Source organism: Pinus tabuliformis, chromosome 2_2, assembly GCF_031772625.1.
Source record: "Pinus tabuliformis cultivar Carrire ecotype Pingquan chromosome 2_2, CPIR1, whole genome shotgun sequence".
Lineage (NCBI taxonomy): Eukaryota > Viridiplantae > Streptophyta > Pinopsida > Pinales > Pinaceae > Pinus > Pinus tabuliformis.
This window is the reverse complement of record NC_142300.1, coordinates 591,373,142-591,445,230: the sequence shown is the minus strand read 5'-3', so window position 1 is coordinate 591,445,230 and position 72,089 is coordinate 591,373,142. Positions and strand designations below refer to the sequence as shown.

Sequence of the window (72,089 nt, the reverse complement as noted above, 5' to 3'; positions counted from 1 at the left end):
CAAGAACTGAAGATTAACTGAAGAGGGAGAGGACACAAGGCAGCTTCATGTCAGTCTTAAGCTGACTCATCCTCTCTTCTTCTCTCCTATATATAGAGCTCTTCTATGAGGTCTAAGGAGGCTGGAATTTTGTGTAAAGCAAGGAGGTGCTGTTGGTTTACAGTCAGAGCTATTGGGTGATTGTTTTACTAGAGGTGAAGAGGAGAGTTCTTGCTGCTGGGGAGGTGCTACTGGATTGGAGCCATCAATGGTTGTAACCTTCTCAGAACCCTGTTACTTCTATCAATAAAGTTTTGCATGTTCTCCTATATACTTGTATTGCATTGATGTATTGTATTTACATGTATATTTGATTCACTTTAATCCATGCATCAGTTATGAGTACTTGTATCTTGTAGTTTCCTCTCTTGTTTGTGCAGGATCTGTGTGTAGCTGGACCGGCAAAGAGAGCAAGGAGTTGGGAACAAGAGACAAAGAGAGAGGATAAGGATCGACTAAGCGAAAGACACCAGGTTGGTTAATCTCTTCTTCCTTCTCTCTGTACTTTCATAAAGGAAAACATCAAAGCTTTACTTTCAGTTGTTGCTAAAGACTGTCACCTTTAGAGTAGGGATAGGGTCATCCGAGTCGGATACTTTTCCCCACAACACACCTGCAAGCTACCTTTTGAACCCAAGCACTGCTTTACAGCAGAGATTAAACACAGACCTTCTGTCCCAAACAATGTTAAAGACTGGCAAGTGTTTGAAGATGATACACAAATAAATAATTTCTTGACCTTGCAACAAGAATTTGCAGGACTAAACATTGACACTGAGGGAGAAAGTCAATCACAAATACTTAGTGAACAGAACCACAGGGCAATATCACCCAAAATAGCTAACCAAATGCTACATCCAACAATTTTTAACAAAGACAACATACAAGAAATTCAACAACTCAGTTGTGAAGAAATAGCTGATACAGAGGCTGAAATCATAGAGCTGAAAGACAATTTTCTTCCAACAGGCCTAACTCCATTAGAGGAAATTTTTGATTCAAATGATATCCCTAGAAAACCAAAGATGCAGCCCCTTAATGCTGCCATTGAGGAATGCAACATTGGAACCATTGACAAACCCAAGATAATAAAATTTTCTGCATCCTTACCTCCTGATCAAAAACCTAAATACATTGACCTCTTCAAAGAGTTTCAAGATGTCTTTGCATGGGGTTATGAGGATTTAAAATCCTATGACACCTCTGTTATCCAACATACTATCCCTCTCAAGCCTAATCAAAAGCCATTTAAGAAGAAATTGAGAAGGATCAATCCCATGCTTCTCCCTTCAATCGCAAAAGAGTTGCAAAAAATGTTTAAAGTGGGTATCATAGCACCTATCAGGTTTTCAGACTGGATTTCAAATTTGGTGCCCACAAGAAAGAAAACTGGTGAGATAAGACTTTGTGTTGATCTAAGGAACTTGAATCAAGTGTCCTTGAAAGATAATTACCCCTTACCCAAGATGGATCACATCTTGCAAAGAGTAGTGGGGGCCTCAAGAATTTCTTTACTTGATGGATTCTCAGGTTTCAACCAGATCCTAGTTCACCCTGATGATCAGGACAAAACAACATTTACAACCCCATGGGGAACCTTCAAATATGTCAAAATGCCTTTTGGGTTAAAAAATGCAGGGGCTACATTTCAAAGAGCAATGGATATTGCTTTTGCCAAAGAGATTCATGACTTCCTTGTCATTTATTTAGATGACCTCACACCATTCTCAAAATCTGACCAAGAACACTTGAGGCATTTGAGACAAATATTCATAACCTGTAGGAAATATGGCATTTCCTTAAATCCCAAAAAGTCTCTATTTGGCTTGGAAGAAGGTAAGCTATTAGGGCATATCATTTCAAAGGATGGCATTAGAATTGACCCAGACAGGATACAAGCTATCTTACAAATGCCCCACCCTAGAAACATCAAAGAATTGCAAGCCTTCTTAGGTAAGATTAACTTTTTAAGGAGGTTTATCCCAAACTTAGCAGAATTGATCAGATTACTAAATAACATGCTAAAGAAGGATTCAAAAGTGAAATGGACAGTAGAAGCAAATCAAGCTTTTGAAGGCATAAATTTGGCCCTTACCCAAACACCAGTCTTAACAAATCCTCAATTTGACAGAGAATTTATCATTTTCTCCTTTGCCTCCCAGCATACCATTGTTGTTGTCTTATTACAGAAAGATGACCAAGGAAATGAAAAACCCATTGCTTTCTTTAGTAGAGCTCTTAGAGATGCACCTCTGAAATATCAAATCATGGAGAAACAAGCTTATGCTTTGGTCAAGGCCATTAAAGACTTTAGGATTTACATCCTGTACTCCCATGTTATAGCTTATGTGCCAAGTCCCATTGTGAAAGACATACTCACCCAAGAAAACCTAGAGGGAAGAAGAGGCAAATGGATTGCCAACATCTTGGAATTTGATATTGAAATAAAACCTACAAAACTGATAAAAGGGCAAGGTTTGGCCAAATTAATGACAGAGGCAAACTTTCAAGCTTTAGACATCAACCAACTGGACAGTGAACCGGAGCTGGCGACTCCAAAGATCAATGTAGCCTTTGAACAATCTCCCTGGTATTCCGACATCTGTTATATATTGCAAAACCTGTGTGCTCCCCCAGGATTGTCCAGAACTAAATGTAGGTTCTTAAAAATGAAAGCTTCAAGATTTTGTGTCATGGATGGCAATTTACTTTGGAAAAACCATGAGGGAATATTGTTAAACTGCTTGATTGAGAATGAGACTAACAATGTTATGAAGGAATTTCATGCAGGTGACTGTGGTGGACACTTGTATTGGAAGTCCACTGTGGATAAGATACCGAGAGCTGGTTACTATTGGCCCACTGTTTTCTCTGATCTCAAGAAATTTACTACCTCATGTCATAAATGCCAAGTGTTTGAGGGAAAGAGAAAGTTACTGCCACTTCCCCTGAGGCCTATTGCTACAGAGAGAGCTTTTCAACAATGGGGCTTGGATTTCATTGGGGAAATTCATCCCTCATCTTCAGGCCAACATAGATGGATCCTCACAGCCACAGACTACTTCACCAAATGGATTGAGGCCATCCCATGTAGACAAGAAAATGATTCCACTATCATTCAGTTCCTTGAGACCAATATCCTTTCTAGATTTGGTTGTCCTGATAAGATAATAACAGACAATGCTGCTGCTTTCAGATCTAAGAAGATGGTGAATTTCTGCCACAAATTTCACATTACCTTGGGCCATTCTACTACATACTATCCCCAAGGAAATGGCCTAGCTGAATCATCAAATAAAAGCCTTGTGAACATCATAAAGAAGGTGTTGGAAGAAAATAAGAAGAATTGGCATAAGAAGCTTGTCAATGCCCTATGGGCAGATAGACTAACAACCAAGAGATCAATTGGGGTTAGCCCATATGAGTTAGTTTATGGATTAGAAGCCAAATTTCCTTCATCACTAGGGATCCTTGTCATGAAACTTCTTCAAGAAAGCCAGGCTGAACCAAATGATGTGCAAAGAAGGGTAACTCAAATTATATGTTTGCAGCAAACTAGAGATCAAGTTTATCACAGAGTTCAAGTTTTACAAGAAAAGTTAAAGAAAGCTTTTGATAGAAGGACTAAGGCTGAAGATTTCAACATTGGTGATAAAGTCCTCAAGTGGGATTCAAGAAGGGAAGATAAAGGAAAACATGGAAAATTTGATTCCCTTTGGAGAGGACCATTTGTTGTTCAAGCAGTGCAAGGAAATAATACTTACTTCCTTAGGAATCTTGATGAAACTGATTTGGATGAAGGTCCTGTGAATGGCAAGATGTTGAAGCACTATTTTGACTACTATCCATGAGTGTAGCCTAATTCTCCCTTGTACATACTCAGGTGTATATATTACTTTCTTTCAGGTGTATATATTACTTTCTATTAACATGTAAAAGAATGCAGTTTTTCGAGTTTTGTGAATTATCAGCAAAAGGCAAATAAGTTCAGAGATGCACCAAGAGGGGAAGAGCACAATTTTGAGATTTCAAAGAGAAGTACTCCAAGTTTGGTAAGAGAACTCATGGACCAAGGCATTCTGACCTGCTGTTCTTGGTCTTTCAAATGGAAAAACCATCCCCATGTGGAGCCACTGTTAGCTACCTATACCAATAGGTTTCATATTTCATGATTGGCAAATAAAAGTTCCAAATATGCTCTGCTTTGGTGATTCAAAGATCCCATATTTCCATGAGAAGACAAGGTGTATACATAAGCTTGATGTTGACTCAATTTTGGATGGATGGTCCAACAGTCTAATCTGGATCATGCCATGTTTCAATTTTCTGTTGTAGAATAGAGAAAGAAGTCTGTCCAAACTGTTTAATCTTGGCAGACCAATAGCTAGGTAGAGAAGTAAGGTTCCCAACTGCTTAATCTGGGACCTTGGAAGCAATAAGGGTAGTTCTAGATAGAAAATCAAAAGAAAAAGCCAAAAGAAAGAAAGGGCACATAAGGGTCTGCAAGTCTAAGTGCACCCTCCATGAAGAAACAAAAAATGCTAGGCAAGTAGATGGGTAGGCAGTTGGGGTTGCAGAAATATCATTCCTTTCAAACTGAGTTTTGCTGGTCTAACATGAAAGAAACATCAAGGCATAGAGAAGCTTCTCTTCTCCATCATGTTGCAGCAAAGCAAAGGAGCATGTCTAACTTCCTGTTTCCCCCCTTCACATTCATTACTAACATCCCTTCACCAGTTGTGTTCATGAAAGAATTCAAGGTATTATGTTGGTTCTTATTCCTTTAAAAGCCACATTTCTTGTCTAAAATTCTTTTCATTTTGATCTACTCCCTAAGCTAAGTTGTTTTCATATAAACTTAGTGATATCACTTCTCATTCACCTTTTCCACTCATATTAACCCCTAACTTCTTATTATCTAAATCCCCTATGTTCCCCTTTTCCCTTACTATTATAAACACTATGGTGTATAAACCCCAAGCATTCTATAAATATCCCTTCCCCTTTGGCATTATAGCCATATGTTCAAAGTCAGGTATTAAATTGACCTCTGGTCAGTTTAATAACCTAATCCCTGCCCCTCTGTCCCTTCAGAAATCATCTAAACCATTAACCCCTTCATTTGCAAAAAACCCTTGTAAAAACCTCATTACTACCCATAACCCGCTTTATTTGTAAAATACACCAAAATAACCCACTTCTCCATTTTACCCAAAGTATTGGTGCAATACATATTTTCATAAAAATACATTGAAAAACCATACAAATTCGCCAAAATCCAAAAGTCCCCGCTGGGCGCGTATTCCATAGAAAATATTATTTTATTCCCCGCCCCCTTCCGTATTGTCCTGGCACCTTGGCGATCCATCGACCGTCAGATATGGCTCTTTTCATCGGATGGCCCACATGCATATCGGGTCGGGCCCGACGTCCGTAGGTTAGCTTCCGAAATTTGTCAGAGGGTACCGTCAGGCCTCTGCCATGCGTCACCCCCAAATTGTATCGGGCCGCCCTCTGACAATCCCGCTTCCGTATAAAGAGCGGTGCGATATCATACCGCTTACCACTTCCGGTTTTCCGCTGACCGGTTATGCCAGCGTCACGCCACCTCACCGCCGCGTCAGCACCCCCGTCCGCTATCGCTCTGACATGTCCTCCACCTATGCAGTCCCCGTGGACCACTCACAGGCCGCCACGTCAACCAATGACGTCATGCTGACGTCACCCGACCTTGACCCCACCTGATGACGTCATGCTGACGTCATCCAAAAAAAGGCGCCAAATAACCCAAAAGTCCATATTTTTGCCGAAAACGTCGTTTTTGTTACTTTTGCAAAAAACGACTGTTGTTCTGCTCTGCATGCAATCACGACCATCCGGTGCCAACCTGCTGAAATCGACCAAGAGACCGTTGGCACCTTCAACCCACCTGCATTTCGAATCTTTGCCAAGCAAATTCACCAGGTATTTATCAAATTTACCTCCCCTGCACTCGATTGTGTCCATAATTGTCTGAAACAAAGTTAAAAGAGTGAGCAAGCTAATATTCACCAGCAAATCCCCGGTGGCCAGCCTTCATTTCCAAGGGTTGAATCGAAATTCACCTGCAGAGCCTTGTTTATCCAAGTTTTTACCAAACCTGCAATCTGTCCGCGCATTCGTGGACTTAAAACCCAAGCTGCTATAATTCACCGTGAAGAGAGTTTTTAAGGCCAAGCATTTACTTTAGCAGTGCTTTGTGCACTGTTTCAATTGCTGCCACTGCCATTCTACCCTCTGTTCCTCAGTAAGTCACTTCTCTGGTCCAAGAAATACTCCTCTGTGTCGCTCTGTTCAGTAACACCAGTTCACATACAAACAGAGTCCTAAAGTAATCATGGATGCACCGGTAGCACCTGTGGCCTTGAATATTGCTCCATTAAATTCCCCTCAGAGAGAGTTGGAGTGGAAAGCATTAGCAGACCTAGATTATCAAATATCAGAGGAAATGCTAATGCATAGCAAGTACCACATCCACTTGCTAAATGAATTGAAGATTAAGCATGAGAGTGGAATGGATGTATTGGGCATTTGGGACTCTTTCCTCCCTATCTTCAAGCTCCCTCAGGTCAACCAGTTTCCTGACCTAATCGACCGATGTGCTGACTGCAATGACCCCACTCAGAGGGTTGTGCTTGACCCTTCAGGTTCAGTTGTCTTTTATATCACCCCTGAAGCAATCAGAGAAATGCTGCACTTCAATACTGATAAGAAACTGTTATGAAACCAGCTCAAGAAAAGATAGAAAAGATAGATCAACGCCTTAGAATTTAGCCTCTTCGAGGGGGCAACCTCCTTTACATTACATGAATGAACAATTCTTGGATGATACAAATGAAAATACCTCCTTTCTATATATAGGAGTCTAAGTGGTCCCAATACAATCAAAGCCTACATAACAATAATATTGTAGGGCACAACAGTAACAATGGTGGGCTTCTATGTGGCATAATAGTAACAATATGGGCACTACATGGGTACATCAATATAATAAGTGGGTTATACTAATAACAATAAGGGGTTACACTAGTAGTATAGGGGCCTAACATTCCCCTCTCCTTCAAAAAGCGTTGTCCTCAATGCTTGAGTAGTTCTTGATGCTTCTATATAAAATTCTTGTCCTCCCATGTGGAATATTCAGCGGGTAAGTTCTTCCACTTGATGAGATACTCTGAAATTGATCGATTTCGTAGCTGTCGGGTTCTTGTTTCTGTGACTGCTCCAGGTTCCAATATGATTTTTCCTTCCTCTTCAATTTCTGGCAATATTGCTTGAATTGGGATCTTTTGCAACTTTTGAATAAGTGGCCATACTTCTTCGTTCTTCTTCCATTCATCCGTTGCTTCGTTTATCCAATTTGGTTGGATAATATAAATAGCACAAAACAATGCTTTCACATCCTCATCCTTGAAGCGTCTTCCCATTCGGTAAGGTCGCCATTTTTTAAGTGCATGTAGTATTGCCAACATTTCCATCTCATAAATAGCTTGCTTGAGATGTAGCAGTAAAAATACCCAATCACTTACATCAAAACATTTTTCACTACGATGTTGATCTACCTGTTGTTTCATTTGATTTTGCACCGAAGTGGCGTTATCCTTTAAAAGTTGGAGAACTTGTTGTTGATGCTCGATATGATCTTTCTCTGCTTGAACCTTTTTCTTCTTGATATGTCCTTCTATCTTTTGAGGAGTGGTAATTTCTTCCAGTCCTTTACAAGATATGGTCGGATTCATTTCTTGATGCTCGATGTGATCTTTCACTTCTTGAACATTTTTGTTCTTGATGTGTCCTTCTATCTTGATAATTTGAGGAGTGGTAATTTCATCCATTGAACTACAAGATATGGTTGGATTCATTTCTTCTTTCTCGATGTGATCTTTCACTTCTTGCACCTTTTTCTTCTTGATATATCCTTCTATCTTGAGAGTTTGAGGAGTGGTAATTCTTGCCAATGCTTTACAAGATATGGTTTGATTCATTTCTTCTTTCTCTAGGGTGGTGTCCTGACGTATATCCTCTTCTTTTGATGTTTCTTGATCCTTTTCTTCCTCCTCTTCATATTCTATGTAAAATAATTTCTTCTCAGCACACCTATGACCTTTAGTGCATTTGCTATCACAATTGTAACAAAGCCCTTTTTCTCTTTTTTCTTCCAATTGTTGTGGTGTAACCCTTGTAGGTTCTGGAATGCTGGGAGAAACAACACTTCCATCTTTATAGTTGTGAGGGGTATGCTTCCTGGTTTCCATAATTTTGCTTTCCATTATGTCACAAAGTCCTTTTACTCTTTCCAATTGTTGTGGTGTTTCTCTAGAGAAGGTGTTGCTCTTTGTATCCTCATAATGTGCTATCATTTCCTTCGTGAAAATTGACCACGTAACAAGTTTTTTACGAGAACAAAGCCCTTTGTACCATAAAAATTGATCTGGTTCTAAATATGAAGATGCAATACATACCTTTTGTAACAGTTGTACACCATGTATATCAAAATATTGCTCCATCTGAAGTATCCAATTTACCGGATCCTTGCCATCAAACTTCCTCATCTTGTTTTTTCTTGATTTTAGGAGCTCTACCTTGAAACGACTGTAACTCTGTACTTTCGGATCTTTAAGTTCTGAAATTTTGACCTGTAGTAGCCCTCTGTGTCCTCTTTCCAATGCCACAATTTTGATCCAAATTGGATTCTCCAAGAAAGAGTTATGCACAATCTCCCGCAGTGACCTGACTATAGACTAGTTTAGTAGAGCGAACTTGTATGAAGTGCCACGTGTCACTGTTTCAACCTTTGACTCTGAAAAATATATAAAAAGAAACTACAGTCCGTCCTCTTTCTGTACCTTCTTACGAAATTGCAATCCGATGCTCAGAAAGAAAGTTATGACGATTTTCCCCAGGTCACCTGTTTTGAGTGTAATTCAGGAGTCTGCAAAAAGACCAACTTCCTGAGATCATATCGCTGAAAATATCACGCGAAAAGCTCTGAAATGCGGACCCGAGGTTCAGCGCCAATTCTTCTCAAATGGGTTTTTTTGTGACTTCTGAAACGTCACAGAAAAAAAGTTATAGCACAAATTCCACGATGACCTGTTTGGAGCAGCGAAACCCTAGAATCCAAAGCTCTGATACCAAATGTTATGAAACCAGCTCAAGAAAAGATAGAAAAGATAGATCAACGCCTTAGAATTTAGCCTCTTCGAGGGGGCAACCTCCTTTACATTACATGAATGAACAAATCTTGGATGATACAAATGAAAATACCTCCTTTCTATATATAGGAGTCTAAGTGGTCCCAATACAATCAAAGCCTACATAACAATAATATTGTAGGGCACAACAGTAACAATGGTGGGCTTCTATGTGGCATAATAGTAACAATATGGGCACTACATGGGTACATCACTATAATAAGTGGGTTATACTAATAACAATAAGGGGTTACACTAGTAGTATAGGGGCCTAATGCATAGGAAATGCTAATGCATAGCAAGTACCACATCCACTTGCTAAATGAATTGAAGATTAAGCATGAGAGTGGAATGGATGTATTGGGCATTTGGGACTCTTTCCTCCCTATCTTCAAGCTCCCTCAGGTCAACCAGTTTCCTGACCTAATCCACCGATGTGCTGACTGCTATGACCCCACTCAGAGGGTTGTGCTTGACCCTTCAGGTTCAGTTGTCTTTTATATCACCCCTGAAGCCATCAGAGAAATGTTGCACTTCAATACTGATAAGAAACTAGTTCCTTTATCACTGGTAGATCTGATAAAGCAAGGAGCTAAACTGACAGATGCTCAGGTCACCAAGTTGAATCAATTGTACATTGACTTTGACACTGTGAAGTATCCTCTCATTTCTCATGTATACCTCAACCAATTGGGCAGAGACCTTGTAGACATCATTAGTCCCATATTGGGCTATAATTCAATTGAGTTTGTTGATGAAACTGTGCTGGTGATGATGCTCATGTTTTCCCCTGGCAAGTCCCCAATCTGTTATGACTATGCCACTTACATATCCGATAAAATACATGAGCAATTGATGAACTTGTCAAGAGAAAGGGTGTTCAGATACACCTCCTATATCTACCACTTAATCTTGTATTATCAACATGAGAAATTTCCTTTTGTTGTGAAAAGAGTGGATGCACAAGGCAATCCAAGGTCAGTGGTTTATTGGTCCTCTGCCTTCCACTGCAGATCTTGTTCTCCATACACTTATTGTGAGTTTATAGACCTCTTCATCCACCCAGCCATGTCTCTGCTTCTAAGCTCACCTCCTCCAAGACTAACTGATGAGATGCAGAGGATTCTTCAGTTGTCTAAGGTATACAACATTGGGGATTGGTACTATTACCAAAACCACACAGTTATCAGAATATATGGGTGTGAGTTTCCCCCATACAGATTACCCAAATATGTGCCTATGAGATTGTTTGCCCTCGAATACTTCAGGCAATTTGGGAATGCTGATATACTCCATTTTTCAGGCAAAGGCAAGAAAGCACAGCTCAAAGTCAGAAACCAATTAGGCCACTTCATTTACAATAAAAGGGAGGAAGGTTGGCAAGAGGCCGATAGCATGCTAGAAGCCCTTGGCTTACAGACCAGCTTCCTTTGGAAACCATACGACCCCAATCATTTCATAAGTTTAAGAAGGGTCAGATATAGGCTAGCCAGTTATGACCACTTAAGGTTGCCTCACATAGAAAAATATGCAAATCAAATAAAGTGGAGGAAAGGCACCTTAGAGGAGGCTGCCACACAAGAAGAACTAAGTGAAAGAGCAGCAAAAAATCTCCAAAAGTTGGCTGATTTAGAACTTTGTTCACAGGTATTTTCTCTTCCAGGCACTCAAGTGGGAGCAGCTGCCTCATCTTCTACAGCACATCAGCAAGCAGCCAAAGCTACTGATCAAGCTTCCAGCAAAGGCAAAGAGAAAGAGATGGAGCCAGAACAGCAGCAAGAAACAGTACAGCAGCAGGAAGTTCAGCAAAAGGAACAACAACAAGAGGGGCAGCAAGAAAAAGAGCAGCCAGTACAGCAAGGAAAAGCAGCTGAAGCCCCAATTTCCACTGAGCAGCAGCCACAACAAATTGTGCCTCCTAGGCCGGAAACAACAGTGGAAGCCTCAGTCCTCCAAACTCCACAAAATGAGGACAGAAATTGGAAGAGGGATAGAGAGACTCCCCTCACAACATCCACAAATCAAGGAGAGAAGAGGCACAGAATGAATCCCCTCTCAGAAGAAGAAATGCCTATAGGGCAATCTTTGGGCATGGGCCCTACAAGCATGGAAGCCTCAGCAAGTTCCTTCCAGCAGGAACCAGAAAGGACAGTGGGAGGAGAAGTCAGCTCCTCAAGCCAGCAAAGGGGAGGTGAACTAGGCATCAAACAACAGTTCATTGATATAAAGAAGAGGAATGAGCCAATAGGAATACAACTGTACAATCATTTGTTAAAGATGGCTCCCACTAACCAGCAAAGATTAATGTCTGCATATGATGTCCAGGAGGGCAAAATGATCATGAGCCACTTTATGCCAACCGTGTTGCAGCCCCAGTCACCGGCAGACTACTTAAGGACCAATCTTGAGGTCCTTGCCAAGGACATCCACCCGATGGATCAGATTGAATTGCATAAGCAAACGGGTGAGATGGTGTATGCCTCCTTGGCAGACAAAACATTAGTGAACTACAGGCTGGAAAATAGCCTAAACAACACAACTGCCCAACTTGAGTTGGAGAGAGCATCCTCCCAGGCAAAAGACAACCGAATCAAAGCATTGGAGGATATCATCATAGAACTTGGGCATGATCCCAAGGACATCAAGGCCGTACAAGCACTGTTGAAATTGAGGGATGCAGATATGGCAGCATTGAAGAAAATGATTAAGATCCCAGCAACCATTCACCCACAAACTGAAGAAGTTGCCCAGCTGAGGCATGATAAAGATGTAGTAGCTATGCTGGTATCATTATATAAACAGCTGATCCAGACACAAGAAAAATTGGGAGAATCAGAGGCTGCACTGCAGGCAGCACTACAACAGAAGGAAGGAGGCCAAACTTCTCAGCCCCCTCCAGAAATAATCAATCTGGAGGAACCTCCTCAGACTACTGCTCCTCCTACTGAACAGACAGCACCATCTACATCAGCAACTGCACCAACAACAGAGCAGGCTCCAAGCCTGGATATGCAGAAGCTCAAAAATGAAATTCAGGCCTTAGAAGCCCAAATGGCAGAGCTAAATGAGGCCAGGGAGAGTCTAGCTAAGCTCAATGAAAGATATGACAAATCCAAGCACACTGCAGCGGAAAAAGGAAGGGAAATAAAGGCCCTTAAGGAGAAGATAAAGGAGCTGGAGCAGGAGCTCACACTTGACAAAGTGATAGCTGAGCTTAAGACAGTTTTATGGGCCAACATTGGCCAATCAATCACTGATCAATGGCAATACATTGAGACCATTCATGAGCAGATGGATCTCATAGGGAAAGCACATAGGGAAATCCAGAGAGCAAGGGCATCTCTAGGCAATATGCCTGAGGTTGCCAATAGAATGATTAATATGCTTAATAATAGAACAAGTGCTCAGCTGGCAGCAATGGGAATTCCAAACAGAACTGAAACCATCTAGCTTATAAAGAGGGTCCTTACACTAAGAAACCTGGTACAAACACTGGAAATAAGAAGCCAGGACATGCAGACAGAGGTAAATAAGTTTATGGACAAGTTTACAGTACTACAGGGCAAAGGTCTTCCTAGCTTACTGAACAGCGCAGGGAGACTACTTTCACATGAGAATTATGCCAAAAGGGTCAATACATTTGCTACTAATCAGATCACTAAAAGACCCAGTACTTCAGAAGAAACAGGGCCAGCATCTGGACAAAGTCTCTATAACAGGGTAGAGAACTTATTTTTCATTATGAATGAAATTAAACATTTGTTTGAAGTGCCTCCAAACGTCTACAAATACACAGAAGCAGATGAGACCTTAGAGGCAATTCTGAGACATCAATTGCCCACACAAGAATTTTGGACTAAAATGATACAGTTAATACTGTAAACAAGAGCCTGTAATCAAGTTTTTTCATTAGAATACATAAGTTATCCTGCACAGGAAAATTTGATGAATTCAGCATCTATGGAGAAGAATGGGCTGAGCCAACTCAGCAAACCTACTCGGCCAACAAAGCAGCACTGATAGCTATAGATGATAGGGCCGAGAAAGCTGCAGCACGACAGAGCCATAAAGACACATCATCCAGCATTAAAACAGAACGTTCAACCGACTCAGTGGCCTCCAAAGGTCAAAAAGTCTTCTGACAGAATTAAAGAGCATTTATTTTGTATTCAAAGCTGTAATAACTTCCTTATCTACTATTCTGTAAGAGTTGGTGAACGTATTTACTTCTCAGATGACTCAACGGTTCAGATATTTTGTATGACCGATTGTATATATTCCCCCTCGCATAAGCTTGCAGGGGGTTGTTGATTTCTCTTCTAGAGTTTCTTATGCTGTAAATTTCCAGAGTATTAATACAAAAGATGATGGAATTTCGAAAGCTCTGAGTTATCTGAGGCATTGTGGTGTTTTGCTGAATATTACAGGATTCCTGTGTACTTCATGGCACAATAAGTTATTCTAAAAAACTCTTCGTAATGTGTTTTTGTTATCTTTTCATAGCTCATTCATGTTTCTGTGTTTCATAGTTAATGGCAAAGAAAAAGAATAGTTCCAGGATTTATTCACAGAATACCCTGAACTCAATCTATGCTGTTATAAATGTTTTTCTTCAGTTATAGTCATAAGGTGTAATTCTTAACTGCTGCACCTCCAAACTATATCTTTCACAGTGATTGTTGTTTCAGGAAATTCCAGTTTGCTCTTGTGCAATATATCTCTTTCTTACACCCCAGCTTAGTGGAAAATTCTTAATTTCTTTTCATGGGTTAAACACACTTCATATTCACAACCTCAATTTTGTTTCATGATGTATTTAAATGGCCCTGCAGTTTCAGTAACTCAACTCAATATTCCAGACAACCTGTAGCCACAGACTCCATTGCCCAATGAGCTAATACTGCCAGAAGGCTTCCACCATAGGTACAAAGAGACAACCCTCAACCAAAACATAAAACCAAAACCCTGAACTCATAACTAGCCTAAAATCTTCACAAAACAGAGACAAACCTTAAAGAGAGAGCCCTCTCTGATTACAGTTTGGCTAGAAGCTGTAATCCAAAGCTTGGTTAGTGGTTACCCCGGCCGTATTCCCTTGGGAGTCAAAGGGAACAAGCTGGGTGTTAACATGTACTAGCTTAGATATGTCAGGTCTTGGATTTGTAGAGTACCCAATCAATGCTTTTGAGGCCAACTCCCTTGCCACAACTAAAATTTAGTCCTATTTGAAGAGAAAACTTTAACAATCCTCCTAAAAAGAGGCACTTTCACTTCCTTTTGATTAATTTACAACAAACCTCAACACCTCTCCTTTATTATTTTCCTCTTCCGTTCTCCAACAAAAGATAATTAATCTTATATATAAACACTTTATATAAGTAAGCATTGTAATCTTTTTCCTCAACTCACGGGGTACCCTTACACCTCAACCCAGGTAAGTGGACATAAGTTGATGCCACAACCCATCACACCCTAAGATGGTTCCAGTTGTCGCCTCCAAACTAGGGCATAACACACGTTACAATGCCAAATGGTTAAGTAATCTCTAACTTGTGGCCTTTTTTCCTTCACTAAACACATTCTAGCTAGTGCTCATTAAACACAATGCACTAACTCCACTAACACACACCAAAAGTCCAAGGTATCATTACGATATGGCATGCTTCCAAGTGCTTAGACTACATTGCCATAAAATTCACTCCCAAAATAGTAATATCCCAACCCAATATGGCCTATTTGATGGATTTGTATAATTTTCTCCTTATTTGATCCTTGCACCTGCTTGACATTCCATGACAAATCTAGTCCAATGGTCACCTTCCAATTTCCAACACCTCCTTTTGAAACACAACATAACCATCTATATATGTTGCAACAACCTTTCAAACTTCTTTAGTGAGCCACACATGTATTTCACATTTCTTCTTCATCTTGCAAAATGGTTGTGCCAAGGAGAGGGTATCAACATTGATAAAGGAATTTTCACTTAGTACCAGTGCCAAGTTGCCTTCATGCAACTCGTCAAATGTATTAAGTTTTATTCACAACTATTCCACCTCTTCAACCCTTGTTAGAGTCTTCCTTGACGTGCACTCCTGCCTCAAGTATAACATAACACTAGCATCCAGAATGTGCATGTTCGTTTCATCTGTTATTGCCTTGTTGAAATTGTATTATCACACTACTTAAAATGAAATGTTCACATCTTAAGGAAAATAACATATTTTTCTTATGACAACTTAAAATATGCAAGCGACTGGGAAAGGACTCCATTTTCTCAAGATGAAAACAAAGGGTCTTACAACCCCATTCAAACAACAATTTGAATTTATTTAACATAGAGAAGGATATGTACCCTACCCATTCGAAATTTGTCCTATGAATTTTAAGAAACTAACACTTGTTTTAACTATTAAATCCACTTACTATACACTCTCTTTTGTTTGCACCCACCTAATATGCAAGAATACATAAATGTTTTCAATACAACCAAGTTAGAAGCACTTGTTTCCTTTGAGAGATTTCAAATTCTTAGTAGTAAACTTTCACAAAATCATTGCATATAAACCCCAATCTTAAAATTAGATAATTATTGTTATTATGATAAATACCATGATATGATAAATGTTTTCGAACATAAACCAAAAATATGTAAGAGTAAGAGTAGTTAGTTGCTAAAATACAACTTAAATTGTATCTATTGTTTTTTGGCCAGGGAAAAGTGCCAATTTATTTACTTAAAATTCCAACATTTTTGAAAACGCTAAGTGCCATTTTTATTTACTTTCTAGGAATAAGGAGGATTTGTTCATTTTTCAAAAGGAAGGAGCCAAACAATATTTTTTTGTAGCTATCATAGATCTGTATGAGTTCTACATGGTAGTAATGCGCTATGGAGTTGCAGCTTGACCAGTTATCACATGTAGGGAAGCAATTACTATGTACAAAGTTTTGGAGAATATTGATAATTGTTGAGGCCTTTGAGGGATGTGGGTTTTCCCAATTAAGGAAAACTTATTAGAAATATGAGGAAAAGTTACATTTAAATAGGGTTTTGAAACCATTAATTTGTAGATTTAATGCATGTGACAATGATTTGAAGAGGGATTTCAAGAAAATAGCCAAACAGGATTGTAGAGAGTTACGAATGAGGGTTTTACCAGTAGTAGACCTGGTATTGAACCCCACCATTAGATCTTTAGTCTATTGATGGTGCCAAGGTATGTTCCATTTGTAAAGTTCAATGAATTTTCAACCCCCACATTTAGTCTTCCACATAGAGAGTACATGCATGTCAGGTTTCTGATTCAAAATCTATTGTTTTTTGTAGCCATGCTTGTATGTTTAGCTCACTTAGCCTATTTGTCTCCTGAAGTTGTCGGCCCTCATAAAAGAGATGCATAAGGTAGAGGGGGATCCTGGTCCATTCTTGAATCTTGGCTACAAGGGAGGAGACCAGATCCGTAGCTCGCACTTGCAAACATAATAACCCCTTGAGAGGGGTCTCAAATCGAAAGAATTGAATCCATGATTACAACTTGGGGAAGGGTGGATTCAGCTTCATACAACTCCCAAAAACTATCTGCCACTCATGATGACTGGAGAGAGGGTGGGCCTGCACTAATCCTTTTAAAAGAGGTCCCTTGACTACTACGATGCTATCAGGACCAAGGTCAGTACAACTTATATTGGAGATGATTTTAGAATTCTTAGCAGTGTTTTTCTTTATTTGAGTTTTCGTAGATGAAAAAAAACATGTGCAAAATGCCCCTTTTTTCGTTTGAATCGAGGTTTATGGAAAAATGGAGATCTGGTCAAATTTGGGGTCGATCATGGCTTCTGTGATATTCATACATACCATAGCCAAGCAATACCTGCCTCCAGAATTCTACGATATGTTTTCAAAATGGATGCGTAAGGTCATAGGGATACTGTCTTCTTACATCTCAGTTGTGATAGAGGAGAACGATGGCATGAAGGTGAGCGAAGTTTACGAGGCCGTGCAGACTTACCTGAGCGCAAGGTCATCTTTTGCTGCCAAGAGATTAAAACTGAAGAAGCCTCAGAATAACAAGGAGTTTACGTTCAGCATGGATAGAAACGAGCAGATCGCAGATGAATATGAGGGCATCAAACTGTGGTGGGTATTCCACAGCAGTGAGAGAAAACAACAGATCATGTTCCGCCAAAATTCTTCCGATGAGAAATGCTCTTACGAATTGACGTTTCACAAGAAACACAAGAAAAAGATATTCGATGAGTATCTTCCCCATATCATGGACGAAGCCAAAGCGCTGGAGATTAGAAGCCGCTACAGAAAGATTTACATCAATCAATCCAGTTACGAGGACTATGAATATCGAAAGAGGCTGTGGACACCCATTGTATTAGATCATCCAACCACTTTCGATATTGTGGCTCTGGAACCAGATCTGAAGCAAGATATTTTGGAAGACATCCAAAGATTCTCGAGGAGAGATATGTATTACAGGCAAGTTGGGCAGGTGAGGAAAATTCATGCATTAGATGTTGTATCTCGTCTCATTTTTTCTAAGATTCTAGGAATGCTTGTGTATGCTATTTTTAGCATCTGCAATTTTGGTTTGCCCATTTGAAATTAATGTTTGCATGGATGCATATTTTCTTCTTTATTCGGGCCAACAAGTTTTTTAGCTGTCAACAAATCTTAAAGTTCTAGAACTTCGAAGATACTTAAGATATTAGAAAATGTTGTGCACACTTGCTTGTTTATGTTCTTAAAGTTAATGGATGATCCTAAATCTTAGTGTAGAAGTGTTTTTATTTCTGATTCTTCAAGAAAAATGCCTCTTCTCTTGCTTGAATCAGGATTTTCAATAAAACCTTGTAAAAAATGACTCTCATCGATTTTGCAATATTTTACGAGTCTGTTTGTATGCGGTTTTTGGAATATGTGGCTTGAGTCGAATTTTTGGTTCTACTATTTGAAATCGTGAGATTTAGATTATTCTTGCGTGGACATTTTTTTTTATGTAGAAATATCTTTATATTTCATAATAGGAATCTATATATTTAGATTCTTTAGTATGAATTTAGATTCTTTATATTTCATACCATCATGAGGTTCATTACAAACATCTACAAGAAATGTTATGTTTTGTGGTTTAAATGTCTATAGTTTTCTTGTGTGTTATGAAATTGTTCTTAATTATCACTTTTTTTTTGTTCAAGGATACAGTTCTCTTAGCATTGGTGTTCTTTGTATCCTTCCTGAATGATTAATATGTATAAAATAAGCGACACATCAGAATCCATTGCCTTTATTTACCCATCTCCATTATAACATCGTTATCAATGTGCCAATGAGTGTCTTATATTTTTGTGAAATTTATTTTGTAGGTCCATTGCTGCTAATAAAATCAAATGAATAGTGCTACAAAGAGATACCTTTTCAAATTTCATAAACTGTTATGAAACTTTTCTTAATTATCACTTTTATTTTGTTCAAGGATACAATTCTCTCAGCATTAGTGTTCTATGTATCCTTCCTGAATGATTAATATGTATAAAATAAGAAACACATTAGAAGCCCTTGCCTTTATTTACCCATCTCCATCAGAACATCATTGCCAATGTGCCAATGAGTATCTTATATTTTTGTCAAAATTTATTTTGTAGGTACATTGCTACTGATAAAATCAAATGAAGAGCACTACGAAGAGCTACCTTTTCATATTTCAAAAAGCAATATTGAAAACATTCAACAAAATAGTAATTTACCATATGAGGAGCAGGATGATTTTGACAATAGTGTGTTCCTTGTTGGAGAGTCTGACTTCGATTCTAGACCACCTCAGGATGGTCTTGAATATCTTCGACAAGTCAGGTATGTAAATTATAAGATCTTCTTAGCTTTCTTATATATCTTTCTTAAATGGAAGTATCTCCTAAAATTGTAGAAGTATTAGCTGGTTAGTTCTTCAATCTGCTCAAGGATGTTTTGCACTCACATTCTTTTCCATCTATCTTTAGCACAATTTCCTATCCATTCTGGAATTAATGAAGGAAAGGGTTGAGTTTTTCCAAATCTGAAATATGATAGTTGAAGTTAGTCATGGTTTGTAAATGTGAATGTTGTTGTTTTTCAAATTTTGGTTCTGTATATCTGTCTTCTCATGCATTAATCTAGCCAAAAAGTTACATATCTTGGATTTGTTTTATTCATATTTTGAACTAAATGGCTTTTTTGCAAGAGGATTTATATTTTCCACTTGAAACTTCATGTAAATTAATGACAATTTTCTAGATAGCTACATATTAAGTTGAATGCTTTGCTGCCTAGATTGTCTAAATCATAGTACAAGCTCAATTTTTTTTCCTCAGAAAAAATTATAATTTCTATTCAAAAGAAAGAATGGAAATCATATTCTTTTTTCGCTCTAGGCATGTGTAAAAAACAAGATGAACATAAAAAAGTTTTTCATTTTTTCCTCTGGATACATATGGATTAAAAAGATCACAGTTTAAAGCAAAGAAATCCCCCTTACATTCTACTGTTAAGAACTTGAGATTATCTTCTAAAGATTGGTGCCAAAAGTAAGTCTCGTGACTATTCTAAATATTGTTGCCAAAAGTAAGTCTCATGACTATCCCGAGAAATTTATAATGTAGAATTGACAACAAATAATAGTGAGAATGACTCCTCAGCACTAGCCTTCAAATCAAAAGACAAAAGGCCTTGATCGTGTCAAGGCACCAAAGATAGATTCTTCGAAAATAGATAATCCAACTTCATCTTGTTGACCTTCTTTTGAAAGTGCACCAACCACCATATTGTGTTCACATTATACATGAGTGTGTGATATGGCAGCGAACAAGGATGATGCCACTTTTAACTAATTTTCCAAAATCTTCCAATTTAATACATTGAATTTTAATCTCCCCTTTCATCCATTGAATAACCAATTAGTTCCCATATACATGTAGTTTCCTAGCCTTTTGTCCATGGGATTTTTCAAAAGAAGATGAAGGAACATTATTTCAGTATAACTGTTTGACCCAATTCCCATACTAGCCTTGAATGTGATGAGGGGCTCTTTAGATGGGAATAAAATACCTCTTGAATTTCTAAAATTATCTTGTCCTTGTCTAGCACCATCAAAGAAACTTCATGGAGAGGATTTGTCAATATATATGTCTCCCGCCTACCATTGTTGTCTTATCTTTGAAGATGTTTTGCATTCATGAAAAATTCCATAGACCTGATTGTAAACCTTGGAAGTTTGAATTTGTTTCCCTTCAAAGATTTGGGCATCACGTACTAGCCAAATACCCCATTTAGCACAACATAGAATTTCCCTAAAAACTTTTAATTCCTATTTTTGAAACCAGATCTAAGGCATTCTTCCATCGAAGTACCTCTTCAAGCATTGTCCATTCCAGTTATTTTTTCTATATCTTTCTATAGATATTAAGCATATGGACAATGAATAACTAAATGAGTAATTGTTTCCACATTCCTCATGTTGGGTCCTTGTCTTCCTCTTTTATGTAAGCCTTCCAATGTTGTAACCTTATCTCTAATTTTGAGTCACAAGAAGATTCTTGTTTCTTAGGTGTCCTTATTTTTTGTATTTTATTCCACCATCACATATCTTCTTGACCAAAAATATAAATTAAAGATATATAGCTTGAATTTATAGTGGACATAGTAACATTATTTTTAGTTCACATCAAGGAATCCTCTGAACCCTTCCATTCTCCACCCAAATTGATAGATTATGTTGATTCCCAACCCCATTACCAAACATTTGTAGCATTAGTATACACAATTTGATGTAAAGTAAAAAATAATTCCTTTTTTCTTGTGAAAAATCGTTTATCAGGTTAGGACCTAGAATAATTTATTCACCACATCCCATAATTGGATTTAATTCAGTCCTTAAATTCTTCTCATTTCCATTTTTCCATGTAAAGGAGTTTACGACATAGGAAAGGTTAGTGCCATGGCTTTCGAGTGATTTGAAACATTCTTAATACTTTTCTAAGGAGTCCTTATCTAGTCCAATAACGAAGTAGGAGATACATACTTCTTGAATCTTCACCCCTTGCTTTTCCAAAGATCTTCTTATACAATAAGGCTCCCATACCTAGCACCAATAATGACAAAAAATTACCAAAAACAACAATACAACTAATTCTTGTATAACAATGAAAATCCATCCAATGTTTGGTCTTGAAAGATTGGACTCCATTACAAAACAGATATGAGCTTATTGACCAGACCTAACTGGAAACTAATAGAGCATAAGGAGAATCAGTTTCTATAATAAGCATGTAGGAATGAGCCAACAACTATCTCAGTTGGTACACAACTATCTCAGCTTGTACACGAGAGCACCACATGCATATTTGCATATTTATAAAGGAGTAGGAAGGGAAGGATGGGTACATCCTGTAGTTACATAGGAAAGGGAGGGGCACATTCTGTAGTTACATAGGTGTAGATTCCCATCAGTAAGGTCAGATGAGTCCTAGAACATAGGTATACAACAAGCACATATTTGGCCTTTGTTGTGTATCTGTTATTCTTTATATCATTGATGGTGTTAGCCTCCTGTTGCAACAGGTGTTCATCTTTCATGATTGACATTTTTACATGCCAAATATGTCATACTTTTCATGTTGCAATGCTCCATATTTCTAAAAAGAGGCCAAAGAAGAGGCCATGAAAGTGTGCCAGTCTAAATGCCACTACTATATTCCAATTTTGATAAGTTAACCATTTTTGAAGAATTTTCTATTAAGGGAAGGCCAAACAGCTTAATCTTGGTCTCCCTAGGTTTCAATTTCCTGTTGTAGAATATAGAGAATCATTATCTGTCCAAACAGTTTAATCTTGGCAGATTTGTAGATAGGTAGAGAATCTTGGGTGCTCAACAGATTAATTTGAGGCCCGACAGAAATAAGGATTGATTTAGATAGGAGGGCAGTCAAAAGAAAAATTGTAAAGCAGGGTCTGAAAGTCTAAGTGCACCCAAATCAAAAAGAAGAAAAAAATGCTAGGTAAGTAGGCTGGGTAGGTAGCTTTGTGTTGCAGAGTCAAGCTGTGTGATCCATTTCATGTTTTCAAGTGTTATATCTTTTCAGATCACAGTTATGATGCAGTTTTCCATTTGGAGGAGCCCAAGTGAGGCATGTCTAACTCCCCCTTCTTCTTATTCCCCAAAATCACTCTAACTTCCCTGAAGAGGTCAAGATCTGCTTGATACCTCTTAGTTTCATCATTTTCCATATCATTTGCCTTGGTAAAGATCTGCTTTACTCAAGGAATGATCATGCTTCCTCTATGAATCATCCCCCCCCCTAAATAGCCTAAGATTCACATACTTAGCGCTTTCTTAGCACTTGTCATATTAACTACTAATTTTACTATGTAGCTCCCTATCTATCTCCCCTTCCCTTGCTAAAACTATGTTCCCCTATGTACATATTCCCATCCCCTAGCATTATAACCATATTTATCAAGTCCGAGAAATAGTAGTCCATCTGGGGCTCCTACTAACCCTTCCATGTCCTAACCTGGAGTTAGTCTGACATCTAGTCACACTAATAACCATTTCCCCTAAGTCCTAACCCTACAATACTCCTTTCCTGCCCTTATCCTACGGTCACGCATATAAATATATTTTCCCCGCTTGTATATAACCCAAAAACGCACTTTCCTAAAGTTTTCCCCCCCGCCGGATTAAAACAATTAAATAAAAAAGCGTCGCAAGCCCCGTATCTATCCTTCCGCCGCTTTGATAGGGCCACCGACCGTCAGATATGGCACACCCAAGATCTACGGTGGGCGGGCCTTTTTGTGCCCCGACATGCCGAGGGTTAGCGCCCGGGAGATGGGTAGTTTTCCCGTCATACCCCTGCCACGCGTCACCCTCTCGACTGTGACGGAGCCCCCTCCTCCGAAACCGCCTGTGCATAAAAGCGGTGCGCCTGAAACCAGATACCGCCTTCCCCCCTCCTACTTCAGCGCTACGTCATCAACCTATGTCGGCCTCCTGCCACCGTATCCCTGCCACGTCATTGCCACGTCATCACCCCTACCGTACCGCCACATCACCCTACCACGTCACCACCATACTGGGACCCACTGCTGACATCATGCTGACGTCATCACCGAAAAAGGGTGCGTAGGCGAAAATCGCAGCACAGGAAGCCCAGAATGAAAATCTGAGGCAGTTTTTGATGCGTTAATCGCGCATCGCTAAGGGAAATAGGCCAAAATGGATATCCCTTTCATGGCTCGGCCTCCAGCAGGCCTAAAAGTTGCAAAATGACAAGGATTTCTTCGCGCAGGATCCAGAAAGGGGCAAAGACAGTTTTTAAAGAAGCAGATGGCTGAACAGCAGCCATGAAGTGTCGATGGGATAGTTTAAATCATTCAGAAGACATTAAAGAGCTCGAGTTCAGAGAAAGTGTATTAGAGGAAGCGGCAAAGAGTATCAGTTGAATGTTTTTTAATGAAAATCTTTATTCCCAATGCAGGTGAACATTGATTGGCCTCCAATAGAGTCAAAGAAAATGGTGGAGCTATATCAAGGCTCTTCCATCACAGTTAATGCACCTCAGAACCACTCAAGAGCATGGATCAAAACCCAAAGCACGGTTATGGCTAAGTGATCAGCACAGAGCCAGAAAGACAACGCGTTAATTCTTTTTGATACAGCTGCCCCAGCGCAGCTCGAGGATATTTTCCCGCATTTATTTCAGACATGTGTTAGGTTAAAGACACTTATTACAGCAGATCTGTCTAAGATTTGATTTTTGTAGATATTTTACTTATAAAATCACACTAATTCATTGTTTAAAGTGTTGGTTGGTTGTATAGCTCGAAGAGAGACTCGATGTGTATACTCGATGTTTTGCTTAATCAAAGATTGCTGAAAGCTTGGAGAAATGACTGTCTGCTCTATCTCTAATGGTTTGAAGAAGTGAATGTGGAATTCTTGTGCTGCAACATGACTCAATAAGTGTTTCTTACCTTCGTTTTCCATTGATATACCATCTAAAATAGCAGAAAGAATGAATAGTTTAGACCTGGTTTAATTGCGCTCTATGCTCCGTTTCTGTTGTTTCTTTATGTTTTCATCTGGATTAGTAATGAATATGAATTCCTTGTGGCTCATATTTCTCCTAATTCACTCATGTTTGACAGTTATCTAGGGATTCTTCACTGCTCCTAGGTAGAGATCATTCACCTTCCCTCTGTTAAGTTGAACGAGAGATTCTTAACTGCCTCTCATTCCTTAGCCCTCATTCCATCCTTTTAAGCTTGAATCATTGTTTCATGTGCAGCTAGCTTGCTCCACATTCCTTTCTTGTGACCAAGAAAACGCACCAGCAGTCCTACTCCTTGACTCCATGCCCAATGGTTCTAAAACTTTCATGCTATCCCTGCCTCTCCACTTGAAAGCATCAATCATCCCACCAAACACAAACAAAACCCCTTGAACCCAATAACTAGCCTAAAATCATCATCAACAACGCTAAATCCTAAAGAGAGAGCCCTCTCTGATTGCAGGTAGGCTAGGACCTGTAGTCCAAAGATTGGTTTGTGGTTACCTCGGCTGTATCCTTTAGGTACTTAAGGACAACCTGAGTGCTAACATAATGGCGACTCAACTGGGGAACATCCTCAGCTAATTTCACAAATCAAGTTGGAAAGCTCCACTGGGGAAAATTAATTTTCTAATTGTTGCTTATTCCTTAAAACTACAGATGAAGCCTGAATGTCAACCATGAAGCCTTTGAAACTATTCTTGCTTTGCATTTACAAGAGTAAACAAATGTTGTTTCAGTCAATCTTCATGCTAGTTTTAAGTTATAGATAGCTATTCCAAAATTTGATCAGTTCCTTGCTAATTCTAAAAACATTCACAAAAAATACCAAAACAAGTTCAGAATTTGGCTCCCAGAAGGAATCCACGTTATACAAGGTTGAATCCAGACCCAAATCCCCCAGCTGCTTTCGAAAATCCGAATTTAATCCCAAGAAAACTCAAGAAACTAGCGCCAATTGAGGATTTTGTTGATTCTAGTCCTCAGACAGTTCAGCCAGGCTTTGTTCCAACCCTTGTCCAAGTTTTATTCCGTTCAACCCCTACTTCCCCTTGTTCATCATCCACCGCTCAAAGCACTCCTTCCACACCTCCATTTACTGCACATACTCCCATTACCACCACTGTTGTTACAGTTGTTCCAGCTGTTCCTATTGTTCCACTTATCCCTATAAACATGGCCAATAGATATGCACCCTTGCAATTACCTGCAAATCCTGGGGCTATGCCTCAGGATTATCAAACTAAAATAACATATTTTGATGTAACTGGTTCTTGCACAGCCCTTCAACATACAAAGAAGATGAAAGACTATTTTGAGAACTACGAGATAGATGATGATAGCGTGAGAATGAAGATTTTCATCCAAAGTTTGACAGGTGATGTCAGGACTTGGTTTAGAGCACTCACACCCAATTCCATAGCCGACCCAAAAGCCTTATACCAGTCATTTATCAATAGATGGGAGAAAAAGAAAGACCCCTTGCACATATTATCTGAATATGACACTATTAAAAGAGGCCCTCAAGAGTCTGTCTTGGATTATTCTGAAAGATTCAATAATGTTTATAATGCAATACCACAAAACTTAAGACCTCCACCTGATCTTGCTTTGTATAAATTCCCTGATGGTTTTGACACTGACATGGCTTATCAGTTAAGGGAAAGAGTCCCTCAGACCCTTGCAGACATGCAAAATGTTGTTGTTAGTGTAGAGGCAAATCTAATTGCCAAAAGAAACAGAGCTAGAACCGAGAGAAGAACCACCTTTAAAGAGGAACCCTTAGCCTTAGATCAAAAGTTGGATGCTATTATCAGTGGCATGCACAGGCTGGGAGACAGAGTAGAGAGTGTTGAGAGGAAGTCTTCATGGGAAGCACAACAACCTAATACCATAAGGAACCAAAATTTCAGGAAAACGTAGAACACAAATGCTGGTAGGTCTAGCCCAGACCATGATGTAAGGCCCCCTTTTCAGGAAAATTACGCTGAAGCATCTACATCTAGTGAGCCCACAGAGGACACTCACATGAACTTGGTGGATTCGAGGGCTGAGAAACAAATTTTCCTAACTCAACAAGACCAAGATGAGTATGACTTTAATCAATTTCAGACTAAGTCTGGTAAGTCTTTTGATTTTAAACAAGGTTATGATACTGATGTGTATGAGGTCCGCCAACAATATAAACTGAGAACTAGGACCATTGACATTCCTGAACCTAGCAAACCAAAGGATGGAAAACAGCTCAACAAGATTAAGGGCAAAGCTGTCATAACAGAACCAGCTGATATACCTGTCCCAAACCCGCATCAAGTGAATGTAGAGGACATAACAGAAATGCAGCCTTCTAATGATCAGCCTCTGCCACCTTCTTCCTCGAAAGAGAACTCGAACAACGTTCCAAAAAGCCCTCCTAAAACAGAAAAACCGCAACCAATCACTTCCCATAACGCTGATAAACAAGACCAAATTGCTGATACTCCAATGGAAAAAGGGAAGCCTGCCTCTCACAATACTAAAACCCAATCTGAGAAATCATTTGACTTAGAGGCAGAAATAGGTAAATTGAAGATATCTGTCCCTCTCTCAGAACTTGCTAAACATGATGTGTATAGGCAACAAATTCAAAGATCACTTCAAATCCCAGAGAATAAGGATGATGTCAATGTTCTAGATGATCAACCTGAACTGTTGTTCGGTCCAGAAGTTAATGGAAAATCAACATATGGATCTGTTCTACCATTCTACATCAGTTTGTACATACATGACAAAGTCTTGCACATTGCTATGTTTGACTCAGGTGCCTCACACAACCTTATGCCCAAAGATGTAATGGAAAAACTGAACCTTGATGTTACAAAACCCTACAAAGATCTATTCTCCTTTGACTCAAGTCAAGTCAAGTGTTTAGGCCTCATTAAAGACTTGTGTGTCTCCTTAGTCCAATATACCAACAAGACAATCCTCATGGATGTGGTGGTTGCTGACATTCCACCAAAGTATGGCATGCTATTGTCAAGATCTTGGGGGGAAAAACTCCAAGGATCCCTCCAATTAGACCTCTCTTATGCCACTATATCTATCTTTGGGCAACCAAAGAGACTATATAGAGAAACACTGATGAAGTATGTGGTAACCAGTGAGGACAAGCCCCAAAATTTTCCTATTCACTCAATCCATTCTGATATGGATTCTTTTATTTTATTTAATGATGAAACAAATCCTCCCACTGATGATAAGCCGTTGGATTTAGAAATGAACACACACATCAATGAAGAATCGGTTGCCCATACTGATGAAACTGTCAAAACAATCCAGGCAACCAGCATACATGAGGAACCTCCCCAAATAGAAAATTCAAATCTGCCCATTCCTAAAGTGAATGAAACTCTTGATACTAACCACAAGCAAGAAATCACATGGTATCTAGAGTTTGATGGATCTGTTAACAAGTTAGGAGCAGGGGCAGGCGTATGGATTCACAATACACATAACAGTCAAGTAGAAGGCCATGCCTACAGACTGAACTTTAAATGCACCAACAACATGGCAGAGTATGAGGCTCTTCTTTTAGGCCTTAAACTGCTCAAAGCTCTAGGAGCTGCAAAGGTGTCCATTTTAGGTGACTTTGATTTAATCATACAACAAATGAAAGGCAACTTTGTTACCAATGACAATAGAATGAGGGCCTATAGGACTACTGCAACTAATATACTCAATGCATTCACTGAATCCAAGCTTGCCAAGATTTCAAGTAATCATAACATTCATGCATACAGCCTAGCCACTTTTGCTAGTACGTGCAAGCTTCCCTTTGAGCCAAACCACCATTTCACTGCTGAGATAAAACATAGGCCTGCTGTCCCAAATAATGTTAAAGATTGGCAAGTGTTCGAAAATGATGCCCAGATTAACAATTTCCTTACTCTTGAGCATGAGTTTTCAAATATTAACATTGACCTAGATGATATGACAGAAGAACATCATCAAACGAATGAAAATCAGCAGGCTCTAATAGCTGCAACAGCCAAACAAATCCTAAACCCAACTGTTTTTGACAAAACAAACATAGAAGAGCTAAGACAAATGCATTTGGAGGAAATAGCCAAAACAGAGGCCGAAATCATTGACTTAAAGGATAACTTTCTCCCTTCTGGCCTCACCCCATTAGAAGATATGTTTGATGCTAATGATGTTCCCAAAAAGACAAAAATACAGCCCCTAAACACTGCTATAGAAGAACACAACATTGGGACAGCAGAGAAACCCAAAGTGATCAAACTATCTCAATCTTTGCCACCCGATCAAAAGCCCAAATATGTTGATTTGTTCAAAGAATTCCAAGATGTATTTTCTTGGAGTTATGAGGACTTGAAGTCCTATGACATCTAAGTGATCCAACACACCATTCCTTTAAAACCAAACCAAAAGCCCTTCAAACAAAAACTTAGAAGAATCAATCCCATGCTCCTTCCTTTGATTGAAAAGGAAGTGAAAAGAATGTTTGAAGCAGGTATCATAGCACCCATCAGATTCTCTGAATGGGTATCCAACCTTGTTCCCACAAGAAAGAAGACAGGTGAGATTAGGCTATGTGTAGACCTAAGAAATTTAAATCAAGTCTCCCTAAAAGACCATTACCCATTACCCAAAATGGACCACATCCTACAGAGAGTAGTGGGGTCATCTAGAATCTCTTTGCTAGATGGCCTTTTAGGTTTCAATCAAATACTGCTTCACCCAGATGACCAAGACAAGACAACCTTCACCACACTGTGGGGAACATTTAAGTATGTGAAGATGCCTTTCGGACTTAAAAACACTGGTGCTACCTTTCAAAGGGCAATGGATATTGCATTTGCCAAGCAAATACATGATTTCCTAGTTGTCTACCTCGATGACTTAACCCCTTTCTCCAAATCTGATCAAGAGCACCTAAAACATTTGAGGCAAATATTCATGACATGTAGGAAATATGGCATTTCCCTAAACCCCAAGAAGTCTCTCTTTGGCCTTGAAGAAGGAAAACTTCTTGGCCATATCATATCAAAGGACGAGATTAGAATTGATCCTGAAAGAATCCAAGCCATCCTCCAAATCCCATATCCAAGGAACATAAAAGAGTTGCAAGCATTCCTTGGAAAGATCAATTTCCTAAGGAGATTTATCCCAAATCTAGCTGAACTGATAAGACTGTTAAGCAACATGCTAAAGAAGGATGCCAAGGTAAAATGGTCTCTCGAAACCAAACAAGCCTTTGAGAGTATCAAATCTACCTTAACCCAAGCTCCGGTCCTCACAAGTCCACAATTCGACAAAGATTTTATCATTTTCTCTTTTTCATTTGATCACACCATAACTGCTGTTCTTTTGCAAAAGGATGACCAGGGAGCTGAAAAGCCAATTGATTTTTTTAGCCGAGCCTTAAGAGATGCCCCTTTGAAGTACCCAATCATGGAGAAGTAGGCTGATGCCCTGGTTAAAGCAATCAAAGATTTCCGAGTCTACATTTTATATTCACATGTGATTGCTTATGTGCCAAATGCTGTTGTAAAAACATATTAACTCAAGAGGGGCTAGAAGGCAAAATTGGCAAGTGGATTGCTAACATCCTTGAGTATGAAATAGAAATAAAACCAACCAAACTGATAAAGGGACAAGGTTTAGCCAAACTGATGTCCGAAACAAACTTCCAAGCCTTAGACATCAACCAACTGGACAATGAACAGGAGCTGGCGACTCCACGGATCAGTGAAACCTTTTTGCAATCTCCATGGTATGCTGATATATGTTTTGTATTGTTAAACCTATTTGCTTCCCCAGGATTGTCGAGAACCAAGAAAAGATTTTTAAAGATGAAGGCTTCAAAGTTTTGTGTCTTAGATGGTGCTTTATTTTGGAAAAATCATGAAGGCATATTACTTAACTGTTTAACCATGAATGAAACTAACAATGTCATGAAAGAATTCCATGGAGGGGACTGTGGAGGACATCTATACTGGAAGTCCACTGCTGATAAAATTTTAAGGGCTGGTTTCTATTGACCCTCTTTGTTTGCAGATGTAAAGAAGTTTGCTATCTCATGTCATAAATGCCAAATCTTTGAGGGCAAAAGAAAGCTGTTACCTTTGCCTCTTAAGCCCATCTCAACCGAAAAACCTTTTCAACAATGGGGTCTTGACTTCATTAGGGAAATCCATCCCTCTTCCTCAGGCCAGCACAAGTGGATTTTAACAGCAACCGACTATTTCAATAAGTGGATTGAAGCTATCCCATGTAGGCAAGCCAATGACACCATCATTATCCAATTCCTTGAGTGCAATATCCTTTCCAGATTTGGCTGCCCTGAGAAGATCATTACTGACAACGCCGCTGCCTTCAAATCCAAAAAGATGATCAATTTTTGCCATAAATTTCACATCACCTTGGGCCATTCCACGGCCTATTACCCTCAAGGCAATGGCTTGGCTGAATCATCCAAAAAAAGCCTCATCAACATCATAAAGAAAGTGTTGGAAGAAAACAAAAAGAACTGGCATAGAAAGCTCACAAATGCCCTATGGGCAGACAGACTTTCAACAAAGAAATCCATTGGGATGAGCCCTTATGAGCTAGTATATGGCATGGAGGTCAGATTTCCTTCATCCTTGGGCATCCCTACTATCAAACTGTTACAGGAGATTCAAGCTGAACCAAATGGCATTCAACGAAGAATAAACCAGACCATTCATCTTCAGCAAACTAGAGAGCAAGTTTATGACAGAGCTCAGATTTTGCAAGAGAAGCTCAAAAAGATGTTTGATAAGAGAGCTAAGGCTGAAGATTTCTATTTTGGCAACAAAGTTCTAAGGTGGGATTTACGAAGAGAAGACAAGGGAAAACATGCAAAATTTGATTTTTTATGGAAAGGGCCATTCGTTATTTCTGCTATTAAGGGAAATAACACATATTTCCTCAAATCTGTAGAGGGCAACTCTGCTGAAGAAGGCCTTGTTAATGGCAGAATGTTAAAAAATTACCATGATCCCTTTTAAAGGATACAATGCAGCTATATATATATCCCTTTGTACATTGATATTTGTATATATCAGCACTTTGTTTTTATCTTTTGTATAAGCAGTCTGATTGTTAGAGGAGCAGCAGCAAAGTTTGTGAAGACACAACCAATGCAAGTATTCTATTTTCAAAAGCTCTGTCTCTACATTAATCTCAGCAAAACAGCAAGAGCAGCACTGTCATATCACAGCAATTCATGGTAAAAAGAAACTGTTTGCAGCTTAGTCTTCAATCAAACAATATCAATAAGAGAGGAGCATTTTTTAGTTTCACATCAGCAACTGTTTCTAGACCAGAGGCTAAGGGAAAATACGTCAGTTTTGATCCATGTTTTGGATCTATTTCAAAGGCAATGCTCAAGCAACATTGTACATAATATCAAGCATGCAGAAGAAAGCAGGCAGTGCTATGTATTTCACAATATTTCAGTTGAGGAGAGGGCTGCTCATATCTCAAAGTTTCACACTTTTAGCAGCCAGCACAAAGAAATTTTTCAGTCTACAGCAACACTAGAAGACCAAGGCAGTCTGACCTACTGTTCTTGGCTTTTCACAAGGAAAATCCATCCCCAAGTGGAGCCACTGTTAGCCTCCTGTTGCAACAGTTGTTCATCTTTCATGATTGACATTTTTACATGCCAAATATGTCATACTTTTCATGCTGCAATGCTCCATATTTCTAAAAAGAGGCCAAAGAAGAGGCCATGAAAGTGTGCCAATCTAAATGCCACTACTGTATTCCAATTTTGATAAGTTAACCATTTTTGAAGAATTTTTTGTTAAGGGAAGGCCAAACAGCTTAATCTTGGTCTCCCTAGGTTTCAATTTCCTGTTGTAGAATATAGAGAATCATTATCTGTCCAAATAGTTTAATCTTCGTAGATTTGTAGATAGGTAGAGAATCTTGGGCGCTCAACAGCTTAATTTGAGGCCCGACAAAAATAAGGATTGGTTTAGATAGGAGGGCAGTCAAAAGAAAAATTGTAAAGCAGGGTCTGCAAGTCTAAGTGCACCCAAATCAAAAAGAAGAAAAAAATGCTAGGTAAGTAGGCTGGGTAGGTAGCTTTATGTTGCAGAGTCAAGCTGTGTGATCCATTTCATGTTTTCAAGTGTTATATCTTTTTAGATCACAGTTATGATGCAGTTTTCCATTTGGAGGAGCCCAAGTGAGGCATGTCTAACTCCCCCTTCTTCTTATTCCCCAAAATCACTCACTAACTTCCATGAAGAGGTCAAGATCTGCTTGATACCTCTTAATTTCATCATTTTCCATATCATTTGCCTTGGTAAAGATCTTCTTTACTCAAGGAATGATCCTGCTTCCTCTATGAATCGTCTTCCCCCCCTAAATAGCCTAAGATTCACATACTTAGCGCTTTCTTAGCACTTGTCATATTAACTACTAATTTTACTATGTAGCTCCCTATCTATCTTCCCTTCCCTTGCTAAAACTATGTTAATAACTCCCCTATGTACATATTCCCATCCCCTGGCATTATAGCCATATTTATCAAGTCCGGGAAATAGTAGTCCATCTGGGGCTCCTACTAACCCTTCTATGCCCTAACCTGGAGTTAGTCTAACATCTGGTCACACTAATAACCATTTCCCCTAAGTCCTAACCCTACAATACTCCTTTCCCACCCTTATCCTACGGTCACGCATATAAATATATTTTCCCCGCTTGTATATAACCCAAAAGCCCACTTTCCTAAAGTTTTCCCCCCCGCCGGATTAAAACAATTAAATAAAAAAGCGCCACGGGCCCCGTATCTATCCTTCCGCCGCTTTGATAGGGTCGCCGACCGTCAGATCTAGCGCATCTACGGTGGGCGGGCCTTTTTGTGCCCCGACATGCCAAGGGTTAGCGCCCGGGAGATGGGTAGTTTTCCCGTCATACTCCCGCCACACGTCACCCTCTCGACTGTGGCGGAGCCCCCTCATCCGAAACCGCCTGCGCATAAAAGCGGTGCGCATGAAACCAGATACTGCCTTGCCCCCTCCTGCATCAGCGCTACGTCATGCTGACGTCATCAACATGCGTCGGCCTCCTACCACTGTGTCCCTGCCATGTCACTGCCACGTCATCACCTCTACCTTACCGCCACGTCACTCTGCTGACGTCACCCTACCATGTCACCGCTGTACTGGGACCCACCGCTGACGTCATGCTGACGTCATCACCGAAAAAGGGCGCAAAGGCGAAAATCATGTTGGCATTATGGCTAAAGTATTGTCCTTGATGGCAACCCATACAAGTGATAGATCACTGTACAACAGGTCAGTAGCAGAGATTGATGATCAGCTCTCAAATATTGAAGAAAATAAGGGGTACACAGGTACACCGTACAAAAGATGCGTACACGCAGGCATGTCTTAGATAAATTGCGTACATACACGCAGGTCACCCATTCATGAGGTGCGTATCCCCAATTCACTCACTTCAAGGCAGAGAAGAGCGCTCACGTGGGGTTTCTTATGTTTGGCCCGTGGTATTTAGCTCGCCATTCTTGATTCTATGGTTTTGGCCCGTGGTATTGTTTTATATTATTATTGAGCCCCTATTGATCCATGATTTTAGGAAGAGCTTGCCTATATAAAGCAAAGGAGATCATTTGGCTAGATACTTGTGAAATTAGAAGATCTTAAGAGAAGCTTGATCTGAAATTCTTGTAATCGGTTTGTGAGAGAGAGTTGAATCAATATCAAGGAGAAACATGAGAATTACAAGTTAGATCTACTAATGGGTTGATATCTCCTTGGCGCATGTTCAGGTCTGTAGATCTGACAGTCTGGGTTATTCTTAAAGTCTTGAAATTATCTATACCTGCAGGTACGCAAGTACAGTGAAAGAAAAGTGCAGAGATATGCAGGCACAGAAGCGCTGTAGGTGCGTAGATACGCAGGCCCAGAAGCGCTGCAGATGCGGAGGGGCGCAGGCAGTTCATTGGACACAGAGCGCAGGTACGCAGGAAGTCTGTGAGGCACTGTGCGTGGGTACGCAGGAATGCAGTTGGAAACAGTACGTACTTCTACGCAGGTGTTATATGGGTGAAGCTGCGTACTTCTCATGATATCTATTTAGCTGCCCCTATTGTTGTGTTTTGGGTTTTGAAGTGATGACTGATTTCTGGTATTAAATTCTGATAACAACAGTGATTGATTAAATGTTCATACATTGATGGATGAATGGATCAGGTTCTTATTGACTCATTTATGTGATCTGATGGACTAGATCTGATTGATGACTCACTTGTATATGTATTGATCTAGTGCTTGGGTGATTCAGAAAGTTGTTTGATTATGAGCTTCAATGTTGTTGGGCCCAGTATGAAAATTGGATGAAATATGGCCTTTCAGTTTATGTGTTGTGCTTCAGTGTATCCAGTCTGAAAATTGATGAAACGTGGAGGAGAGAAGATTGTAGGTCAGCACCTACGTACTAGTATCTAAGCTAGTACAAGAGCTAAAGGAAATCTTTGAGCATTGTAGCAGGTAGTAGCCTGCGTACTAGTAAATGGATCGGCTAGTACAAGAGCAAAGGGGGTTGTAGCTCCCGTACAACAAAATATTGTAAAAGGATTTTCTTATTAAGAAGAAGATTGAGATGACTTGCAGCAGGTGGTTTTCTCCCGCATTGGGTTTCCACCTTATATCATGGTGTTCATGTGTGTGCCTTATGTGTGATGATCTATTCTATGTTACTGCATCTGTTAACTGATAATGTTCTAATGCACTCATTGAAGATCAATTAACTTAATCATAAGAAGTTGTGGAAGTAGCATATATGAATCTGATTATGGAAATGAAAAAGTCTTATTAATGTGATAATACTGATTCACCCCCCCTCTCAGTATTATTTCCAACAATTGGTATCAGAGCAGGTCCTTTGATAAAAGCTTGATCGCTTGAAGGAGATCCGTGGAACAATGGGAAAGAAGCTTAAGAAGAAAGCAACTAAGAAGAAGAAGACATCTTAGAGGAACTATGACAGTGGGAGAATCGATTGGGGATTAGGTATAAGAAGCTCTTCAGATTCATAATCAGATTCAGAATCAATTCAGAATGAAGATGACCTTTCAGGTATGAATTTGCTATCCTCTGATGTTCCAACTATCTTTCCTTTTGGAAAAGAAGAAAGTGACTGTGAGACTACTGAATTTGCTCTTATGGGTGAGCAAGAAAGATATCAAATTGAGGCAGAATTTAAAAGTCTTACAGACAAAGTTAGAACTCAGCAAGATCTGTTGGACAAAAGGAACTGTGCTTTTGAAAGGGTAACTGCTGATCTAAAAGCTCATTAAGAGAGAGGAAGCAAGGTAAGGAAGCTATTTAAGGACAAGTATCAAAAGTTGCAGGTTGAAGCAACATCTCTAAGAAATGAAGTCATTGAAAAGAACACAACAATCAAGAAGCTCAGAGATCGATCCAGTTATTATGAAAGTCTTGAAGCTACGATCCTCTCTCTAAAAGAAGATCTTGAAGAATCAAAGAAGCAGAATGAAGATCTACACCAAGCAATTGAAAAACAAGACAACGAAGTCATCAGCTTAAAATCCCAGCTGGAAAGTGCCTTTAGAATTCGCCAAATGCAGCAGGATCTGAATGAAGAACAGGAAAAGGAGATACTCAAACTAAGGCAAAAAATGGAAGAAGGAAGAAAAGCTGAAGAAGACATGAAAAAGCAATCTCTTGAAAAGGAAGAACAACTTCAGGTTGAAGTAAATATCTTGAAAGGTAAATTAGAAGAAAAGGATAAGCTTTTACGATTTCAAGATAGTTCTAAAGTCTTGGATGATATTCTTAGTAGTCAAAGGTATCCTGCTATAAAGACTGGTCTTGGTTTCCATGAATCTGTTGAAGGTGAATCTAGTTCCCAAGGTGAGGCAAGGAACTCTAAAGAGAAATCTAAAGTGATCAACGAAGAAATGAAAGATCAATCTCATCATCAACCAAGGAAAGAGATTCCTCAAAGAAAATCCTTTACTCCTCCTATGAATAATGTTGAATGTTATGTATGTCATAATCTTGGACATGTTGCAGCCAGATGTAGAAGAAGAAAGGTTCAAGATCATCATGCAGAAAGATCATCTCATTCAAGGTACTTTAATGGATATTGCTTTGCTTGCAATATGTATGGTCACAAAGCTGCTGATTGCTACAAAAGGAATATGAAACATGTAAGATGTTATGCATGTAACAAGCTTGGACATATAGCAAAGGAATGCAAGAACAAAGCACAAAAATCACACCAAAAGAAGAAAGCATCATCACACTTGAAGATATGGAGGAAAAAGGAAGTACAGTCAGAAAAAGGTGGCACAACACAACGTACAGACATGCCAGAATCAGAGGGAGCTGAAAGTACAAAACTTCAGTGTCCTGAATCTCATATGCAAACTCCATAAAGGGAAGTCGCGTATATACGCGAGTTGGATACTGCACAATCGCGTATATGATTGTTTGAAGAAAGGCAATAGGGAAAGTAAAGTTGGAAGTGAATCTATGAAGTATGATCTCTCGAGCACAAGATCAGATCTGAGAATCTGACTGTCAGTGGCACAAAGGAGGACTGTTGGGTTCTAATCAGAAGTACGCAGGTGATACACAGTGAAAATGTGAGGGTACGCAGCGCAGCAATGATCCCGATGCGTAGGTACGCGGCGCGATAGCATCTGAGGGTGCGTGGCCACAGTAGAGGTACGCAGCGCGATTGATGGAACGGGTGCATGGGTACGCACTGTAGTAGAAGGCTGTCTGCGGGAATACGCAGAAACACAGAAAGTCAAGTGTGGGGATACGCAGAGGAGCGAAAGGTGAAGTGCGGAGCCACGCAGGTCATATAATGAGAAACTGCGTATCTGTCTTAAGGAATTTATTGGCTGACTTTTCTTGTTGATAAGATCTGACAGATGGCACTAGTTTAGGGGGAGCATATGTTCTTAATGCATTGTTGGCATTATGGTTAATAGTCCTTGGTGATGATACTTATATAGATAAATGATTCAACTTGCTATGAGCTGTTCACATGGTTCTTGGATCAGATGGTGCTTACATGGTAACTTTCATGAGGATAAGGAGAAGCACTTAGCTTAAATTCACATCTTCTTGATGATGAGTCTCTCATATGTTGCTGTTGACATATGCATAAAGATCATATATTACAGTTATGATGCATGATTCCTTTCATTCTTGGCACAAATGGATGAGAATTGTTGGCTGGATACAGGGATGATTATTCAAAGTTGCCTTGTTGAAGACATGATGATGATGAGCTCTTACCTATATGATGATAGGTTGTTTTGTACATATGTTGATTGATGCAGATATTCCCAAATGATGATCATGAAGGCTATGGTGTTTCTCACATAGGATATTCTATTGATGCGGACATACCTTGATGATTCATGCACTAATGCAAGTTGTTGATCTAGTTGCTGTTGACAGATACTATGGAACAGATCATACAGTGTTGTTGCTGATGTTTATCTTAGGTGATTGGTCTCTGTTATGAATGTCATATCACTACTCATGATGTAATAGTATGTCTCTATCTATTTTAGTCATCTCTTCAGGTCATGTAACGACCTATGTTGGTTTCCCCACTATGCCTGGGATGAAGATGTAATGTATTTAGTTTCTGATGTATCCCCACTTGGTTGGGTGATGGATGTATGCATTGAGTCTTTTGGTGATAGGAAGGTCATTTATGATATATAGAGTCATGTTCTTCTTGTGGAACATCTTCTTGCAGACCTTGCTTACAGTCAGGGGGAGCTTGAGCATGAACAACACTATATAGCAGAGCAGATATTTCAGCTTGTTCTCAGAAAAGAGCATTATCAGATTGGTGCACCATGGCATATACAAAGGGGGAGCTCATTCAGAGATTTCAGCAGATCTGGTTTATAGTCAAGGGGAGCATGTTCTTAGGGGGAGCATAACCCTTTGCCCTTGATGTCAAAGGGGGAGAGTGAGTTGGTGTTGTTGCCATCAAGTCCAAAGGGGGAGATTGTTGGCATTATGATGCATGTGTTGTACTTGATGGCAACCCTCTCATAGAAGATCATCTCACTTATATACATTCAGATGAATCTACAGAAGAGATACCATATGTGACATAATACATAGATGCAGGACAATTCAAAGGAATCAAATGGCAAGTTCTTAGTAAGCTTTGCCATCAAGTCCAAAGGGGGAGATTGTTGGCACTATGGCTAAAGTATTGTCCTTGATGGCAACCCATACAGGTGATAGATCACTGTACAACAGGTCAGTAGCAGAGATTGATGATTAGCTCTCAAATATTGAAGAAAATAAGGGGTACGCAGGTACACCGTACAAAAGATGCATACACGCAGGCATGTCTTAGATAAACTGTGTACATACACGCAGGTCACCCGTTCATGAGGTGCGTACCCCCAGTTCACTCACTTCAAGGCAGAAAAGCGCGCTCACGTGGGGTTTCTTATGTTTGGCCCGTGGTATTTAGCCCGCCGTTCTTGATTCTATGGTTTTGGCCCGTGGTATTGTTTTATATTATTATTGAGCCCCTATTGATCCATGATTTTAGGAAGAGCTTGCCTATATAAAGCAAAGGAGATCATTTGGCTAGATACTTGTGAAATTATAAGATCTTAAGAGAAGCTTGATCTGAAATTCTTGTAATCGGTTTGTGAGAGAGAGTTGAATCAATATCAAGGAGAAACATGAGAATTACAAGTCGGATCTACTAATGGGTTGATATCTCCTCGGCGCATGTTCAGGTCTGTAGATCTGATAGTCTGGGTTATTCTTAAAGTCTTGAAATTATCTATACCTGTAGGTACGTAAGTACAGTGAAAGAAAAGTGCGGAGATACGCAGGCGCAGAAGCGCTGCAGGTGCGCAGATACGCAGGCCCAGAAGCGCTGCAGATGAGGAGGGGTGCAGGCAGTTCATTGGACACAGAGCGCAGGTACGCAGGAAGTCTGTGAGGCACAGTGCGTGGGTACGTAGGAACGCAGTTGGAAACAGTGCGTACTTCTACGCAGGTGTTATATGGGTGAAGCTGCGTACTTCTCATGATATCTATTTAGCTGCCCCTATTGTTGTGTTCTGGGTTTTGAAGTGATGATTGATTTCTGGTATTAAAGTCTGATAACAACAGTGATTGATTAAATGTTCATACATTGATGGATGAATGGATTAGGTTCTTATTGACTCATTTATGTGATCTGATGGACTAGATCTGATTGATGACTCACTTGTATATGTATTGATCTAGTGCTTGGGTGATTCAGAATGTTGTTTGATTATGAGCTTCAATGTTGTTGGGCCCAGTATGAAAATTGGATGAAATGTGGCATTTCAGTTTATGTGTTGTGCTTCAGTGTATCTAGTCTGAAAATTGATGAAACGTGGAGGAGAGAAGATTGTAGGTCAGCACCTACGTACTAGTATCTAAGCTAGTACAAGAGCTAAAGGAAATCTTTGAGCATTGTAGCAGGTAGTAGCCTGCGTACTAGTAAATGGATCGGCTAGTACAAGAGCAAAGGGGGTTGTAGCTCCCGTACTGGTATAAGACTACACCAGTACAAAATATTGTAAAAGGATTTTCTTATTAAGAAGAAGATTGAGATGACTTGCAGCAGGTGGTTTTCTCTCGCATTGGGTTTCCACCTTATATCATGGTGTTCATGTGTGTGCCTTATGTGTGATGATCTATTCTATGTTACTGCAGTTGTTAACTGATAATGTTCTAATGCACTCATTGAAGATCAATTAACTTAATCATAAGAAGTTGTGGAAGTAGCATATATGAATCTGATTATGGAAATGAAAAAGTCTTATTAATGTGATAATACTGATTCACCCCCCCTCTCAGTATTATTTCCAAAAAATCGCAGCACAGGAAGCCCAGAATGAAAATCTGAGGCAGTTTTTGATGCGCTAATCGCGCGTCGCTAAGGGAAATAGGCCAAAATGGATAGCCCTTTCATGGCTTGGCCTCCAGCAGGCCTGAAAGTCGCAAAATGACAAGGATTTCTTCGCGCAGGATCCAGAAAGGGGAAAAGATAGTTTTTAAAGAAGCAGAGGGCCGAACAATAGCCACGAAGTGTCGATGGGACAGTTTAAATCATTCAGAAGACATTAAAGAGACCGGGTTCAGAGAAAGTGTATCAGAGGAAGCGACAAAGAGTAGCAGTTGAATGTTTTTTAATGAAAATCTTTATTCCCAATGCAGGTGAACATTGATTGGCCTCCAACAGAGTCAAAGAAAATGGTGGAGCTATATCAAGGCTCTCCCATCACAGTTAATGCACCTCAGAACCACTCAAGAGCATGGATCAAAACCCAAAGCACAGTTATGGCTAAGTGATCAGCACAGAGCTAGAAAGACAACGCATTAATTCTTTTTGATACAGCTGCCCCAACGCAGCTCGAGGATATTTTCCCGCATTTATTTCAGACATGTGTTAGGTTAAAGACACTTATTACAGCAGATCTGTCTAAGATTTGATTTTTGTAGATATTTTACTTATAAAATCACACTAATTCACTGTTTAAAGTGTTGGTTGGTTGTATAGCTCGAAGAGAGACTCACTGTGTATACTCGATGTTTTGCTTAATCAAAGATTGCTGAAAGCTTGGAGAAATGACTGTCTGCTCTGTGTCTAATGGTTTGAAGAAGTGAATGTGGAATTCTTGTGCTGCAACATGACTCAATATGTGTTTCTTACCTTTGTTTTCCATTGTCATACCATCTAAAATAGCAGAAAGAATGAATAGTTTAGACCTGGTTTAATTGCCCTCTATGCTCAATTTCTGCTGTTTCTTTATGTTTTCATCTGGATTAGTAATGAATATGAATTCCTTGTGGCTCATATTTCCCCTAATTCACTCACGTTTGACAGTTATCTAGGGATTCTTCACTGCTCCTAGGTAGAGATCATTCACCTTCCCTCTGTTAAGTTGAACGAGAGATTCTTAATTGCCTCTCATTCCTTAGCCCTCATTCCATCCTTTTAAGCTTGAATCATTGTTTCATGTGCAGCTAGCTTGCTCCACATTCCTTTCTTGTGACCAAGAAAACGCACCAGTAGTCCTACTCCTTGACTCCACGCCCAATGGTTCTAAAACTTTCATGCTATCCCTGCCTCTCCACTTGAAAGCATCAATCATCCCACCAAAACACAAACAAAACCCCTTGAACCCAATAACTAGCCTAAAATCATCATCAACAACGCTAAATCCTAAAGAGAGAGCCCTCTCTGATTGCAGGTAGGCTAGGACCTACAGTCCAAAGATTGGTTTGTGGTTACCTCGGCCGTATCCTTTAGGAGCTTAAGGACAACCTGAGTGCTAACAGATGGATGATTAATGATTGATGTAAAATAAAGGATGGGAAGGTCCTGCCAATTCTCTTGACAAAACAAAATCAAGTGGAGTGGTAGAATTGTGTTTTAAAGGGTGAGCGAGAAATCAATACTTGAAAGGTAGAACTTGAGAATAGCAAGCTATATGATCTAGATCTAGAGAGATGACAGATTGTGGAAAAAAAATGATGGTATTGATGAGCCTTCCCTGCAAATCAACTCTAACTATTAGACCACTACCCAAATTTCAGTTATCTGCAATGGCAATAGTGACTCTAGCTTTATTTGTATGAATAGTGACTTTGGCCATTGTCCTGTTATTTTCCTATGAATGATTTTGATTTTCAAACTCCAACTAGTTTGTTGTTAAACTAATTAAACCTTTGATGACAAACATATAGTTTTCAATGCTCTTTTCTAAATCTATTTTCTTCAGAAAATTTGTCTTTTACTTTAGGTATTGTAGATTGCTACTGTGTGACATATGCTATGATATAATTGCCTAGATAAATAGACAGAAGTGTTCTACAATGTAGTATTTTTTAAATCTAAAGAAACAAAATTTTCAAATAAAAAGTTTATTAATTAAGAACATCTTTTAGACTTCTAAGCTAAGTTATAATTATATTTCGTTAGGGGATTTTGTGTACGATGATATTTTGTTGTCTCTTTGGTTTCTGTTAAGTAACAATGGTTAATAAGGAATGTGTTCTTGAGCAGCAGGCACACATTTGATTCTACTATTGACAGGGATATCCATGGTTTTCAGGCATGACAATAAAAACGTAGATGTCAGTGGGATCTCCAAAGCCTGTGTTGGCTGAATTTAATACTAGTGATGATTTTGATTCCTTGTTAGATAAAGAATGTCACAAGTCAAATTCAAATTAGCAGAAGCAACTCAAGAATCAAGGTGAAACTATTGCTTTCTATTCAAGTGAAGCCACTGGAACACCTCAGCACAATAAGGTGTAAGTCTAGCAATATTTCCTCTCCTACAATAGATATGCATAGTATTCCTATGTCCCCATGTTTCCCAACTGAAAAAATTTGTGTTGTAAAACAGGTTTTCTCTTCAAGTTCACGAACAGTTGGAAAAAGCACTACAAAAAACTATTCGTGAGTGAGAAAAGGGCCTCAGCAGAATCATATTTTGGTATTTGCAAAACACAAACAAATGATAAAACACCAACACACTCAGAGAAATTCATGACTGAGGGAGATGAAGCCATGCCAAATTCTTCAAAGAAACTTAAACATCGGGGGATAAAAGAAAGACAAGGAAAAGTGATTCTCTTAATCTAATAAATTCAAATATGATATATTCACAAGGTATCACCAATTCTATTAATAAATTATTGAGTAATGTGCCTATTAGTCATTGGGTCTGTCTTATGCAATATGTTCAACCTAATCTTAATGGTTTCTAAACTCCAGTGAAAGAAAGCACTCCACGCAGAAGAAAGAAAAAGAATTCACCAACTAAGGATCATGTTGTGGGTAAATGGGAAAAGCAGGTTATGGGGATTAAGAGCACTACAACAGGGGGAAAATGTGGTCCTAAAGCTAGATACAGCATAATTGTTGGCTAATCTGAGCATTCTGGTTCATCCACACTAAGGAGCAATTAAACAGTCTACCCTAGATGCTGATCCATACACAACTATTGGCTAATCTGAGCATTCTGGTTCATCCACATTGAGGAGCAATTAAACAGTCTACCCTAGATTCTGATCCATACGCCTTTGAACTAAAAATTAAACAAACACCCCAATATACATGAAATACAAGTGAAGCAAGACTAAACAACAAATTATATTTTTCATCTTTTTCTTCTCCAACACACTGAGAAAGGCACCATCAACTCCATGTTTTATCGATTTTCTAGTTCAAACTTATGAAATCTATTCACTAGATTTTGCTGCAAAAGAGGTTGTTAAACACTACAAAATATAGATGTCTGGACATGGAAGGTAGTGATGGAGTGTGTTGTTGAAAAAACAAAATTTACATTGCTTCTAGTCATTTTTATTTGTGATTTAGTATCGACTCTTCTATTTCATTAGAATTAAGTCCATTTTGTATTGGCATATAATTGAAAACATTTTTTTTTTCCAATGTTTTGTGGTCTTAAAGTGAACTAATTACTGACTTATTGTTTGGTGTCCACTGCTGAAAATAGATACTCTTACTGTGATAAGTTTCAATTTTTTTATTTGTTGGTTGTTGTCATGTTTTGAGTGTGGACTTGTGAAATTCCAAATTGCATGTTGGTTTATGTGAAGGGGATATATATATATATATATATATATATATATATATATATATATATATATATATATATATATATATATATATATATATATATATATATATATATAGATATATATATATATATATATATATATATATATATATATATATATATATATATATATATATATATATCTATATATATATATATATATATATATATATATATATATATATATATATATCTATATATATATATATATATATATATATATATCTATATATATATATATATATTATATATATATATATATATATATATATATATATATATATTATCCTATGTGGTTCACGGTTTCTAGAGATCCGTGTTACATTTGCACAAAAGTTTAGATATCATTCAGATATCTAAAATTTGTAATTTTTTATTTGAATTTTTATGTGATAAAGGAAAGACAAAGGTCCCAATTATAAAAAAACACCCAACAACAACAACATTGAGATTTTTCTTTCACTCAACCTATAACATATTGCATCTGTCTTCATCAATGCTCTTCTTCCATATGCTATCCACTTATGACATTTCCTTTGCAATATTTGGTGCATTTGCTAGTTATAGGTCATTCATAGGTTATAAATGTCTTCAGACTTTCACTTTCAATTGAGTCTCTTATATGTAACTATTTCTCATATAAAAACCTAGTGTTAATGAGTCGAGACACGATCTTATTATTCTATGGCACTTAGTGGCTAGGACATTAACCCTATAGTTAAGGCTTATAGCCCCACCCCATCCATATTTTCAGACAAAGTGAAGCTCCATGTCATAGGTGATCCTTAGCACCTCCCTAAACAACAATCAACAATGCAGTTTCTCTTTGATTTCTAGGGTGTTTATTCACTATTACACAACTTAAGGAGGCATTTACCAAGGCTAGCCAAGAGGAAGTAGAAAATACCACCTGAGGTTCCCAACAAATGGAGACTTATTGGTTGGTTTAGAGCAGGCAAGAAGTTAGGGTAGACCATTTGAGGTGATCCCCTTATTAGAACCATTCCCTAAGTACACCAATTAGAATAGAAAATCCCCCCACCATGTTTCCAAACTTGCATCTATACGTTGAACATGGACTCGCATATCTACATTTCACTTTTTCATTTTCATTCCATTTCAATAGGTAGGCATTTTAATAGGTAGGATAGGTGATCCTTTTCCACTGGCTCTATGCCATAAGCAACAGTAAAAGTAAGTTCCTGATACCCGGTCATAACTTCCATAACCATTAGGTAGGGACCTACAACTTCGATGCTTCTTTGCTTGTTTAGTAAAATATTGTCGAGACTTTAATATATTGAAAGTTGTAGAATTTACAATTTATGAAGTTTCAAGGTCTTATTTTTAAAAGTCTAATTCTTTAAAGGGTGCTAGCTCAATGGAAGAGCACCTATTTTATAAGAAGGAGGTTGGTGGTTCAATTCCATCGTGCCCTAATATCCATATGGAATGGTGACGATCATTTTTTGGTGAAAAATGCTCTTTTGACCATTACTAATGACCTAATGGTGACATTTTTCGACTCTCACCAAAATATGAAATTGTGGCGGTCAACAAACGCCACCATATATACACATCAATAGTGATGACCATGAAATATGTGTAACCTGAAATCGTTGTTGTTGATATGAAATGGTGACAAACACTATCTGTCATTATAGTCATTATTTCTGACAGACCATGAATGTCACTACAACATCTATACTTTTGGTAGTGCAGATTTTGGTGATGGTCAACGAACATCACCATATATATGCACCAATAGTGATGGCCATGAAAAATCCATCACAATAAATTGTTGTTGTTCATATGAAATGGTGATGGTCACTATCCATCATTATAATCAATATTCGTGATGGACCTTGAATGTCACCATAACACCTATACTTTTGGCGACGCCACCTTTGGTGACATTCAGTTTTTTGGTGACCGAGGCTATGGTCCATCACCATTAGTCATATGAAATGGTGACGGTCGTTATCCATCATTATAAATCATTATTGGTGGTGGACCATGAATGTCACCACAACACCTATACTTTTGGCGACGTTGCCTTTGGTGACACTCAGTTTTTGGTGACGAAGGCTCTTTTGACCATCACCAATGAGCTTATGGTGACATTTTTCACCTCTCACAAATGTCCTTTTTTCTTGTAGTCAAATGGGGGATTATCACCTCAAAACCCACATGTTTTCCATTCAAATGGGTGGAGGTGATATTTTCCTTGGTGTTGAATGGCTCTGCACACTGGGACCTATCACAATGGATTTCCAGGAGTTATAAATGAGCATTAAGAAAAACGACCATAATCATACACTGTGGGGACTCCAAGCTGGTGCTCCTACTATCATCAACTTGCATTGAATGGAGAAGCTTTTAAAAAGGACCATCATGGGATAATAACACAATTTAATTCCATTGAATCCACTCCTCCTCACATTCATCCCTATATGCAACATGTATTTAATAGCCACCAGCGAGTCTTCGACAAACCTAGGGAGCTCCTATCCTCTAGGGGTGAACATGATCATATAATCCTTTTGCTCCTAGGAACCCAACCTCCAAATTTCGACCCCTAGTGATATCCTTTTGCCTAAAATAATGAAACTGAAAAAAACATCAAGGAACTCCTCAAAGCGGGATGATAAAAACATCGTCCTCACACCAATGCTTATTCGTATATGGTAGTCATGGTTATAAACAAAGACAATGAATGGCGCATGTATATATACTTTAGGGCCCTTAACAAGCTCACCATCAAGGACAAATTTCCTATCCTATTAATTGTTGATTTTCTTAATGAACTGCATGGTACCAAATGTTTTACCAAGCTAGACCTTCACTCAGGCAATGACCAAATACGAATGAAGGAAGTTAACATTCCCAATACAACATTCTAAACTCATGAAGGTCATTATGAATTCTTGTTCATGCCATTTGGTATCTATAATTCCCCATCCACTTTTCAGAGCCTCATGAACCACTGTCTGAAACTGTATCTCAGAAATTTCGTCTTGGCCTTTATTAATGACATTCTCATCTACAACATAACATGGAAAACTCACCTTCAACATGTTGACCAGGTATTTCAAATGCTCCAAGATCATAAAATATTTTTCAATTTATCCAAGTGTTCCTTTCGCATGAAAGAAGTAGAGTATTTCGGATACATTGTGGGTCATGAAGGAGTGAGGGTTGATTTGAAAAAGATTTAGGCAATACAAGAATGGCTCCAACCAAGAAACTCGAAGAGTTTGAGGGTATTATTAGGTCTCATGGGATACTATTGCAAATTTGTTTGCAATTATGGATGCATTGCCCAACCCCTCACTAATCTTCTCAAGAAAAAATCATTTCTATGGAAAAACGCAACTCAACAGGCCGTTTTTGCTCTCAAACTTTCCATGTGCTCCACTCGAGTAATGGCCCTACCATACTTTACAAAACATTTTGTGATTGAATGTGATGCTTCGGGTACGGGAATTGGTTCAGTATTGATCCAGGAAGGTAGACCATTGGCTTTCATGAGTCACCAACTTAGTGGCAAGCATCTAGGTCAATCTACATATGAGAAAGAAATGATGGCCATTTTACATGCAGTAGACACTTGGAGTCCATACTTATTTGGGTGTCGTTTCCAAATCCGCACTGACCATCATAGCCTAAAATATTTTCTTGAGCGTCGTCTATCATTGCCATAACAAAATAAATGAATCGCAAAAATGTTGGCATATGATTAGGAGATAATTTACAATAGGGGGCATGACAATGTAGTGGTCGATACTTTATCACACTAATTAGAGGATGAGGGCAGCCTTTTATCTCTTTCTCTACTCATACCAGATTGGATTAAAGAGGCTCATCAAGAATGGTTCTCCCACTTGTTTATATCCCAGCTCATTAATAGATTAAGAGTAGATTCTAATTCCCCAGAGGAATACTCTTGGAAGGATGAGGTTCTTTGTTACAAGGATCATGTAGTGATATGCTGGAACACCACCCTAAAAAACTACATCATGGCAGAGCTACACTCCTCTCCAATTGCAGGACATTCTGGCTTCCAGAAGAATTATGCATGAACACATCACTCTTTCTTTTGGTTCGGCATGAAGAATGAAATTATTTCTTTTGTAGATGAATGCGATGTATGCCAATGCAACAAATGGGAAATGGCTAAGCTACTGGGAACCTGAAAACCATTGCAATTCCTTGCTTCTATCTAGACAAATGTTTCCATTGATTTCATTATAGGTCTCCCAAAGTCAGGTAACAAATTAGTCATCATGGTGGTTGTTGAAATACTTTCTAAATATCCTCATTTTTTCACACTACCACACCCATTTACCCCAACATTTGTGGCTCAAGTTTTCATGGACCAAATCTTCAAACTATGTGGCATGTTGACTTCCATTGTGTCTAATTGAGACCCCACTTTCACCAAAAAATTTTGGTAGGAACATTTTAAGCTATAGGGGAAAAAACTCCATTGAGTACAAATGTTTGGAGACCTATTTGTGATGCTTCACTTTAGACAAGCAACATCAATGTGTACATTGGCTACCTTTAGCTGAATGGTGGTATAATACTAACTATCATGAAGCCACCAAGATGACACCATATGAGGAAGTGTATGGCCAACTCCCTCCTTCACCAACTTCTCATATCCATAGATGTTCCAAAGTATAAGTAGTTGATTAGCTCTTGTAGAACTGTGCCACCATGATTTCTCATCTCAAAGATAATCTACATCAAGCTAACAATATAATGAAGCAACAGGCCGAAAAAAATTGTTCTAAGCGGTCATTTTAAGAAAGTGACCAGGTGTTCCTACAACTCCAACTTTATAAGAATACCTCTCAAAGGAAAGGGTTTCTAGAAACTAGCACCAAAATTCTATGGGACTTGTTATTGCTCAAACTAGCAGGGGACCTAACGGGAATCCCTTAAGGGAAAATGTTAGGCCAAGGGAAACAAATGAAGTCTTTGCCCACTGTCACCTTAGCTAAGGATCCTTTCTATTTATAGAATTTCACTGATGGGAGGAGACTCGTTAGTTGGGAGATCACTTATAAATGATAGATCAATGAAGGGGTGGAGTGACTCAAATGATTCCCTTTCCAGAAGAGTTTTGAGGATAGGGCTTGCTCTTCAAGCAAGGGACTTGATCTTCTAGGGAAAGGGGATGAGGTAGAAGTACAAGACCTATAAAAGATATTCTCAATCCCTAAAATCCTTATGAGAACTTGGATTCTTGAGTAGTCCTTGTTAAATAGGCTTTGGTGGAGAATAGGAACGCATGAGGCCAAGTGGACCTAGCCCAGTTTAGGGAATGGATTTTGGAAACGAATGATTCTCTTAACCTGGCCAAGGTGAGGGGAAAAGATCAAATAACAATTTTCTCCCAGATATGTCAAATTGATCCTACTAGGTTCTAGCATTGGGAACACCTAGGAAAAACTTCATCCTACAGCTAATTTGGAGGAGAGTAAGGGGACCCACCAATGTAGTTGTATCTAGGAGATCGAAGTTTTCTTGTGGCCAGTTTCTTAGGAAATTGATGTCTAGGTGACCTAATGGGACTAGACTTAGGGGAAAAGGGAAAATGGGTAAAACGAGGGTTAAAATTATCATCCTTTTTGAGGTACCAATGCCTAATTCACTTGGGGATATGGATTCAAGGATAATAATGAAGAAGGATTTGGTTTCTTATTCAAGGAGGCTCCAAAAGTCAATTTCATCCAATGTTAGAGGAAAGAGAAGAAAAGTGTATTTCAAGAATTTATAATTCATACAAATGGTGCAAGATTATCAAGATACATGATATCTAGAACATTTCATTCATCTAACAATGGCCCATACAAAGAATAAGCTAAAATAGACACATAATTCCACATTTCATACATGCAACAATTAACCCTAATTATAACGAAATTCAAATGTATGCAACAACAAGAAAAATAGCGTTAAATTTGCAATTAAAATGTTAGATAGTATATAAAACTGGCATCACATTTTCAAATAAGAAGCTCTAATATAGAAATAGCCCAAATCCATACATAAAAATTCATCCATCATCCAAAATAATCCTCCAAGGAAAAAGTGTGAAATTATCTAAAGATAGAGAGATCCCAAGTCAAAGTGATGACGAGAAATGATCTCACCTCACTTGTATTTATACATATCTAATGAGTTCGAATTATCCTCCTTGGCCTACATAAGCCCCAAAAATAAAATAATCTGCTAATAATACAACCTTTTGGTGACAAGTCCACCAAACTAGCTCACAAATGAAAAAATAAGCCTCTCAAGAGGTCAAATAATAATCTATGCATGTCGTAGGGCCCTCTAAGAAGCCTAATGAGGTCCATGGATGCCATAATGAAAAATAGGACCCTTAGAAGCAGTGGATAAAGGGTTGGCCCCTTGTAAAAACCCATGGTGCTCCAAATGATTGTGGGAGCACACAAGTGTCCTCATGGGTCTCCAAACAAATTGAAGATGCCTATAGGTTTCCCTCAATGGCTAGGATTATAATGTAGGAGAAGCCACAACATCGTAGAAGTCCTGGATCATCTACCAAGTGTATGGTGTAGATCCGGGGTTAGCTGGACACGATGGATCAGGGGCATCCTCCTCATCTAATAAGTGAACCATGAGCAATATCTGAATGGTTGTGGGGATCAATGAAGTGAAATTTGTTGTTGTGGATGCCCATGGCTCTCAACCCTCACCCTATATGTGCCAACATAGCCCTTTGTAGGATTAGGACCTCGTATAGGGAGACCAAACCCCAAATGAAAACCATTTGTAATCCTGCATAATACCCAATGCATCCCCTAAGCTTCTAGTACAATAATTCATTAGAGAAATCGAGCAAATGAGCTTGCCTAATCATGGACCATAGGTGGGGACTTCATATGGTCTTCCCTTCCATAATGGGCTTTGAGATGTGCCAATGTCTCCTAAACTCCCAATGGGGTTAACTGAGTACCCTATTAGGTGATTTCTGCTTCTAAAGGGGATAATATAGTCAAGGTACATCCGTTAAAAGGTTGTGGCATTTGGTAGATAGGTGAATGAGGTAAGGAATGAGAAGGGGAAACCCTGGGTCACATGTTGGGGCACAAGGCTATCTAATAATAGGTGAGCCCACACTTGGGTTTATAAGGTGTAGGAGGGATCAATCATGGTACATGAGGTGCTCTGACCTTGATTTTTCCACCCTTATTTATATGCCTTTTTCCTTTTTATGATTTTATTTGATTAAATTCTCGGGGCTCAAGGGATTAGAGCATGATGTATAAGATATAGTAGTAAATTCCCCCCTTTAAGGTTGGGAAGCTCATCGCTCCCTAGGGGTTGGGACAATCATGGGTTCCTATATGATGAGGGAGGTTCATAGAACCTACTGGAACTAAGGTGATGGCAATGATTATGGGGTAGAGCTTCATGTACTGGATTTTTCCCATGTGCTAAATGATTTTGTCCCGACCATCTTTTTCATTTTGTGGTATTTTCCTTTTGGATGTGGCCATAGAAGCTTTTGACTTTCTTTTTAGGTCCATCAACCTTTGAGCTTCATTCCAAGCCATGCCCCAAGGTGTGGGGAAGGAGAAGGGGTGAGTTGACCATATGTGGACCCGATGAGGAATGTGGACCCAGGTGGGAGAAGTGATGGTTGGGGTAACAATGAATGGAAATGGGGTAATGTAAGTGGATAAGGGAGTAGGACCACACAACCAAAATTAGGGTTTCCCATGAAATGCCATCGTTGAAACCATGTGGTCAGTAAAAGAGATCCCACATGACTAAAATCCAAGATTAAGTTGTAAAAGGGTTCTACGGGATTGAAGTAAAGACCTAGCCCATTCTTTTCATTGAATCCCCCCATTAATCCATACCCAGAAGTGTCCATGATAATAAAGCTACAAGACTCAATTCAAAAATGAAAAGGCATACCTTTAATTTAGGGAGGCCCATGTTCAAATATATGATCATGGAAGATGGGTGAGGAAGCACATGGCTGGCTCAAGTGGTGGAGAAATGGCACAATGAGCTAGTTGATCACTGCAAGGGGTTGTTAGTTGCCGGATGAAGACCATCTTGGAGAAATTTTTTCTCCTAGGGATATTAACCACAAAATTGTGGGTAACACATAGCTCCAACTGGGACGTGATCTCTCGGAAAGTGGGCAAAACCACTCAAATGGGAGGTCATGAGAACTCCAGCAATCTCTTTGTTACCACAAACCTGTCACCTACACATATAATGTATGGAAAAAACATGGGGCAACATTCTTTCATGACATCTCATGATCACACATGCTAATATGTTAGGCCACAAAATCAATAGAAATATAAATATATGCAGATTTCAATCTAAGTGCAACTAATCTACCATGAGAAATATCATATGATGTTATTTCTAATGAAAAATCAGCATGAAATGAATCCTACCCTAACATGCATATAACAAGTCTAATGCTAAGTGTAATCATAAAGGCAGTGCAACCAACATATCATCACATCAATATACATATGCCTGCCATTATGATTACTCATGTAGCAATCCCCAAATCGAATGTGGACATAGTCACATGGTGGATGAAGTGGGTGGGAGGAGGGAAACTATGATCTCCATTTGAGGTAAAGGGAGGCCCTAGGAGAAATGAAAATGATCATTCTAGAGGTCCAAGGCTCTCCTTGTAAGTATAAAATGGAGGAATGAATGACCACTCTCGAGAAATCCTCATCACAATCACTACTTGTAATACCATGCTTTGAGGATGTCACATCATTGTGATGAGAGGAGAACGAAGGGTGAGAGGAAGAAGGAATGCAACGAATAAGTCTCTCAATGTGATGGTCCCAATGGGGATGGGAGGTTGTGCGGTGATCATAATCCCGAGGATGGGTCAAAGGGGATAAATTATATTCAATGAAGGGTACTTCCTTGACACCATATTTAGAAAGGGGAAAAAGGGCATTGCCACTAGATGTCATACCAAAAGAGATGAGGGAATTACTTGAGGAAGACTCAAGGTGATGAACAAAAGGAAAAAGGGAGGGTAGAGTGTTATATTCGACAGAATTTCCTTCCCCATAATTTAGAGGCTCAAGTGATTTGAATACACAATCATGAAGTGGGTTGGTGGGTGCCTCACTGCTTTCCTCAATATAATCATCAAATATTTGGATTTTTCTAAAAGGAGAATCAAACACTTCCACTTGTTCCTCTTCATGCAAGGGAAAATAATAATTCTCCTTCCCAAAGGCATCGATGGGTATGTCATCGCAAGTAATGTACGGGATAGAGGAAGACCAACCTCAATCTCATCTTCCTTGTCAGTATCGTAGATGGGAGAATAGTGAAATTGGGGCCCAATAATCTCTCATTTCTCCCTTTCAACGTGGAAATAATCTCCCATGTCATTCTCCAAGGAGTTCACAGGATCACCTTCCTCAAGGTTTTCAAAAGGAGAGCCCTCAGGAGTGATATACTTGAGAAAGGTAAGATCAGTCTCGGCCTAAACTTCCATAACTTCATTGTCCTCAACACATGTGCTCTCAAAATCATCCTACTCATCCTACAACTCCAATAAGCATTCATCTTCCTGCTCATCACCGAGGTCCTCAAGGTCATCCTCATCTTGGTTGGTTGACTAGTGGGACCTTTCTTCTTCTCTCTTCTCTTGAAGAACAATGGCTAAGGTATTTGTTACATGATTCTGGTAGTATGCTTCTAGGAGGAGAGCATTAGTGGGGTTCCATTTATATTCAAATTTCATCTTATGAAGCTTCAATTCTTCATCATATAAGGAGCATAAAACTTCATTAAAATTATATTCCCTTACTAACTCCCTACATAACGTACTACACTCATCCATTCTTTCTTGTGTGACTTGGAGGCTAGTGGGATCCAATTCTTCATCTTCGTGAGAGGAGGAATTCCCTTTCACCTTGTTATTGATGATGTTGCCCAGAATATTCACAACACAATTTGTGTGAGAAAAGTCAAGGAGACGAATAAGATCCTATTCATAAGAACACCCTACTACGTCAAGTTATAGTCTTGCGATCTATAAAATGTGTGTACGGTGTCCATATCCATGCTTTCCAACATATTTTGAAAATTTCCTGCATATTCCACAACTTTCTTTTGCAGCTTTTGAATTTCTTGGTTATTGATTTTTTCAAATATGGGACCAAGAGAAATCTCCATCTTCTATGATTTTACATATTAAGATTATAATGGAGTTGCCAGGGCAAATTAAAGTGCTTTGATAGATGCTTGCTTCACCCTACAAGCATTAAATTTAAATCTCAATGAAGAACTAGGGCTTTGTTCTTCTAGCGGAGTCACCAATAATGATATGTCGATATGTCGTACGAGGAACAAAACACATGTATTGTGTCCTCGGCAATGATGCAAACATGTTACTGCTCAAACTAGCAGGGGACCTAAGGGGAATCCCTAAAGGGAAAATTCTAGGCCAAGGGAAACAAATGGAGTCTTAGCCCACTGTCACCTCAGCTAAGGATCCCTTCTATTTATGGAATTTCATTGATGGGAGGAGACCCCGTTGTTGGGAGATCACTTATAAAGTATAGATCAATGAAGGGGTGGGGTGACTCAAATTATTCCCTTTCCATAAGAGTTTTGAGGATAGGGATTGCTTCCTCTTCAAGAAAGGGACTTTATATTCTAGGGAAAGGGGATGAGGTATAAGTATACAACCTATAAAAGATGTTCTCAATACCTAAAATCCTTATGAGAACTTGGATTCTCAAGTAGTCCTTGATAAATAGGATTTGGTGGAGAATGGGACCACACGATGCCAAATGGACCCAACCCAGGTTAGGGAATGGATTTTGGCAAATAATGATGCTCTTAACCTAGCCAAGGTGAGGGGAAAGGATCAAACAAGAATTTTCTCCCAAAGATGTCAATTGATCCTAGTAGGTTCTAGCCTTGGGAACACTTAGGAAAAACTTAATCCTAGAGCTAGGGCTTGAGGTATCCAAATATTCCACCATCAAAATTTCTTCAAATTTGGAGGAGAGCAAGGGCAACCACCAATGTAGTTGTATCTAGGAGATCAAAGTTTTCTTATGGCCAGTTTCCTTGGAAATTGATGCCCTAGGTGACCTAATGGGGCTAGACCTAGGGAAAATGGTAAAAGAGGTAAAAATGGTTAAAATGATCACCCTTTTTGAGGGACCAATGCCTAATTCACTTTGGTATATGGAGTCAAGGATAATAATGAATAAGGATTTAGTTTCTTGTTCAAAGAGGCTCCAAACGTCAACTTTGTCAAATGTTAGAGGAAAGAGAAGAAAAGTGACTTTCAAGCATTTATACATCATACAAATGGTGAAATGTTATCAAGATACATAATATCTAGGACATTTAATTCATCTAACAATGGCCCATACAAAGAATAAGCTAAATAGACACATAATTCCACATTTCGTACATGCAACAATTAGCCCTAATTATAGAAAAATTCAAATGTATGCAGCAACAAGAAAAAAAAATGTTAAATTCAAACTTAGAATGTTAGAGGGTATATCCAATCAACATCACATTTGAAAATAAGAAGCTCCAAGATAGAAATATCCAAAATCCCTACATCAAAATTCATCCATCATCCAAAATAATCCTCCAAGGAAAAAGTGTGAAATTCCCAAGTCAAAGTGATAATGAGAAATGACCTCAATTGTATTTATACATATCTAAGGAGTTTGAATTATCATCCTTGGCCTACATAAGCCCCAAAAATAAAATAATGTGCCAATAATACAACCTTCTAGTGACAAGCCCACCAAACTAGCTCAGAAATGAAAAAGTAAGCCTCTCAAGAGCTCAAATAATAATCTATGCATGTGGTAGGGCCCTCTAAGAGGCCTAATGAGGTCCATGGGTACCACAATGAAGAATAGGACCCTCAAAAGCAATGGACAAGGGGTTGACCCCTCGTAATAACCTGTGGTGCTCCAAATGACTGTGGGGGCACACAAGTGCCCTCATGGGTCTCCAAACAAATCAAAGATGCCTGTAGGTTGTCCTCAAGGGATACGATGATAATGTAGGAGATGCCACATCATCAGAGAAGTCCTGGATCATCTGCCAAGTGTATGGTGCAGATCTAGGGCTCGCTAAGCATGATGGATTAGGTGCATCCTTCTCGTCCAATAAGTGAACCATGCGCAAACTCTGAATTTTTATGGGGATCCATGAAGTGAAATCTATTGCTGTGGAGGCCCATGGCTCTCAACACTCACCCTATATGTGCCAATGTAGCCCTCTGGAGGATTAGGACCCTGTATTGGGAGATCAAACCCAAAATCAAAACCATTTACAATCCTGCATAAGATTTAATGTGTCCCCTAGGTTTCCAATACAACAAGTCATTAGAGAAATCGAGTAAATGAGCTTACCTAATCATGGCCCATAGGTGGGGAGTTCATAATGGCGTGGCCTTCCATAATGGGCTTCGAGATGTGCCAATGTCTCCTAAACTCACAATGGGGTTAACCAGGTACCATATTATGTGGTTTCTTCTTCTAAATGGGATAATATAGTCAAGGTACATCCATTAAAAGGTGGTGGCATGTGGAAAATAGGTGAATGAGGTAAGGAATGAGAAGGGGAAACCCTGGGTCACATGATGGGGCATAAGAGTAGATAATAAGAGGGGATCCCACACTTGGGTTTATAAGGTGTAGGAGGGAGAAATCGTGGTACATGAGGTGCTCTGACTTTGATTTTTCCACCCTTCTTTATATTCCTTTTTCCTTTTTATGATTTTATTTGATTAGTTTCTCGGGGCTCAAGGGGTTAGAGCATGATGTATAAGATATAGAAGTGAATTTCCCCCTTTAAGGTGGGGTGGTTCATCACCCACCAGGGGTTAAGACAATCATGGGTTCCTATATGATGAGGGAGGTTCATAGAACATGCTGAAACCAAGGTGATGGCCATGATGATGGGGTAGAGCTTCATGTAATGGCTTTTACCCATGTGCTAAATCATTTTTTCCCTACCATCTTTTACATTTTGTGGTATTTTCCTTTTGATTCTGGCCATATATGATTTTGACTTTCTTTTTAGCTGCATCAACCTTTGGAATTCAATCCAAGCCATGACCTAAGGTGTGGGAAAGGGGAAGGGGTGAGCTGACCCTATGTGGACCCGATGGAGGAATGTGGAGCCAGGTGGGAGAAGTGATGGATGGGGTAATAATTAATGGAAAGGGGGTAATGTAAGGCGATAAGGGAGTGAGACCACGCAACCAAAATTAGGGTTTCCCATGAAATATCATCCTTGAAACCAAGTGGTCAGTAAAAGAGATCCCACGGGACTAGAATCCAAATTTAAGTCCTAAAAAGTGTCTGGGGGACAAAAGCATAGACCTAGACCATTCCTTCTTTCGAATGCCCCCATTAATCCATACCCAGAAGTGTCCATGATAAGAAAACTACAAGACCCAATTTGAAAATGACAAGGCATACCTTTAGATTCAAGAGGACCACATTCAAACATACGATCATGGAAGATGGGAGAGGGACCACATGGTTGGCTCAAGTGGCAGATAAATGGCACAATGAGATAGTTGATGGCTGCAAGGGGTTGTTTGCTATCAGCTGAGGACCATCTTGGAGAATTTTTTTCTCCTAGTAATATTTCCCACAAAATGGTGGGTAATAGGCCTTATTAGGTACTTCAACATATAGGAGCATTCTCTTATAAACTGTCCTTTCTAATTACTTCAAAAATCCACCAAGTATTCCATGTATCTTTCCTAAAAATATTTGTGGTGAAAAAGTGATGGGTTCAGAAAAGTCTAATTGAATTAGATGAGGAAGGCTCACTTTAGATTTGACTCGAACATGTCCTCACTAATCGCAATAGACATTTTTGCAGCCGCACAATCAAGGAAGTCCTCATCAAATGGAAAGACACTTATCCAAAAGATACGACATGGGAGCCAACAACTATTATTCAGCTGTTTCCGCAGCTATAGCCTTGAGGACAAGGTTGCTTTTGATGGGGGAGGGCATGTTAAGATCCAACCCTAACCCATTTATTTATGTAATAAGCCAAAGGGTCCTAGTCATAGTCATAGTTAGTTAGTTGAGTCAATAAATCCCGTAAGCGGTTATCCACATTAATAATAATTGTAAGTGGTTGACCTGCTTTATAGAAAAGGGACCAGAATTAGTTATAAATGAGCCATAGTTAATAAATAAAGTGGTTAACCCGTATTATGCAAGGGACCACTAGTAGTTAGGGTTTTAGATGTCATAATCTATAAATAGTCATAGATAGCAAGGGAAGAATCATCGAGTCTTAATTGTAATTGAGCTCTGCTCTATTGGAGGTTGCCCCCTTGAAGAGGCAAGTGAACATTGTAATCTATTTCTGAATAATAAAATATCTTTGCAGCTTGTCTCAATTCATGTGATATTTCTGTGTTTCAACTATATTGTTTCATATTTCTGGCCTTATGGTTTTCTCACAGGCCAAGTGTATAACAACTATTGATTGTCCACAAGTGCAACTATTCTATGTGGCTTCGACCATGGAGGTTGAGCAGTCATGAAGGTGCCATGTAAGAAGCTACATGGATGACATGTAGGGGCCACTGCTAATGTGGCTAGTTTACTAGGCCTAACATTGAATGGCCATATCTTTTGATTCGTAAGTCAAGTCGGGTCAGAGTTTATATTTCTGGGAAGGTCTTGATGATACTAACATGATGGTAATGTTTCTTCATGGTCGAATAATCCAAAATAATGAGGAATTTTATGACCCCACTCCCATGGAAAAACTATGGAGGTCAGGCACAGGTTGGGTTAGGAAAAAGTAACACCTTCCACTAATTTGGTTTAAGCAAGGTGGTGGAAGGGAGAATTACACCATCCACTCAATACCATTGTCATGTCATGATCCTCCATCACTTCTAGTGAACATACCATATTTTTTCATAGGCAACTCACCCAATCAAAGAAACCATTTCTCTCCCTTTTATGTCCTACTGACTGTAGGAGCTTTCCTACGTCAATTGGTTTTGAATTCCACCACTCGTATCGTGCTCCAACCTTGGGATGTTTCTAGTCTTCACATCATTCTGTGAACCTCAATCATTATTCCTTTGTCATCATTCCATGGTTCCATGTTTGTATCAGCCTCACGTGGATTTCTTGAAAAAATTCTTTTCTATATGGTCGTGTTATCCTTCCTGTTGATGTCAACTCTCGTTTTCTAAGAAAGAAGCAATATCTTGGTTCTCATTACCATCTAATGTGAACCTTGGAGGAAATAGTGGAAGTCATCATTTCTCATTGATTTCATTGACACCCCTTATATTTTATGCCAACACTATTTCATGTTGAGAAGTGTTGTACTTTGTGATAGTTGTAGTTTCACATTTTGGTCGAAGACCCATATACTTGGTTAAAACCTCCATCAAAAATATCATTATCATTCATCATGCCTAATACAAAGAACATATGCATCACCCATACTTCCTTCTACAAAATATGTCCATGAGGGTGAAGTAGTCGTCTACTTCAACAACAATACTTATGTTCTCAACATTCTTGACAAGATTATTCTTGTGTATAGATGTAACCATCCTTTTCAAAGTCATGATCACAAGCATGGGAGATGCCTGCATCATATGTTGTAAATATTTTCTATCATCAGTGGATTCTGTTTTTTCTCGCTTAGGACCCCATACTCTCTCTTCAGTTAGGATATCTCTCCCAAGGAGTCACCACGACTCATCTTTAAGTAAAAAATTGTGATGTATTTAAGCTATATGCTTTCTCCTAACCTCACACATCAGGGGGAAAGTGTTATCATTGAAAATCAATTCATTCAACCACACTAGGAAGGGCACTCAACACTAAAGCATGACATGTGAAAATGCACTAGTGATTGCTAGAAAACATAGAAAAATAAAGAAAAATATAAAGGTTCCTAAGGTTTCCATTTAAAAAATAAAACCACGCAAAGCCACTTGAGTAGTTTTGTAGGGATCATTGTGAATGTTTCTTCAATAGTTGTGTAGATCTTTAGAAGTGGCATTTCAACAGTTCGCAGACAAAATTAAATTAAATGTTCAACCACCAAGTAGAAGAACTAGGTCAAAGAACTCAGCCTTAAGCCACTACACCACTGATGTGGAGTTAAGGAGCCTCTAAAGTACTCCCCTTGTCTCCCACTAGATCACTCAAATATCGAATCTCATCAATGAGCCAAGGGGGGTAAGAAATGAGCTTGTCCTATAAATACTATTGCACTTGGTACCAATAGAAAAAAGGAAGTTCAAAGTAGTGGTGTGTTGCCAAATTATTTAACAATTGACATAGCTTTGTGTTCATAAAGTTCTCCATTAAAGTTCTCAAAGAAATTCTCGAGGAAAGATCATTCTTACAAAGAGAGAGAGGGAAGGGACCTTCCTTTAGGAGAATCATAGGGTCCATTCCTCTGTCAATTCCATTTGGTGTATTTGAGATAATATTGTAACTCTTTTCATCAAACAATAAAATATATATCGTACTTATGTACTTCCATTTTTGTTTTGTTTATTTTGCTTTCTACCTATTTTCTTATTAGTTCTATGTAAGGAACATCAACCTTACAAAAGGATAGATTTTGAGACATCCTTACTCCAAAATCCACACAATAGATACTCCATTTTTTATAAAAGATAAATACCATCTAAATTATTATAAATATAATTAATTTTTGAATTCTTCATTATTTTGCACTTTCTAAAATTTGGATAGTAAAATAATATTTTTTATGACTAAGAGAATGACCATAAAAACATCTATAAATAACACAACAAAAATGTAAACAATACTTTCCTGCGACATAAAAACATATCTATATTTCTATATTTAAAACCATATAAGTTCATATATATGATTCTATTAATCCATGATTAAGACATTAATATCCTTAATAATAACATAATAAAAAAAATATAATTATGAAATTGCTATTACACTTAAATGACCATTTGAAGTGGCATCATATATAAGTGAAACAATAAAATACTTAACGGGTGAAATAAAAACAAAGCTATTTATACTTGTCTCTAGATAATATTAAAAAATATTAATTTGAAATAAAATAATGCTTATTACTTTTGTAAGATGATTTAGTAAATTTCAAAATATCTCTATTGATTATTTTTTATTATTTTTATTTTTTAAATATACATAAATGTAATTGCGGATGTTATTTTCGGAGCCCGAGGAAGAACTAGATAATTTTAAAACTGGTGAAGGTTTGTATATTGCCTCGATAATGTGCATAGAATATTTTAGTTCGAAAATAATAATTCAAGTTTGAAGAAAAAGTTGATTTAAAATAATGTATTTTTGTTTTCGATGCCAATACTAAAGGCACAAGGTGAAAATAACAAGCAGTAAGTAAACAATTTAAGATCGAACTTAGGTATTTTCATGAGCGGAGGTATTACAGCAGCCCCCTCATACCTCTTTAGCAATTTATGTGCCTCTTGTAAATCCTACTTTATAGTTCTCAATTGTGCATTCAAGACCAAGTTTCTTATATACAAATTTATGCACGGTCTCCTAATTCGCTGTGACTACTTGACAAAATGCTTACTCCTATCAAGAGCTTTGGATTCCTCTTTGACTTCATGGTCACAGTTTTCTCAAATATGCTGAATAAAATTCTTATACTCCAGATTTTGTTGCCTGAATTGATTGATTTGGTCTTTTCTTTTTTTTTTAACTCCTCTAGGAACCTCTAATACTCTTTCCATTTACTGAATGCAGGTGTACCAGGGGCTTAAGCTATTTGTTTCATTTGTTGCACATACTTAAACTTTGATTTAAACACCTTGATTGCTGCCTCACTAGACCCCACTACACAATTTTTATCTTGTTCAGAAAAGGTAACATGTTTCTTCTTCTCTTTGACACTTGTTGAGGGTGACTTTGTCTTGTCCTTTGCTGGTTTAATGACCTATTTTATGTCTCTGTTCTGCTTCTCTAGAAATGTTATCCTCATCTGGTTTTTAAACAATGCCTCTGTCATCTTTACTATTTTAGGATCCTCTTCTTTGTACTGTACAACACCTGTCTCTAGTGGTGCTATGTCTTCCTCATAATCTGATTGTACCATTTTTGGACCCTTGACCTCATCCACTTTTTCATCCACCTGTGCATTTGTCTGCTTATCTTCAGATATTTCTACAATTGCTTGAGGGGCTGCCTCTTCCTGGGTTTTCTTAACTCTAGACCTTGTTCTTGGTCTCATCACAAATTCATCTTGGATTGTGTCTTCAATTTTGACCTTAAGTCTAGCTTTTTGACTTGATGTTTTGTGTTCCTCTACTCCTTTGTCTGCCTTGTCATCATCTATGCCTTGCAAATTAATTTTCTTGCTCAGCTTACTAGCAAATTTCTTGCTTAGCTTAGCACCTTCTTTCTTTATGGGTTTTATTTCCATAACTGAACAAGTGCTGTCCTTTTTTGGATGTTCTTGCTTGGACTCTTCTTTATCTGCCTTGATTGAAGGTGACCTAGTTTGTGGCAAGAGGTCAATACTTGCAAGAAAATCAGACCAAAGCATTTTCTTTCTTTCAACAGCATGTTTAACCAAGATTTTGATCAAAGAGAAATGAAATAGAATTGAAGCATGGTTATCCTTTTGAATCTGTACTTTGGTGGCCATTCTTTCTAGACTCTTAAGCAAGAAATAAGGGAGGTTCATGGGCTTGCTTTCAATGAAATGCCATAGAAACCTGAGATGATACTAGTATATTCTACTAAACCTACCCTCACAAGTGAAATATCTTTGGATAACCTTCAAAAGGTCTACATACTGCTCTTGGAGATAAATGCTAGGGAAGGTGGAGGCAAACTTGTCAAGATACTCTGGTTTTACAAACTGCTTATAAGCCAAAATGTCTAACTCATCCCCCTTGAACCATTTCTCCCCTGCTGTTGGGAGATTGGTTGCATCAGCTATGAACTTTTCAATCAATATGATCTCCAGGTCTCCTAGTTTCACTCTGCTGTCTTGAAAATTTAGAGCAAATAAGCTGGCTAGTTTGGCATTATGGCCTACTTTTAGAATCTTCCGGTAGAAAAGAATACACCCTATGTTCTCAAAAGCCACTCTAATGGCAGGGGATGAATTGTGCAGACTCAATGTACTAGGTTCGGCGCGAACAAGGTCTCCTTTTTTGCTGGCAGCAGGAGCCATCCTATCTCTAAACTTAGCTAATTGATTTTGAATTTTGGGTTATGACTACGTGTGCAGACCAAAGGAATGAAAATAGGCTCGTATGACAACAAAACTCCACTCAGGCAGTTGTAACAATAGGATGGTGACAACACATATTATGCGATGGAATACAAGCAGGCGACTTTAAACATTTAAAAGGTATATAAATTAAAATCCTTAGGAAGCATTCATCATTTAAAATTTAAGCTTAGAGTAATAAAACGACGCTCCTAGAGGTAAGACTGTGTTTTCAAATAGCAAAGAGTGTGCGCAACACACATCTTCTAATAGTGACAGACAAGCCTTTAGCATTGAGACCAGGAGAATTAGTAATAAGAATTCATAGGAAGGATGACTAATTCCATACATCTTCAATTTCTTCATTGAATCTGTACATTAAAGGGTAGCTTGAGATGAATTGTTTCTCTGTACAGGAAAAATGCCACACCATACTCAAATTGTTTGTAACTTGTAAACCTCAAACTCATGAGCCTCTCTGCACATTCTGAACTCTCTTGCGACCTTTTCTCTGAAAATAAACCACTCATATCACCTACGAGAAGTCATAGATAAAATTGGTGGTATTCATAATGATTTGAAATTATGGTGTTGATGTAAGAAATATGAACATGCAACCCGTGTTTCTTATCAAATTTCACATGCTCGAAAAGCATTGTTCAAATGTTGTAGGGTGGTGGAGGATTTAGCTATGATAGCTTTGATAACTGAAGTGTGTCGAGGGTGAATAAGATGATAAACGAATCATGGTGGGTAATGATGTTTGGGAGAGGTAATAGTCTTAGACCTAGGGAAATGTGGTTTAGGTGAAAACGATGATAAAGGTTTAGGCCTAAAATAAATTGATAGGAGTAATGTAACATTAGGGAATGAGGGGAAGCAATGAAATGAGGGAAAAAGGAGATAGGTGGAGGGATTTATAAAATGTTTAGTAAAGGTGTAGGTCAAAGCATTAATAATTAGGATCTTTTTGAGATCCTTTCCTCAATAGCCGATACTTAGACCATGTTACCCACCTATCATCACCTAATACCCAGACTCAACAATAAAACCTTGACAAACATTAGACACTCCTTCCCAATGAACGACCTTGATGACCAAAGTGATAACTCGACTAAATATTACTCCTTAGAGTAGTGATAGGCCAAAATGTAACAGTGAGAAATTTTATGATTTTTACCTTCTTCTAAACAAAAAATAATTAACTCAAGGTACCTTTCAACAGACAAAATAACCTACTCTAACGTGGGCTCCATTGGGGATGGCAACATCCCTATGAGGTACCAATAATGACACCGCAGACTAGCAGCCTTCCCATTGGGCAATATGATCATAACATACAAAAACTAATATACAGACTCTGAATCATGAAAAATTACCGACTATACTGACTGTAAACGATATAAAAACTGACTGACAAACTCAAATATTTATGACAACGATTAGTTAAGATTTCACGACCTTCACTTTGGGCTTCAAATATTAACTATAACTATCCACACTTGCATTATTCAAAACTAAAATGGTATAAACAATGAGGTGATATCTCAACATCCAACTTATGAGAGGAAATGCTTGAGTAGCCTACCATTAACAGGCCCTGCTCCAACTAGCTGATTTGAAAAATATTCAAGAAAATATGCATTCTTCCCTCTAAAAGAAGCAAATTTAAAAGGCCCTTTCCACAAATTCTAAAATTTTCCATGCTTTCCCTTATCTTCATTCTGGACATCCCATTTCAGCACCAAATCTCCAATCTGAAACTTTGATGCCTTTGTTCTTTTATCGTATATCTTCTTTATCTAGTCTTGTATCAACTGTGTGTTCCTATATACTTCTTCTCCTGAATGCTAGAGCTGGATCATTTAACCAATTATCTATTGCATGTCATTGGGCCCTGCTTCTACTTCTTGTAACAATCTCATGACTGACACTCCAAGAGACAAAGGAAACAATGCCTCTATTCCATACACCAATTCAAATGGAGACATACCTATGGATCTTTTAGTACTAACCTGATCTGCCCATAATGCATGGATAAGTTTTTTGTGCCAATTCCTTTTATTCTCTTGCAACAATTTTCTAATAATGTTGACTAGACTCTTGTTGGATGACTCTGCCAAGCCATTTCCCTAAGGGTAATAAGATATGGAATGACCCAAATTGATGTTATATTTGTAGCAGAATTCAATCATCCTTTTTAACTTAAATGCAACAACGTTGTCCATGATAATCTTTTGTGAACAACCAAAATGGGACAGAATATTGTTTTCCAGAAATTGGATGATAGTTGCATTTGTGGCCTGCTTCGTAGGGACTGCTTCAATCCATTTTTTAAAGTAATATGTTCCTATTAAAATCCACTTATGTTTCCCAAAAGAGGAAGGATGAATTTCTCCAATAAAATCAAGTCCCCATTGTTGAAATGGTGACTCAAATACTATAGGCTTTAGAGGCAGGGGAAGTAACTTCTTTCTACCCTCGAACATCTGACATTCCTTACAGTTGGCCACCTTCTTATAAACATCAACAAATAGACTAGGCCAATAAAGGCCAGCTCTGAGAATCTTATTTGTTGTAGTTTTCCAATATAAGTGACCACCACAATCACCCTTATGAAAATATTCTATTGTTGTTTGAGCTTCATCCTCCAATAAAAAATTAAGCAACATCCCACCAGGATCTTTCCAGTATAAAAATTGGTTAATAATACAAAATTTCACTGCTTTTAATTTTAAAAACTGGGCTTTAGTTTTGGGCTAGTCCAACAATGCTTGCAAATGTTGCAAAACATATAAGATATCTGCATACCATGGTGAAGCAAAGAATTTCTTTGGCACTTGTTGAACAACATTTGAGATTTCTTCCTCTGTTAGGGCAACGAGAAAATTAACTTGAAGGGATTGTAAATTTGACTCTGCCATCATTCGAGCCAACCCCTGACCTTTAATCAACTTTGTTGGCTTGATTTCTGTTAGAGTCGGTCTAGTAGCCCTCCATCAGCGATCAAAGCTCTTTGCATTCGCATAAATAGGTGTCTCATCAGTGTCATTCTTTGCATTCCATTAGGCATGCCATAACCATGATGGAGGAGCTGGTTTCTCTGTTCCCCTCTTGGCACTGCTGGATCAAGTTGTTTCAGTCATTAAACTGTTCAAGGTTACTTGTCTTTGTCTTTAGGTCAAAATTTTTAGGTCTAGGGTTTTTGGTCAAGTTTGTCTTCAAGCTCATGTCTCTGAAGGTCAATAAGTACCTAGCAAGCCAGAGGGATGATTTTTAAAGTGTTTTTTCAAAAGATTCTATCTTGTACAGTTAATTTTCACCTTGGATTTAAAAACCCTGTTTTTAAAGCCAAAGTCATTTCTCAAAAATTTTGTGAAAATTGTAAAAAATTCAAAATGATTCAAAGGATAGCATATAACCCTGGCTCCCTTGCCAAGATCCCTCAGAGCCTATCCCTGCAAAAATTATCAAAGAAAAGCATCAAATCAATCAGTTTCAGGACAAAAGGAAACCAAAAAGTCAAGTTTATAAAGTGTCATGGAAAAACATTATAAAGTGGGTTATGATATGAAATTAATTCAAACAAGGCTATGAAAGCCCTAATCTCCCTCTATCAAGCCTCATTATGCATCCAAGTGATAGAGCAACTGATTGCAAGAGAGTTTGAGTGAAGTTTGTGAGTTAGGAAGGCGCGCGACCCGTCAAACCAGGCGCGCGACCCGTCAGAGGCGCGCGACCCCTCAGGCACCCTCCGCCAGTGTTAATTTACAACGCGTGCGACCCGTTAGAGGCGCGCGACCCGTTGGGTGAGGCGCGCGACCCGTCAGCACTCTCTCTGCCAAAACTGCCAGCAAACTTGCCAAGGAACCACAAATTGCCAAATTTTGCAAGGTAGGCCCTCCATCATAAAAAATTATTGCTTGCTACAGTTCAAGAAGGTCAGGATTGTATTTGTAAAAGTCTCCATTTGCAAGTGAAAGTCTCCATTGTGCTTTTGGTTTGAAGTTGTCAAATTGCTAGGGTTTTATATGCTGTTTTGAGGTATCCTATTGTTCTCATTTTTTTTCCCATCTCCCATTTCATATTCCTTATCATTCTATGTAAATTTCCCTTCCAAATATGTGAAGAGCCCTAAACCCTACCCCTCTTCCTAAGAAATCAAAAAATTACACCCTAACCCTACCTCTCATAATATCCTTGTAAATCAAATTGTATAATGATGTATATGCAATAATTCTTCCCCTAAACTCCCTGTTTTATTATTATTCCCGTTTTCCCTTTAAAGTATCCCTCCCCTAACATTTCCCTCGTGCTCCTTATCCCCTTGAAACAACATTTTAATCAGCAGTTTGCAAAGCAGAAACAGCAGTACATTTCAGCCACTTTGCTCCTTAAACAATGTCAGTAACCGAAACCAATTATGAGCAAAGTGATGACCATGCATCAGCTTTAGAGTTTGAGGAACAGAGGAGGCCTCACAAGGGTGGAAAGGGTGGTCATCATAGGAGAGAGGAGCCCACCTCTTTGACCGATTTGCAGGCTTGTCCAATGGCAGTATCATGTTTCCGTTATATGTCTTGTTATGAGTTTTGCGAGAGGATCTCTCGGATTCAGCATCACAGGGAGTTGGCTCGCTTATTTGTTTTGCATTTGCATGATGGACATGTGAACCTTGCCGGGGTGGATTTTACATTGACACCCGAGGTGATTTCTCAAGCCACAGGGATACCTAATGTCGGAGAGGTGTGGAATAAGCGCAAGATGTTGGACAGTGTTTAGTATGAGCCTTTCATTAGACCTGCATTCATGAGACACTTGACGGGTGTATTTCCTTTCAGATTTCTGAGGAGTGAGTATGCCGCCATGATGAGGCTTATCATGCTCTTTTTCACCTGTGAGGGCAGATTTTCACAGATATATTCGTACCATATTCGCCTGATGATGCATTTCACACGGGTACGGATGATGAACATCCCTGTTTTCATGTGCCAGAACATTGAGAGGATGGTGCCCTTGATGCAGAGGAAGAGCCCAGCACAGCAGTATAGGAGCCTCTATCATTACGGTTTGATTCAGCTTGCGGTCAGACATCAGTTGGCTCAACAGGGAATCACATGGGAGGAGTTCATCTCTCGTGAGTTCTTTACAGCACCACCACCACATCCGAAGATTGTTCATGAGGAGGGAGGACCATCACAACAGCATGATATCCCCGGGACTAGCCATGTCAGCTCTTCTCCATTGGTCACTTGTCAGAGAGGCCACAGGGCTTTATTTGCAGCAGCTAGGCGAGTATTTTCTCCACACCAGGTGGAAGGGGTCTCGCCTTCTTCATCAGCACCACGAGTGTTATCTCCACACCAGGTGGAAGGGGCCTCGTCTCCGACAGCAGCACAGGTATCAGAGAGGGGTAAACAGCCCAGGATCGATGAGGGGCCATCAGGTGTTCCAGATATAGAGCTCGTTGATCTTGATGTCAGTTCTCCTAGCCTAGAGTCAAAGGAGATCATTCAACACCTTAGAGCTGAAAATGATGCATTGCAGAAGAGATTAGAAGGGGCACAATGGACAATCTCATATCTAGAACAACGCAACAAGCAGTTGGAGGATGAGCAAACTCTTGATGAGTTGTGGAGGATTCGTAGTGACCGCAACTTGAATCGAAGAAGACCCGGTGATTTAGTGCCAGTTGAGCGAGAGGCTATGCTTATCCGGCTCAATGCTCATTTAGAGAGGTTGTTGGCTAAGGCCAACCAAGATAAGAAATTTCTGAGAAACATGAAGACTCATTATTGGGCACAGATGCACGTGTGCAAGGCAAAGATGAAGGTGCTCCAAAGGCGGTTGGTCAAAGCACAAAAACGGAGAAAAAGGCCCGATCCCCTCCACATCTTGGCCGAGGCTTCCTTGAAGGAGCATGGCACTAAATAGCTCAGCCCCAGCACAAATTCCAAGAATTTTGAGCATTTTGGGTGATTTTTGGTTTTTAAGGCAAAAAACAGGTTTTTCCGCTTGACGGGTCTCACCCCCCGTGCGACCCTTACACTTGGCAACTCTATTTTCAAAAAACTCAGCATTTCTGGATTTGGCATGAAACGTTACACATGCTCACCCATTTCTAAGATATTTTATGAAGTTTTGGGCCTCCTGAAAGTCAAAAAACAAGCAAAAAATGACTTTCTACCACATTTTTGACACACAGAAAGTAGTCTTGGGAGATTGCAATTTTGGAGGGGCAAATGACAACCAAATTCAGAAATTCTAGTTGGGTTGGAAAGTAGACTCACAGAACTTTCCAACAAGCCTACTCTTGCCTCATTTGGACACTTGAAAGTGCCCCAAAAGTGCTCTCAAAGGCGCGCGACCCGTCAGGATTTGGCGCGCGACCCGTCAGGCAAATTGCTCAGGATTTCAGCCTACAGCTCAACAAAACGCAGTTTTGACTGTGTTTGACTTTTTGGAGTTGATTTTTATCCTTCTTGTTGTAAATGATGTAAATTCATGACACTTTTACACTTATGTATCTCTTCTGGAAGATTCATTCATGAGATAGGTGAAAATTAAATGAATGAATTGGTTTCCTAGTTTATAGAGGCAAGTTGTTTTGACTGCCTAGTTTTCAGTGCTTAGTTTAGAATTGGTTGAAACAGCTCCTAGGATAGTGAGCTCGACCCCTAGAGGCAGAGAAAGATGTTAGATGATCTATATTATGTACTCTCTTGCTCATTTTCATGGTTGGACTCTTGAGGGAGAAGCTCTTATTGTATTACTCACTGTATCTCTGCAATTTTTGGCAAAGGAAGACTAGGGTTTTGTAGTCCTTTTTGGGATTCTTGTGGTCACATGTATTGATGGTGTGTTTCTCTTTGTACTTGTAAGTGTGTTATGTGAATCATTTCCTTACTTTTCCTTCTGCACATTAGGCAAATGAAGTGTTAAAGTAGAACTCATGACTGTCATGCTCTGCTTTTAAGTTTGCTTAATATCAATGTTTTCGATTGTTTAAAGGGAATTCAAGGTTATTGCTTGCTCTCTTTAACTCCTCACTGGTCATTCTCATCCATCCATCTCTATTAAAGGCATCAATATTGTTTCCTACCTTGCCCCAAAGAACCCCCTGCGAAAACTGTGTCCAATCCCCGCACCTAAAATTGCCATTTCCCCAATTTTCCACCAAAAACCCTAAAAATCCCAAATCAACCCTTTTGATCAATTTAATAGCCTAAAATCAGTGTTACCCTATTGGTTATCTCGCCCATTGAAGATCTTTATCGAGATAGACCGGAGAGAGCCCTCTCCTGCCCCGTAGGGCTAGCTACGAGGCTAAGTGGTTTGATGTTGCCTTGAGGTTTACCTTTCTCAGCCTGAGGTGAAATTTCAAGCGCTAACAATTTCTATGTCATATTCAAGAATTTCTACAATCCACTTGCCCCTCCTTCCATCTGGGTCACTTTGAGTCAAAATATTTTTAACAGCCACAACACGAGAATGTAAAAATTACACTCAAAAATATTTTTGGGCCTTAACAAGCACAAATTCTTGTTTTTCCATTATGTCATACTTAAGCGCAACATCTCTGAGCACCCTACTGAAAAATGCAATAGGTTGCTCAACTCTCTGTTGATTCTTCTGAAAAAGTACCACAACGATACTATGTTTAGATGCAAAAGAAAACACTATGAACTCCCTTTTATAATCTGGGTTGGCCAAAGTAGGAGCACGAGACAAAGTTTCTTTAACTTCACTGAATGATTTCTTACTCTCTTCATTCCATTTTACCTCACTGTCTCGCTTCAGCATGTTTGTAATTTTCCTAGAAATCTCAGCCAAATTGGGAATGAACCTTCTCAAAAAATTAATTCTGCCCAAAAATGTTTGAATTTCCTTTTTACTCCTAGGAGCATCCATTTTTTGAATAGTTGCAATTCTACTAGGGTTTATTTTTATGCCATCTTTTGAAATAATATGGCCTAACAATTTTCCTTCCTCCAGGCCAAACAAGGACTTTTTGGGATTTAATGAGATGCCATGTTTCCTACACTTTTCTAAAACTGCTCTTAAGTGATACAAATGTTCCTCATCAGATTGTGAGTAAATAGTAATGTCATCCAAGTATATGACAAGAAATTTATCCTTTTCTTCTGCAAAATCTATGTCCATCGCCCACTGAAATGTTTCCACTGCATTCATTAAACCGAATGGCATCTTAACATACTTGAAAGTACCCCAGGGAGTTGTAAAGGTAGTCTTGTCTTGGGCCTCTGGGTGAACCAAAATCTTGTTATACCGAGAGAATCCATCCAGTAGTGACATTCTTCTGGCACCCACTACTTTATGGAGAACATGGTCCATTTTTGGTAGTGGATAGTTGTCCTTAAGGACACCCTATTTAAGTTCTTGAAATCTACACACAATATAATCTCACCTGTTTTTCTTTTTGACTGCTAGCAAATTGGACAACCAATCTGAAAAATGAAGGGGAACTATAATACCAGCATCAAAAAGTTTCCTTACTTCCTTTTCAATTAAGGGAAAAAATACGGAATTGGTCCTCCGTAACTTCTTCTTGAATGGATTTTGCTCATATTTTATTGGTATTATATGCTAAATGATCTCTTTGTCATACACCTTCAGGTCTTCGTACCCCCAAGAAAAAACATCGGAGAATTCAGTAAATAGTTCCAAATATCTTATTTTCATAT

The 72,089-nt window shown here is 38.8% G+C and overlaps 1 protein-coding gene across 1 annotated transcript; it reads left to right on the top strand.

Moving 5' to 3' along the window:
- Positions 1-17,101: 17,101 nt before the first annotated feature.
- LOC149194032 (AAA-ATPase At3g28510-like) lies at positions 17,102-61,965 on the top strand. The gene is made up of 3 exons (XM_089407514.1): positions 17,102-17,870; positions 18,927-19,134; positions 61,911-61,965. Exons 1-3 carry the CDS (start codon positions 17,102-17,104, stop codon positions 61,963-61,965), a joined length of 1,032 nt encoding a protein of 343 aa, XP_089263640.1.
- Positions 61,966-72,089: the final 10,124 nt, after the last annotated feature.

Coding starts and splice junctions, on each gene's coding strand:
- LOC149194032 (XM_089407514.1), top strand. CDS start 17,102: ATGGCTTCTGTGATATTCATACATACCATAGCCAAGCAATACCTGCCT. Junction 17,871..18,926: donor TTTTAGCATCTGCAATTTTG/GTTTGCCCATTT, acceptor TTTATTTTGTAG/GTACATTGCTACTGATAAAA. Junction 19,135..61,910: donor GAATATCTTCGACAAGTCAG/GTATGTAAATTA, acceptor TACTGAATGCAG/GTGTACCAGGGGCTTAAGCT.